We start from the raw sequence: 72089 nt of genomic DNA on the forward strand, positions 1-72089 counted from the left end.
GCAGGACATGTACTACTTAATAAAACAACTCGCCTGATCAGGCGGGACCAAAAAACCTCGAAATTTTCTCTTGATCTACTAAAAAAAGAAAAGTTTTTTTGCAAACAGTAATAGTTATATACCAGTTCAACTCATTGACCACATTTACATATTTGTTGTTTGGTCTGTATGGATAGTTGTCTCATTGGCAATCATAATACATCTCCTTATTGTTATACTACTGACAAGTATTGAATCATCATTCATCATAAAATAAAATTAATTTGAATCTCCCCTTAATTGAATATACCGATCAAATGAAAATGATAAAGTCATAAATTAACAGTAAATGAGTTTATCTAAGTGTTTGCTAAGAGCTGATGGAAAGTAAAATGACTTAACATGGTCAGCCGAAAATTTGGCGTAGGGGCAAAAAGGCCCTTGTTTGGCCCAAATATTAGTGCAAATTAAAAAGTTACCATACATATTCTAAAATTTGTCCTAACTACACTAAGGTACAAGGTGTTGAGAAAATAAAAACAAATTTCACATTTAACGAGTTGCCATGGCAACAAACCATAACAAAATTTGTATTTTTGTAAAAGTTCTTGATTTTCTTTGTTCTGCATCATCTTTTAAGTGTATATCAGATTGAAAAAGTATGTGCACACCCAAGAAACAACTTTATATTTGGTGAGATAGTGTCAATAGTTATGATAAAGCCTCTCTTACATTATTTGTGGTTTCTTGGCTGCACACGAAGTTTCCACAATAGAAATAACGATTTTTCTTTTCTTTAAAGTATTATAAACAGGCATTTGCCACAAAAAGTGAAAGAACATTACTGCTTAAAAGTACAAAATAACAAATTTGGCGTTGATATTGTAAAACTGTAGAAACAAAAATAGATAAATCTCAAACTTATGGATACAATCTTTTTTCAAAAGATTGTATTTCACAAGTACATAAAATATTGATGGCTTGTATCGTTAGTGGTACACACACAGTCTAAAGAGGATTTGTAAAGTTCAAAGCTAACGTCACAAGTAACCTGAAATAAATATAACAAAACATAGAAAATAACCAAAATGACATTTAAAAATACGACACATTTAAGTTACCATTTAGTAATGAGACACCTTTTTATCAACTGATATCAACTTGAATAAAAATAAACTACATAAGTATTCGTTTTACATATCTTCACTATCAATTTAATATAAATAAACGATCCCTGATATGTCAGTTAGATTATTTTGCCATTAGAGCAATATTTTATTTTGTAAAAGTGATGTTCGTCGGACAAAGCGACACATTTCAGACCTAACATGTTAAGTTTTTACTGCTATGGTTTTTGTTATACTTGTTACTGGGAACCATTTGAAAAATTGAAAAAAACCTTAAGAATCTGGTGATCTAGTGAAAACAGATACCCCCACCCGCAGCATAACTCTTGAACGGTAAATGTACACTGTCAAAATCAAACTTGACTTAATATTATGGTCCATGCCATTGTGTTTAATTTGAAAAAACCATTCTGTCATATCTAACAATTAGTATTATCCGGAAACCAACAAATCCCAAATTTTCAAAAGAAGTCATATTTATTTTCCCTTGTGTCTAGATGCCTTCGTAAAATATGTAAAAATTTGAAGGGACGCAGAGGCCATTGAATGACTTGTCAGGATATATTTCATTTCTATACAGCTATTTAGTATCACTGGTGATGAAAATACTGTCTTTTTCAAGATCTGGTTGCTTGTTTTAATAGTGTATGCGTTATTCCAGTGACAAATATTTCATGCATATTCAGAATATGAAAAAATTAAAAGATAGATGCATAAGTTAAAGTTCTGCTAAGTGGATTGATTGAGATGAAATGCGGGGGGAATATGGAAATAACCATTTATTCATTGTATGTGTCCAAAGCGCTTCTGGATTTACATTCACCAGGACACTCAAATCCAAACTTTTAATAACCATTTGTGCATAAGATCCGAAACGCTTAAAAGCTATATTATCAAAAAGGGATTCAAAAATAACTGCCAAATCCATTTAACTAAAGGGCAACTTTGCCTGAGGTAGTTGGAATCTTAATTTAACCTGGTTTTACAGCTAACAAAATATCTCACTTGTACAATAGTAGACAGGTATATAGTCCCGTTATATTGACAAAGTAAAGTCAACTTTGCTGGAAGTAGTTGGAACCTTAGTTTCTTCATTGTCTCCGAGTGTGGTATCATCAAATGTGACTTAACATGTTTACTTGTCATTACAAACACAACTAATGCCACTAGTGGAGCTGGAATTGCATACCCTCCAGGATCATCTAAGAAGACCCCGCTTTTTTGGTGGGGTTTGTGTTTGTAACAGTTTTTATTTTTTAAGTAAAGTTTTGTGAACTGTTTTTGGTGTTTTCGTCGGTTGCTTTTGGTCATGGTATTGTCTGTTTTTCCTCGGTGTTTAATTGCTCCCAGGTATCTTATACAGCCTTCCGTATCACCGGATTTAATTGTAGTTGGTGTAGGTTCTTGTTTTATATTTTTAGTTGTTTTTTGTTATGTTTATTTTTTAAAAAAATTCTCTGTTTTTTCCTTCCAGATCCACTAACGTTTACAATTGCCATGTTTTAAAGTTAGGTAATTTTCATTGCCTGATAGCTTATTATTATTGATGTGCAATGATCAGAAACACGATATTGGGCAGATACGGGTTTTGTTCTTCTCATATATTTTATAATGGTATGATACTAAACCCCTAACGGGAGGGATTGTACTTGATTTTCATATGATGAAGACATAATCTTTCAATCAGTTAAATTGAGGTCTGGAGCTGGCATGTCAGTAACTGTTAGTAGTCCTTTGTTCATTTATGTATCTTTGTTATTTTGCATATATTCTTTTGTTACCTATTCTGACACTGAGTTTTACTGTGCGTATTGCTATGTGTTTCTTTATTCTACATTGGCTAGAGGTATAGGGGGAGGGTTGAGATCTCACAAAACATGTTTATACCCGCCGCATTTTTGCGCTTGTCCCAAGTCAGGAGCCTCTGGCCTTTGTTAATCTTGTATGGTTTTTAATTTTAGTTCATCTATATGTTTTGGAGTTTAGTTTGACGTCCATTTTCACTGCACTAGTACACAATTTTATTTAGGGGCCAGCTGAGGACCACCTCCGGGTGCAGGATTTTCTCGCTGCGATGAAAACCCATTGGTGGCCTTCGGCTGTTATCTGCTCTTTGGTCGGGTTGTTGTCTCTTTGACATATTCCCAATTTCCATTCTCAATTTTAGTATTTGGCCACAACTTTATTTTAAAATTATAAACACATATAACTAGTTAAAGAGTTAAGATATATATATATATATATATATATATATATATATATATATATATGTATAGTAAATAGATAATTGAATGGTCATATTGGCAAACTACGACACGATAACTAGATAACTAACAAGATCAACAATCATGATATATATATATAGTAAATGGATAATTAAATGAACGTAGTCACCTTTCATATTGGCAAACTACAAAAAGACAACTAGATAACTAACTATTTACAATAATTGAAGCTTCCAACTAAATGAATCCTGGGAAACAGAAATTCGCAAATATGCAATGAACTTTAATTTAAAATTTATTCCAGTTGAAAACCAAAGGTCAATGAATCGACATGGTATTCAGAATAATGTTTTTATGATATGATAAGTGTTTCATAGTCACATCTGTGATCTAAGTTTGAACAATAATAAGGATGACTAACTGTAAAATGAACTGAGATATAAAATTATGACTTGTTCCGGAAACATTATTTTTGGATTACACACATATTTTCACTTTTTTTTTTATTTCGTATGATTCATGTTAATGGGTTTTGCAACCATTGAATTCTCAAATATTGCTGTCTGTCTAATATGGTGCGCTAGGCTTTCAAAAAAGGCTCTCTCCATATTTATATGTGGTATGTTTCCAGAATAACCAAATAGCAATTAAAAATGCATGTATCAGTGATAAAGAGGCTCAACAATATTTCCTTCATATTATAGTTGCATATGAAAACTACATTTGACACGAAATTGTTATGATTTCTCAATGTATATAAAATTATACTAAAAGCTGTATCACCATTAATCTGCGCCTAACAAATACTAGTTGTGCATTTATTATCAACTTCGTATCAATTATACCATCGCCGCGATAAAGTTGTTTTTGTTCTGATACGGCTTAAAACAATCACCAATCAATCAATTATACCGAATGCAATGCGAAGCAGTCAGAGATGGTTATGATCCAAAAATGTAATATACAACTTTTTATGTATTGTTCTAAAGACAAAGATAGTTTTCGGACTTCTACCTTTTAAATACAATACGCTATGCAACAATCCGAGTCAGCGTGTTTCGACCAATATTCGTGTGTTTAGTGAGTTTTCCGAAAGAAGATATTGAACCATAAATATTTAATCAGAAACTTATTTACTCGTTTCTGTCGGAGAAGCAGAAAATTCTATTTAAACAGTCTCTTATTTGATCCTGTCAGTGGATAAAATCTACAACTTTTAAGATATTTAACTCATTTAATCAAGACATTTTCTGGTACTTGTGGTTAATATTGTTTAAAATCTATTTATCTTATCTACTCATTTATTTATTTTTGTATGTAATAAAAAAGAAATTATAAGTTTTTTTATTTTGTTTTGTCTTATTCCATACATATGCACAGTTTCGGCAGATTTTCAAGCATATTAGTAAATTAACATTGCGATGAAGAAATAGTCCGCCTTGAAGATATACTTTTAATTAATTTTTATTGATGAACGAAGTAATTACATACACAGATCTCGTTTGAACGTGCAGGACATGTATTATTATAAAAACAACTCTGCTGATCAGGCGGGACCAAAAAGCCTCGAAAGTTTCTGTTTATCAACTAAAAAAAGTAAAGTTGTTTTTTCAAACAGTAATAGTTATATATCAGTTAAACTCATTAACCACATTCACATATCTGTCGTTCGGTCTTTAAGGATATTTGTCTCATTGGCAATCATATTACATCTCCTTATTGTTATACTACTGACAAATATTGAATCATCATCCATCATGAAATAAAATTAATTTGAATCTTCTCTTAAGGTGGTACCAAACACCTTGATTAAAATTAATTTGGCTCGTTTAATTTTCATAAAATTTTGACAAAATATTTACTTTTACAAAAATATAAAAATTTCAAAAAACTTGAACCACACACTTTATCGGAAAAAATTCATTGGATATATAGCAGTTTGACGAAAACTAATTTTGATCGTAGTCAAGCTTAATATTTCCTTAACAATAGAACGTGATTAAAACGTTCAGCTGATTTTTACAGAGTTATCTGCCTGTAGTGTAATGTATCACCTATATTGAACAAACCGATCAAATGAAAATGATAAAGTATGAAGTTAAGGATGTTCGCTGGTCATGTTTTTGGCATAGTTGGCGCACCGTAAATGGGGTTAAGGTCGTAATTAAAAAAGTACATAGATATTACTATTGATTTTTTTCATGGTTATTCATCGATAAAAAATATTTGAATTAAAAAAAAATCACAAAAAAAAAAAAAAAAAATTACTCTAGACAGCAGCTTCTATCCAAATTTAATGAAATTTCACAAATGTTTGACAAAGTAATTGATGTTATTACAGAAAACATTAACCATGCAGACTGTCATGACTATATCTAAATGTTAACTGCCAAAAAAGTCCATTTATCAGTCAAATATATATTGAAATAAGATATTTTGTTTACTTCAGATACAATTGTACTATATCTTGATCATAAAGAAGCTTCTGTCCAAGTTTAGTAAAATATTGTGAATGTTTGACAAAATTATTAATACCGGTATTTGAGAAAACTTTCAGCACAGACTGAATCCAGCTTCGATATATCTTTCCTTTGCGACTTTCATCACAGGTGAGAAAAAGCTAATGCCATTAGATAAATCATTTGAATGACTTCACTTAAAAAGGTAACAATAAAAAGTTCCTTCTCAATATTAGGATTTGCTTATTCCTGTAAAAATCAGGCTTTAAAATTGACTTATTTCTGTAAAAATCTGGACTGATAATTTGATGTAGAATTCTTAATATACATGTATCATGTTCGTAATGTTCTATACATTTACATTTGAAAGACAGTAATACCAGTAACCTGATTTCCTATGATATCATATCATTACCTTTAGCAGTATAGAAAGAAGGACAATTTTGATTATTATTGAATAGGAGTATAAATTATACACCTTATCTTTATGTCCCTGCTTTAATCATGTTAATTGTCTTCGCGGGTTAAACATGTATAATGTATAGTCTTTTGTTGATTCTAATGTAAAATGCATATTGTAATGTTACGATAGCATTCTTATTTATTAGAAAAATAGGCATGGGAAACAGACGCATTTAGTTAATAATTAGGTCTTTCCACTTTTCTATTGTATTTGTTCTGATTATTATTATTTTTTTTCTTCTTCCGCCAAACCCTTTTCTTGCGGTATAAAGTTGTTTCGCAAGATGTCGCTTAGATATTTTGGATATTATATCGAACAGATATTGCGCTTCTAAAACTCATCTTGTTAAGCCGAAGACTTTTCTTATTGTAAGAGTTATCTCCCTAAACACTGTTTTTCTTGTGAGTGTATCTCCTCCGTAACAAAAAAAAAATAAAAATAAAAAAATAAAACAACAAAATTCTTTTTCATATTTGTTCGTTACATCCTCAGAAATTTATGGCTTATTTTGATAGAAGCGATTCGGTGAAATCTTATAGGAGTTATCTACTTTTACCAAATAAATTTGTCGTTATGATTTTGTAACTCATAAACCGTAAGCCTAATAAACCCAGAGTCTTTTTATTTGAGGTCCTTAGGTCCTAACTCAGAATGAGGTCAAGGTTAAAGGTCAAGGTCATGTTCTCAATTTTGACATTTGCTTGTTTTTGCATTTTCTCTGACACTTTTTAAGATATATATGAAAAAACTAGTGCAAAATGTTTGCTTTATTGTGATGAAGATATGATTAATTAAGTTTGAAACAATCCAATGACATCTTATAGGATTTATTGCCCCTGAAATGTTTTATTCTAGGGTAAATTGATTATTACTTCAAATTGGTACATGATAAAGCCATAAGATCTTTTGCAAAATGTTGGGTGACACATGACTTTGAAAAATGTCAAACTAGAAGTGACCTTGAGTGAACCGGAAGTGACCTTGAATGAACCGGAAGTAGTCAATTTGCACTTATTTTATGGAAAAGTACATAGAAACCATATATATCTTTTGAATGGGCATACATTAACCTATCATTCGAGACCGGTAGTGACATTTTATAAACCGAAAGTAGCCAATCATCTCCCTTTTTACAGGCAAAAGTATATATAAACCATATATTTTTGGAATTAGTGTAAACAAAGGTATCATATGAGACCTGAAGTGACATTTTCTAAACCGGAAGTTGGCAATTATCTCCCTTATTTCAGGCAAAAGTATATAGAAACCATATATTTATTGAATCAGTATGAAGAAACCTATGATTGGACGCCAATAGTAACTTTGAGTAAACCAGAAGTAGCTTCTTATCAATTATTTAGAAAATTGATGTGGAAAGACCTTCAATTCTTCTTTGAACATTGGTTTTTAATTCTTATATGATTTGCATATCTAAAAATACTTGAAAGTGATCGGTCAGTTAGATTTTTTCCCTTGGTTTACACTTTGATAGAAAATGTTGCCAAAACTACTTTTTGTAACCTATAAAAACATTATGGCTATTTCGCTGTGACATATTTATGCATGCTACACATGAATGCAATCCTCAAACCTGGATTTCGAAGAAAGTTGAAGTTATAGGAAAGAATGACAATGTTTGAGTTGAGGATTTTTAGGATTAAACATATTTAAAAAAAAATAAAAATAATGAAAATTACACTATAATTTGTGTGTGTCCGACACGCTTTTCTGGAATACCTTTATATGGAACGCCCAAAGGCAAATATTTGAAACCTAAGGATGTATAAGAACAAACTTCATAGTGAAGAGCTATATGACCAAAAGGGACCTACAAATAATAGCCAAATACATCAAAGATCAACTTATGTCTGTGTTACGGACAGAAATCACCTTTAAATTGTAGACACAAATCAATAATAAAATTTAACAAAATTTTTTATAGACAAGTTTACAAGAAATGCTATACAAATTGAAATGTCAACTTAACTGTTAAAATATATGTCCGATCCTTTTGTCTTTTCTTTACCCGGAATTCTTCTGTTCACTGTTGCGGGAATCCAAACAGAATATTATGTCCAATAAGTCACAATCTAGAATGATGTAGTTAACGTAAATAAAAGTGTCAATCTAACTGAGGGAACTTCTGAGAATACCAGTTTATTAATGTCTAATCCGAAAGTCTAACTTTAGTGTCTGCATATATATAGTTGTCACGGAAATCTCTAGAACACTGTAGAAGGGAAACTCCTAGAAAAATGTAGAACGGAAACTTCTAGAATATGGTAGAAGTTTAAATTACACATCGTAGATTATGATCATTCCAGAATTATTATGTAAGTCTAATAGACAGTTCTAATCATTCCATCAGTATCTATCATTGTTCCAGTGATTTCTAAACTGCAAAGTTATAACATTATCTTGTAAACAACTATAAGTATCATGTAAACATATTATACATGTTATAAGGCCACACAAAACAAATTCGGCCAAGACAAATAAACATAATAATTACAATATCATAACACCTGGGCAACTGGCTCACACATTTTACATAAAAGTTTTATTCAGTTTGTGAGTTAATCAGCCATGATTAAAAATCAATAACCTATTGAAACAAGTGGCTTCTTAGAGAATGAATTGTTCATCTGGATTTTTTTGTGTACCTCTTGCATCAATTATTATTTTGTTGTTTAATGTATATTAATGCGTGAACATGTGGTAAAAATCATCTACTAGTTTTAAGGGCTATTTATTAAAAGGGGTTCATTGACAATTTTGGTTATTAGAGTTATTTGTAGGTCTTACTTTGCTGAACATATTTGCCTCTTAAAGATTCTGTCTATTTATCATAGTTTCTGTAAAACTAAAATAAACTGTTGATAAAGAGATATGTCTCGCGTTTTGTAGTTTGATGGTACAGTATAATGCAAAGGTTGAAATTAAAATGGCAATACCTAAACATGTAAACTATGCGAATCATTCAAAGTCAATGAACCTTGACTGAAGGTGAATTGCCAAGTAACCGTGATGAAAATGTGAAATACCAATGCTTATAAAACTACATACCAAATACCATTGACTTATCATAAGTGGTTCCCTTTTAACTAAATGTAACCTAACCACAAAATTTATATCATTTACTTACTGGTAACATCTTAAACTGATCTAATCACAACATGTAAACATGTAACATGTAAATAATGCAAAACATTCAAAGTCTACCCACCATGACTGATTAAGGTGGATGGGGAGGGGGGGGGGGGGGGGGGGGGGGGGGGGGCAATCAATGCTAATACATCTGCATACCAAATATCATTGACATACTATGAATAGTTCCTCTTAAAATGACCTAATCACAAACTAATACATGTAAATTAAGCAAAAGTTTCAAAGTCAATAGACCATGACTGAGAGGCGGGGCAACATAATCAACATAGAAATGAGATGTGCCAATTCCTATACAACTGCATACCAAATACCATTGACCTACCACTAATAGTGTTCCACATAAACTGACCTAATCACAAACTTATACATGTAAACTAAGCAAAAGTTTCAAAGTCAATAGACCATGACTGAGGTGGCGGGCAAATTAATCTCCATGGAAATGAGATTTGTCAATGCTAATACAACTGAATACCAAATATCACTGACCTTCCAATAGTGGTTCCCAATAAACTGGACCATATCACAAACTATTATAATGTTGACGCTTTTGCCACCGTCGGAAACAGCACGCGTAAGTCTCACTTTTTCGACTTCGTCGCCACGAGATAAAAGTTGGTAAAAATCATCTATCAAGGCAAATAACTGACTCCTATAAGGGATCAATTGATGATTTCCATCATGTTGATTATTTGTAGGTCTTACTTACTTAATGAAAAATTTTACCAAGTAAAGTTTCTCTCTATCTATCATAGTTTCTAATTTTAATTATAAATGTACAAGTCCCCGATTTATTTAACAGGTGGGAACAACAACCCTATATGGTGATAATACCTGTATAGAGTGATTACCCTTCTATAGAGATATAATTACAGAGGGATATATTTGTTTAGACTGGATTTGAAGCAGGAAGATGGCAAAAGTGTTTTTTGTAGTTATATTGGCTTTTATTTATAGCATTATATGTATCAATTATTGCACTTCACTAAAAATTGAGATACCAAGATTTCTGTTAAAGTGACAGAACTTGCAATCTATTGTGTTCCTATCTGACCACCTGATCAATAATATTAGGGACAGTTGACCTTTAAATTTTATGCTAAATCTAACAATATGAATCTGTTCACTGAGGCATAACTGAGTGTAATTTACCAGATCATCACAGCTTTCAATTATATGATGAACAATAGATTATATATTCAGTCAGTTTAGCTTTGAACAAACGTTGGGCCAACGTAGTAATAAAAACTTAAAACAATCGTTTGAACTCCGTTGGTTCAATTTGTGAAGCATATGAAGGATGCTAAAATTCCTTCCATGCAACATCTGAAATAATTCCTGGTTTTTAAATCAGTTCAAATTGCGAAAGTATTATTCTTTTTTTAGAATGTTGCATTTATTGCGTTTTACTGAACCGCTGTTGTTACCATGTTGTTTCTTACATACTACCTTGAAAATTTGGTATTTTGTCTTTTCTCTCCATCATCCTGAACATGCATGAAATATTTGCCACTGGACGTTTAAGCAACCAACAATCAATCAATCTTTCTCTCCAGGAATTGTACTTTTGAATTTTACCCATATTTGAATGAATTCAATCAATATATCCATGTTACCTATTTTTCTTAAATAATTCAAATACAAAGGTATGAATATATATAATGTATTATTATCTAGACAACCAGCAAAATATTAAAAGTTTAATTTTTTGTATCTATACATTGACAAATCAGATCTAGAATGAGTCTATTCATGATAATTTATTTATCACATTTGTATAAAATCATTACGGTTTATGTTGCAATGTCAAAGCTCTGTATGAAGGAATTGCTTATTCATTTCATAGAGCTATTTTCCTAGTCCTGTATTCTTACATGGTTTTATTCACGAGAGTGTTCCTTTTGTTTTCCGCTACACTTTGTTATGTCACTATTTCTGACTCCGTCTTATGTTTAATCCTTTGTCCAATATAGCATATCTTCATAAAAATTATTTCACTGCCCCTGTAATAAAGTAATGAATAAATGAGTACTCAATGTATACTTCTTAAGAATATATTAAATCCTCCTAAAAAATAAACAAAAAGACCGAAAAATATATTGTTTCCGGTCTCCTGTCACAACAAAATAGGGTAAATAGGTAGGGAAAAGACCCTTTTTTAATATTTTACATAGACTATAAAAGGCAAGGCAATAGCCATAATGCATGCTTTACCAAAATAGTTAGACTTCACCGTGCTAGCCAGGTTAAGAGGAAAATTGAGGGTAGGTATGGATACAGGAAACAGAATTATATCAAAATACGTTCTAACTAAATAAATAATTCTAGCTAAAAAATACAAAGTCAAATCTAAATACACTAGCATTACCGGTAATATTAAACATTTTATGTATATCTGTGAAATTCAAATCCGCTGTAACATAAAAGATGGCTATTATGTTACTTACTAATTAATTCATTCTTGGCTATCAAATGGTAGAATGCATTTTAAATTGTTCCATCTCCATTTCCATGCATTTTGTAGCTAGAATATTGTCAATGATTCCTACTATTCCTTTTGCACTCTAATTTATTTTGTCTTCTGTAGTACTCAAATACCTGACCTATAAATTTGTTTTGGAATGTAAAAGTGTATATTAAAAAGAAAATATACTTCAAGTAATTTATATTCGAATCTGTTTGTTACTTTTGATAGACTTCTCCTTAAAATTAATAAGATTATTAAAATATAATTATCACATATACATGCCGTTTCATTTTTTTTTATATATACAACTTTCGATGCAGTTCACTTTTTTCCCTACTGTTTATAACACGGCTTACATATAATTTAGAGTAGCGTCAGCTTTTTGTGATATCTACTCCTACAAACTATTCAAATAACATTGTTTTTGCTAAAGTTTTGTATATATATAAATGACAAATTCTTGCACTGGATTTAAAACATTTAAAAAATAAATACACTTTTTGATATCTCAAACACTGTTACACATGTACATGTGTATATGATCATGTTTCACAAATATATCGTACACGTTTGCGATTTAGATATGGAAAAAAAATAATAAAAACTAACGAAACTCTGGAATTCTTTTATATTTTTATGAAGAAGAAATCATTAAACCACATTTCTGAAACATTACGGAACAAGGTGCATCCTAACACAGACTTTTCCATTAATAATAATAATAAATGCAATGGTCATATTTAACAAAGATTACAGAAATAAAATAATAAAATATTGGTAATATAAAATTTGTTTGATGATACTAACGTTCAGTGACAAATATTTCATGCTTATTTAGGATTAAAACTGATTTAAACAAAATCTAGAAAACATTTCACCCGAAACGTAAACTTCAAGATCTACACTATAAAATGATAGAAATTATATGTTTTATTTGTGAACAACATCCCTCAGGTTAAAAAACATATTGTATTTGTCGTTCATAATTCTATACATATTTCAGAATTTTTAATGTTGCAACTTACATGTTTCTTTCTCTTTGAACTTAGATGATGTGATTCTCTTTTTGTTTTCTTCGTTATCACTGCTTTTTTACAAATACACGACTAGAAATAACCTCAGAGTGACCATCCCATTACATTTAGATTTCCTATAAACTTAATTACCATAGAAACTATCTTTGAACTTTGTCTAGCATATAGTCAACCTTATCAGAATGTGCTTGATTAACAGAATGGCTGTATCAAATATCACTCTGTATATAATTGCTAATTATGTTTCACAAAGTTGAATGAAAAAAATTATAATAAATAATGATAATAATAAATTTAAACTTTTAATCAGGCAATCTATTTTTAAGGAATGAAGGTTTATTCTATTACCGTATTGATATCCCATTTTATAGTTTTACCTGGCTTATCTATAGAGTATAAGATAGGACCAATGTTGGCCCGACATTGGCCCAACATAGAGTTGTAAATTTGATTTCAGTCAATGATCAAATTCGGTATAACATTCACTTTTCATAAAGCATGCAACAACCGAAATTATCCGCCTTCCCAAGAGAAATAAAGAGTAAAATATTTCATAATCAATTTTTATTTACCAACTTTCATATCGACCTTATGTGGGCCCGATTTTGGTATCAACTTGAGTTTGATAGTTTCAACTTCGGGCAAACATATGAGTATGCAAAGCATGAATCCAAATATTGGTCAGTTTTTTTTGTCAAAAGTACAAAATGTCATTCCACTAAACTTTCGTATGGAAAAAAAATGAACTTGAAAATGAATAAAGTGAAGAAAATTCGTCGCAAAGATCAGAAATTATTGATCTGTTGTGTCCAACATCAGCCCAATATAGGGCCAACATTAGTTGAAAATAGTGATGCAAACAACAACAAATGGTGTTTGCTAGTAACATAATGCTAACATTGGCCCGATTACTGTAAATTCAGAAATTATTGCGATGTTATTATTATTGCGAAAAATGCGACAGGGTTATAATCGCAATAATTTAAACTCGCATTTTGAAATTTTTTATATGAATGAAACAGGAGTTTTCTCAATATCGCAAAAATTAAAATCGCATTTTAGTCTAAAACGACAAAATCGCAATAATAAATGCACGCAATAATTTCTGAATTTACAGTACTTATAACCAACATGAGATAAACATTTGAATTTACCACAGCGGGCCAACGTTGGACCAATGTTGTGCAGCCAACACCAACGTACGCCCAACGGACCGATTTTTTGCCAACGTTGGCCCACTGTTAGTCTTTTTACTGGGGAGTAACAAATGAAATGAAAATTTGCTATTAACAATTTTTTACTTACCATATATTAAAAAAAAATGCTTAAAGATACAGTTCAGTTGAATTTTTTCCTTGGGAATCATGATTAATTAATGTCCATAGAAGATATAGTTCATATTTATAAAATCACACAAATGTTCACAACTCTAATTGTTCCAACTGTTAATTAAGAACTGGCAACAGTAAAAGTTTTAAAATATAAATAACTGGAAACCGTCAAACAATTAACAAATGTATATCAGTATCATTTTTCTTCAGTTTCTTTTTGTTTGCAGGGGAAAGCATGACACGAACAACAAATTTATCTGACCTGCGAAGGACGGAGTCAACACAGCAAAATTTAAGATGAATCCAATAATCACGTTTGGCCCATTGAGTAAATACAATGGAGATGCACTCCTGTAACTCCTTTTGGCTGCCACATGTTGCAAACACTACACAGGGTGTCATCATCATCATCATCATCATCTTCTGTAAATGAATCATCAGAAACGACTCTTTTATGCATCCCTGATGGACTTGGTTGTTGTGAATCTTGCTGATTCTGTTCTAATTTCTTGTTTGTGGTTGTTGAACTCGAGGAAGATGATGTATCATTTGCTTTAAGTATAGTTGTTTTTTTTAACATTCTGGTTTATCTTGGGTTTTGCTGATTTATTGTTGGTCTTAGACTTAGTTTTTGACTTTGACTGTTCAACGTACTCCTTTATTGCTTTACGTGTTTCTGGTTCTGTAATTGCCTTTCCTGCCGCTATCCTGTAAATAGAACGTCTTTCCTTCTTTGGTGGATTTTTCTTGGACAAATTTGTTGATTTTGCAGTGAAGAAAGACTGAGTTATATTTTCATCTGTTTCGTCTGTAATTTTTTCAGCAATGTAAATCTAAAATTGAGAATGGAAATGGGGAATGTGTCAAAGAGACAACAACCCGACCATAGAGCAGACAACAGCCAAAGGCCACCAGTGGGTCTTCAATGTTTTCATTTTCTTGGTTTGATAATGTTACGGTCAGAAATCACCTTTAAATTGTAGCCAACAAAAGACACACATCAATAATAAAATTTAACCAGATTTATATACACAAGTTTACAAGAAATATTATACAAATTGGAATGTCAACTTAACTGTTAAAAAATATGTCCGATCCTTTGTCTTTTCTTTATCCGGAATACATCTCCTCTTCACTGTACGGAATATGTCCAATCTAGTATGATGTAGTTATCGTAAATAAAAGTGTCAATGTAACAACTCCAGAGAACTTCGCAGAATCCAAATATATTAATGTCTAATCTGTCCAATTTCTGTTTCGGTGTATATAGCTGTCACGGAAACCTCTAGAAAACTGTAGAAAGGAAACTCCTAGAAAAACTGTAGAACGGAAACTTCTAGAAGTTAAAATTACACATCGTAGATTATGATCATTCTGGAATCATTATGTAAGTCAAGTAGAAAGTTCTAATCATTCCATCAGTATCTATGATTGTTCCATTGATTTCTAAACTGCACAGTTATAACATTACTTTGTAAACAACTATAAGGCCACACAAAACAAATTAGGCCAAGATAAATAAATATAATGATAACAATAGCATTACACCTCCCCCCTTAAAAAAATTTGAGTGTAACAGGAACTTTTCATGAACAACATATACAAAAATACATAGTATGTATAGTGTTTTAGTAAGATCTAGATAAAGCATCTGCTATTACATTATCTTTACCTTAGATATGTTTTACAATTGCATCATATTCCTGTAACAATAAACTCAACCTAGTCAATCTCTGGTTTTTGTTTCTCATTTTATGTATGAAGGTGAGATAATTATGATCAGTATAAACAAGAATAGGATGCATAGTGGGATTTAAATATACATCAAAATGTTGAAGTGCAGACAACAGTGCAAAACACTCTTTTTCAATAGTTGAATAATTTTTCTGATGTTTATCTAATTTCTTAAAAAAATATTAAATAGGTTTCTCAACATAATCATCTGTCTCTTGATATAAAACGGCTCCAAATCCTACATCACTTGCATCAACGGCAAGTTTGAATTGTTTTTTTAAAGTCTGGAGTGATCAGAACTGGACTTTTACTTAAAAGTGATTTGCTACTAGTATTTTCGAAAGCGTTTTGACAATTATCCTTTCAGATAAATTTAGAATCTTTCCGTAAAAGATGAGTCAATGGTTGAACAACAGTAGCAAAATTTGAACAACATTTTCTGTAAAAACCAATCATGCCTAAATAACAAGTTGGTTTTTATTTGTAGGAGGAGGAAATTTGGTAATTGCTTTAGCCATATTAGGTTTCACTTGACCTTGGCCAACTGTATGCCCTAAATAATCAACAATGGCCTGGCAAAATTTCACTTTTACCAAGATTAACAGTCAAATTTGATTGTGACAATCTATCAAAAGTATCATATAAATGTGTTAAATGATCTTCCCAGTTATCACTACATACAATAAGATCATCAATATAAGCATAACAACAGTCTAAATCTTTTATAACATTATTGATCATTCTTTGAAATGTAGCTGGAACACTTTTCATACCAAACGGCATGACAGTATACTAAAATAAACCGTCTGGTGTAACAAAAGCTGATATTTCACGAGCTCTCCGTGTCAAGGATACCTGCCAGTAACCTTTCAATAAATCGAATTTGCTCACAAATTTTGCTTGCCCAATATTATCGATGCAGTCGTCTATCCTTGAAATCGGATAGGAATCAGATTTTGAAACTGAATTTACTTTTCTGAAATCAGTCACGAAACGAAAGGTTTTATCTGGTTTGGGCACAAGGAGACAAGATCTCCATTCACTGTTACTCGGCTCAATTAAATCATTGTCAAGCATATATATAATTTCTTGTCTCATAAAATCAAGATTTAGTTGATTTAGCCGATAAGGATGTTGTTTAATTGAAGAAGCATCGCCTACATCAACATCATAACAAACAGCAGTGGTTTTGTTTGGCACATTTTTAAAAGAAAATACCAAAGTTTTCAATTTTTCTCTACGATCAAAAGTCAGATGTGCAAGTTTTGAGTTTAAATTTGACAAAATTTCTGAATTTTGCAATCTAACTGTTTGTTCCATAGTCTTTGAATCAAAAGACGGTCCAATTAGATCTAGTTTGTCATGATCGTTCTCCAATTTAACCATGGCTAAAGTGGCAACTGGTTTACTCTCACCTTCATTAGCACGTTCAAAATATGGTTTTAACATATTAATGTGACACACTCTATTTTGTTTACGCCGACCTGGAGTTTTTACAATATAAGTCAAATCATTGATTTTACTCTCTATTGTATTAGGACCACAGTATTTAGCCTGTAAAGGATGTCCAGGGACTGGCAAAAATACAAGTCCTTTTCACCAGGATCAAAAACTCCCAAGCATCTTTATCGTACCATAGTTTCATCTTATTCTGAACACTTTTTAAGTTTTTCTGAGCAATTTGACAAGCAGTATACAATTTTTCTTTAAATCTAGAAACACAGTCTAAAAGATTCAAGTCAGTGTGTTCAGTAAGCCATTTTTCCGTAACCAATTTCAAAGGTCCCCTTACAGTATAACCAAACACCAACTCAAAGGGACTAAAACCAAGGGATTCTTAAACAGCCTCTCGGACCGCAAAAAGAAGAAAGTGAACACCGTCATCCCAGTCTCTGTCAAATTGACGACAAAAATTCTAATCATGTTCTTCAATGTTTGATGAAAACGTTCTAAGGCACTTTCAGATTCTGAATGATAAGCACTTGACCCATACTGAGCAATCCCTAACTGGTAAACTACCTGCTGAAATAAACCTGACATGAAATTTGAACCCTGGTCGGACTGTATAGACTTCGGAAGTCCTACTAGCGTGAAAAATTTGATAAGAGCTTTGACAATAGTTGGTGTCTTGATATTCCTTAAAGAAATAGCCTCAGGGAAGCGAGTGGATGTACACATGATTGTTAATAAATACGCATTTCCAGTCTTGGTCTTTGGTAAAGGTGCAACGCAATCAATAAGTACTCGGCTAAAAGATTCTTCAAAGGCTGGAATTGGCAGAAGTGGTGCTGGTGTTATTTTCTGGTTACGCTTGCCAACAACCTGGCATATATGGCATGATTTGCAGTATTCTGTGACATCATTTCTAAGTCTGGACCAGTAGAAATGCTGCAAGATCTTAAGGCAAGTCTTTCTTATACACAAGTGTCCAGCCAAGGGGGTGTCATGGTCAAGACCAATAATTTCTTGCCTATAGACTTTAGGCACCACCTTTTGGTATACCACTCTGGGATAGTATCAGGTGGCCTCCATTTCCTCATTAAAATGCCGTCTTGATGGTATTAGCATTCGGCCACTTTGCTTCCTCCTGTGGTTGAGTCCTCTTGCGGAGCTGAAGAACCTCAGGGTCTTTATTTTGCTCTTCCATAAACTTTCTTTTGTCTAATGAATGGCTGTTCGCGTCTAGCCATAGCATTATAACATGCTTGATAATACTAGGTGGTATTACTATGGCCTTTTCTGAGATATCGGGACCTTCAATTTCGGCAAGGAAAGTATCAGAAAGGTCCATACAATCATCCTGTTCTTCTTTTAAATCCTCATTTTGTTGTTTTCTTGCCATCGCCCTGGTAACAACACACGCTGGATACAGTTCAGCATCATCTTCGGGTGATTTAACATCCACCACCGGTTCACTGGTAACAATTGGTTCAGCGACCACTTTGTTCCTAGCTAGATCATTTCCTAGCAATAATGAAACACCCTCAACAGGGAGATTAGGACGAACACCCATAACAACTGGCCCAGTAATTAAATCTGACTTCAGATAAATACGATGGAACATCTGTACAACCTAACTGCACACCCTATAACAAAACTGATGCACTAACAGAAGTCTCCTCGGACAAAGGCAGCACACCTTCTAATAACAAAGTCTGAGAAGCTCCAGTGTTCTGTAAAACCTTAATGGGCTGAGGAGTAGTATTATCAACAAAAGAAACAAACCCATCAGACATAAAGGGTTTATAATCCGCCATGTTATCACAAAAACTGGACTTACAAGCCTGTCTCGCAGGACATTCCAACTTATTGGTAACAAGGAGTGTCGTACAAGCACTGGACTTTGGTTTATTATCTATTTCATTCTTCTTCTGGAGTCTAAAACAATCAGCCATCAGGTGACCATTTTTCTAACAATAAGCACAAGTCAGTGACTTCTTCTCAAAATTATCAAATTTTGGACTAGACACATTATTAATGGATTGACTCTTATCCTGTGCAACAGGCTTACTCAGTACGCTCAATTTTTTGATTTTTGTAATTTCCGCTCGAAGTATTAAAATTTGTGACTTTGAAACTTCTTTTATGTGAAAGGGTATAATTATCAGAAATAACAGCTCCATCTTGTAATGTCTCAACAGTTTTTGTCATCTAAATGTGTTTTTAAGTCTAAATGAACACACTGCTTGAACTCTTCTAATAATATCAATTGTCTTATATTAACAAAATTGTTATCTATTTTCTTTGACGTAAGCCATTTATCAAATAGATCTTCTTTTTCCCTAGCAAATTCAACATAAGTTTGTGAATCAAACTTTTTATAAGACCTAAATTTCTGTCTATATGCTTCTGGTACTAGCTCATAAGCTTTCTAAACTTCCTGTTTTACAGTGTCATAATCAGAACTTTTTTCTGAAGAAAGTGCTGAGTAAATTTCAGCGACTTTGCCCTCAAAAACACTTTGTAGCATTGTAGTCCAATACGGCTTTGGCCATTTCAAATTTTGAGCAATTTTCTCAAACTGTGGTAAATATTTATCGACCGCTTTTTCAGAAAATCTGGGAACCAAACGTATATTTTTTGCTGCATCAAAATATTCTGATTTTGACTCTACATTAGTGTTGCTTTCTACTTTGACCATTTCAATTTTTATTTTCTCCATCTCTAACCTTTCCCTCATTTCAAGCTCTGCCTGTTTTAATTTAAATTCATCTTCTTTTTCTTTTATCTTCTCCATTTCTAACCTTTCCTTCATTTCAAGTTCTGCCTGTCTTTCTTTTTTTTCTTTTTCCAATTGTTTTAATTTAAATCCATCTTCCCTTTCTAATTGTTTTAATTTAAGTTCATGTTCTAATTCATGCTGTTTTAATTTGATAGCATCAACATTTTCGACCTTGAGTTAAAGAGCCTCTTCACCAAAAATTTCTGAGTCAACAAAAATTTTTTATAATTTGTTTTCTCATAGATACTCTAAAATCTATTTGTAGATGTTTAGCAAGCAACATTAATTCTTCTGTCTTTAGTTTATCAAACCCTATCAGGTCTGGCGTTTTCAAAAATTTACCGGCATCAAATGCCATTTTGTAGAATTTTGTTGGCTAATTCTAATTCTATAAATACAGAAAATTTTAATCTGATATAACGTTTTCCCGGACGAGCCTCCAATTTCTGTTACGGCCAGAAATCACCTTTAAATTGTAGCCAACAAAAGACACAAATCAATAATAAAATTTAACAAGAATTATTATACACAAGTTTACAAGAAATATTATACAAATTGAAATGTCAACTTAACTGTTAACATATATGTCCGATCCTTTGTCTTTTCTTTTTTCCGGAATACTTCTCCTCTTCACTGTACGGAATATATCCAATCTAGTATGATGTAGTTATCGTAAATAAAAGTGTCAATGTAACAACTCCAGAGAACTTAGCAGAATCCAAATATATTAATGTCTAATCTGTCCAATTTCTGTTTCGGTATATATAGCTGTCACGGAAACCTCTAGAACACTGTAGAAGGGAAACTCCTAGAAAACTTTAGAACTGAAACTTCTAGAATACAGTAGAAGTTAAAATTACACATCGTAGATTATGATCATTCTGGAATCATTATGTAAGTCAATTAGAAAGTTCTAATCATTCCTTCAGTATCTATGATTGTTCCAGCGTTTTTTAAACTGCACAGTTATAACATTATTTTGTAAACAACTATAAGGCCACACAAAACAAATTAGGCCATGATAAATAAATATGATAATAACAATATCATTACAATAATTTTGGTTGGTTGTCATTGGTCATTTCTTCTGTATTGGACATTAAATCTGCTGGTTCAGTTACATTTTCAATAACAGGGATATCATCGTTTTCCTCTTTTTCCTCTGATTGGGTCTGTTTATGTATAGCATCAGAAATAGAAAACAAGAACTGATCTATAGCATCTCTATCAAACGGGTAAATACCAGATTTACGGAAAGCAGACTGCAAATTTGAAGGAGAAAGAGCAAAATTGTAGGATTTACAGGCAATAGGGCACAAGTTGTGTTTGTTGATTACTGTTGAATGGGTACGTTAAAATTATGGCATTCTGAAGTGTAGATTCAGGCGAATGGCCCAAAACAACCAACATCCATGGGATGAAGAACATGGCTGGTGTGAGGAGGCAAAACATACAAGATTATTTTTTTTCTCTACTACCCAATCAATGGTATCTGGTGTTATATGTGTCCTGTGACCATCATACAGAAGAAGTATGTGTTTGTCTTGCATGCCAGTGACATATTTGATGAAATGATTTTCAAGATATGACTGAAAAATCTCTGAATTGGACCATCCAGTTTCACCGACAGACCCATCAGCACCTAGTGTGGCCCCTTCTAACAACTCCTGTCTCATACGTTTACCAGCAAAAATAAAATATGGTGGAATTTGATGTCCTAAGGCATTTCCACATCCCATCAGTAGTTGTTTGACCTTTTCCTGAAGATAAGGTAGAGGGTTCATACTCGGCAGAGGCCACACCATTTGGTGGTTCATCAACATTATAGATGCTCTGTGGCTTATCTTTCAGTTCATATTTTTCCATTATACGATCAACTTCATCAAAGTACCTGTAAATGGATGCCATTGAAGTTGCCTTCGCTCTGAGTTCTGAGATTGTTTTTTGTCTCCAGGCCATCTACCCATGAAGCTGTAAAACCATCTCAATGAAAGCTGCTTGTCATCTTTTGTCTTCATGCCCAAGTGAACAGCATACTCAGTTCCAAGACCCACCACTTCAGTTCTGGTGTATGCATAACCTACTGCACCCATTTCTTTTATGTGCTGAACCAATCTTGCCTCCTGATCACATTCAAATACTGGTGGTGGTCCAGACTTCACGTTGTCTATGGAGATGTGGCCATATACACGGTCTTTCAATGTCTATTCAGGAAGAAAATACTTCCTTGCAGCCTTGGCAACACTAAGCTTGTTGTCAGTTACATCCAGATAAGCATTTGTCAGTTTTGTTGGTGAATATGACTTATTTTTTTGCCTTCTAAGTTGAACCTGTAAGATATTAATGAATAACACATATAATGTTGTGATACACAAAACTTTTAACAAAACAAATAAATACATTATAAATTATGTTTTAATTTTTTAATAATAATATCAAGGATTTGTATAGTATACTTACTTTACAAATCCTTGATAATATCCAGAAATCAACTTATGTTAACCTTAATTAACAAGAACTGTGCTCAATAACTCATTTGAAGTTGATTTGATAAACCGAAATTCATCATTTATCACTAAAATACATTGAAAACATATAAGATTATGACACTGATTGCGTTCCAGAGATTTTTTTGGCTGACAGGGAATCTCCTTGTTAGTCACGTGACGTTGTTCATTAGAAAGTAGAGTAACCAGACGACACTTGGATTTTGGAATATAGCTTTGGAATAAAGGTAACGAGGCCGATGGAAATTGGTTAAATTAGGAAATAAGTAAAATAAGCCATTTTGCTAATTATATAAATAAAAAAAAAAGTCTTACCTTGCTTAAAACGACGAGATTCATTTTCTATGTTGACGTTGTAGGAATATCCTATAGCAATCAAAACATGCGAGTGATGACGTAACAACAATAACACGCATGCGAAATATTTACGATTTCGAGAAGTCCACGAACTTATGTATCCACGAAATTATGTGACTAGGTTGTATATAGGGGGTTTCTTCCCAACCTGTTTAACTGTTTAAGCTTGTAGACTAACTGAATCTGTTCAACCGGAGTGCAGATTGTGTCAGTAAAAGCTTTACAGAGTTTTTTTTATTACTGGTATCAATATTCGCCGACTTTAAATTAAATTTCTATGTCTATGTCTTAATTTTACCAATTGTTTTAGACTACAAAAAAACTATAACGTCCTAAATATTGACTTCTTTCTTCATGATAAAAAAGGAGATGACAATCCTTTAAGTATGATTAACCTGAAACTCCAACTGTAAATATTCCCTTTTCTTGTATTGATGAAGCTGCTTTGTCAATAACAAACAGACACAAATCATTTGAAACTTCTTTATCGGTGCTCCCCACTCGAATTATGGGCGCCGCCGTGATATTTACTTGATTTGAACACTGAAAGTACGCTGGTATGGAGTATTGCATGATTACGAAACCCAAAAATCTTCAATAGTTAATCACGTCATGAGATTAAACCTCGTTTAAATGTGAAAATAAAATGTAAGAAAAAGGCCGACAAAAGAGGCAGACAAACTTCAAGTTAAACGTATCTGTTTCTATAATATTTCAAGACCAAAGTCTTTTAAAAAAGAAATAAAATAGGAAAGTAATAAAAATATCCGTTTATATTAAAATTAAAGTCACGTACTATAAGAATGTTTTTAAATAAGAGATTAATATATATTTTCAAGTTTTGTATTAATTTTTTTTAAATGTACAAGTAATACATGTCAATACCTATAGACTAAGATAAAAAAAAATATGGGAAGACTATTACTATAATAGCATTTCCCAGATAAAGATAATGTGCATTAAAAATAGATATTGAAATAGAAAAAAAAAAAATAACAAGAGAAAGTATTCAGAGTTGCAAAAGGGTGATTGCTAAACAGTATGCGATGAAAAGAATACTTGGCAAAAATTTAAAAAAAAAAATTGAAAAAGCTATATAATGTTATTGAAACGCGATCAGAGATACTTTCGTAATGCATTTTTGCTACAGGAAACATCAAACTTTACAAAGAAATTGGTCGAAAAAATAATTCCATCCTAAATCCTACAACCCCCCCCCCCCCCTCCTCAAACCCCCCCCCCCAAAAAAATAAGAAAAAAAAAGCTGGTGACGTAAAAGTACCAAGTGTTCTGTTTTATTTCTCGCGAAAAGGTCAAATTTTGATAGCAGGCAGGTAACAAATAGATTACCGATGTTCATAACTAACATGAACTCCAAAAGGAGCGAGATCAGATGTGTCAAGAAGGCAAGCGTCTCATACTTCACTATAAGGAGATGTGGTATATAATTGGCCATCATCTCGAAAACGCATGCATCACTATGAAAAACCTGATCGTTATTTGCAATCTTCTAGTATTTTATATGTTTGTACATAATATAGTAACGGTTTATGTATTTTATGTACATGATTAAAAAAATAAAATAAATGAAGATATACATCAAGCTATTAGCGTATATGTGACCCGCCACGACATTTCCAGGCTTATGGAGGTAGAACGTCATTGTGAGAAAAAACGCTGTTAACTATATGTGACTAGCCACTTTCAGGCTTATGAGGGTACCTTGTCTAAAATTTTCTTTTTGTATATTTATCTAGAACATACTGAAACAAAAAAACTCTGTCATGTTATTATGACCTATTTGTTCCCAGTTAACACAAAAACATAAATAAATTTACTATAATAAGTTTCATAAATAAGCTTCTGTAAAAAAATGTAAACAAATTAGGCCGGCTGTTTAGTGATTAAACGAGTGGAGATTCAGCTTATTTCATCGAATTACATAAGAAATTTTTTTTCTTCAATTTAATCCAGTGGTTTCACAAAAATATATCGAAAGTGTCATCTAATCAGTGTTACTGGATTCAGAAGCAACAATTGTAGCTATTTTATAGATCTGTGGAGTTTGGGGGTTTATTATTATTACACGAGTCTATAACGGTAGAGTTCACCAGTTTATAAAATAAGACTACATGTATACAGTACAATTTTCCCAAGCTGTGTAGGGCCTGTACTTCGGCTTACTTTTTTTTGGCTTTCAAGCTTTTTTCATCTGAGCGTCACTGGATGGTCTTGTGTGGACGAGACGCACGTCTGGCTTATTGAATTTTAAGCCTAGTACCTTTTGTTAGCTATTATTCGTGTGTTTCTTTGTCCTATATGTTCTCCCATTTATTTGTATTGTGGTCCTGTCATGTGATGTTGTCGTTTTGGTGTTGTGTTTGACATTGACATTAAAGCGGGAGGTTCAACAAAACCAGGTTCAATCCACCATTTTGTTCTTAAAATGTCCTGTACCAAGTCAGGAAAATGGCCATTGTTATATTATAGTTCGTTTCTGTGTGTGTTTCATTTTTAATGTTGTGTTTTTGTTGTGTCGTTGTTCTCCTCTTATATTTGATGCGTTTCCCTCAGTTTTAGTTTGTAACCCGGATTTGTTTTTATCTCTATCGATTTATGAGTTTCGAACAGCGGTATACTACTGTTGCCTTTATCTGTAACCTTTTCTTGGTCTTACAAAAAAAAAAATCAAGTTTCTTAATGGTTATTGTATATTTTAGCGCAAATACATGTAATTTAATTTTGGGATTTTAAAGAATAAATACCTTCACTAAATCTATCCTTAATTTTGGCACTTCTAATTGATTCTACAAAAGTTAAAATAAACAAAATAAATAAAATACAGGTAAGAAAAACTCACATTGTATTAGTCAGCTACAAAGGCAAAAACATTCAAAAATGAAAGACAATGCAAACAAGAAAACTAATGGCATAATTTATAACGTTTGACGAAAAACAAATATGTCAAAAATGAACCAACGACAACTACTGAATCAAAGACTCCTGACTTGGGACCGGCACATAAATAATTATCTGGCCTGGAATGTAGCCGTGTAGGGCTAAATACAAATGTACAAGTAACATAATCAATATATTATAGTCTAGAGGCAACAACACTCAAGTTATCGCATAGCAAAAGCTTTGATAACCATTGCGTGATAGGATTATCTTGACTAGTAGATACGTAGCCAGCGGTTGGGCTAGGGATATACTGCTTAAATAGCTCAGTCTTTTAAAGCATAGATGTATCTATGGTTAAAGCCAATAAAGGACTAACTTGTAACACAGAAGTCTTGGAGGAGACATGCTCACTGGTTACAAGTGATTTCATTTATGAAGTTTAAAATCATATAAATTAAACCCCTTTTGTATAAATCTTAATGTTTATTGGACATAAACCTCATAACATATAGACACTGACTAAATCATCACCCCACTTTTTGCATTGTGTTTGCTTACACTCGTATTAATTCTTGGAATATATTAATCAAATTAACTAAAATATTTCCAGAAGCATTACAATGTTTTAAAAATGTGAACTAGTGTCATATCTTACCCATTTTAACGCATGATAAGGTTATTCTTTAGTTTGTACGTTTCCTTTGTCTTTGTTTACTGCATGGCGGTAAATAAAACTTCCGGTTACTTGTTCCAAAATTGCTTCGGATCATGTTCGTTGGTCATCTGGAACAGTTAAATTTTAAATTTGTAAACGTTTGTTGTCGGCACTGGAACAGAAAATCCGGAAAATAGCAATACGTGCACTATATAAAGCTATATATGGGAAGTACCGCTTCAATCACCTTTAAGTTTCTGTCATTTGATAAAATAAAGTTTTATTCCATAACCTAAATGAATGTTTGCAAAATATTGTTTAAACATTTTCTATTAAATGTTTTTGCGTAAATGTTTTCATAATATTATTTTAAAATGTTGTTAAAATATTAGCAACACAATGATTTATAAATACATTTTCTAAATATAAAATGCGTAACGTTTTTAACATGTTTTCATCAAATATTATAAAGAAATATTGTTAAAATATCAAAAAGGCATGTTATTAAAACATTTCATGAAATGTTTTTAGAAAATGTTTAAAAAACATAGGAACAACATTGTTTAAGAATGTTTTACGCATATGCTTTTAAAATGTTTGTCAGAGGTAGAACCTATATATCTTCTGAACATTTATAAAACATTCAAACAAAATATCTTATTAAAAGTTATTGAAAACATTTTCATGAATATTCTTACATCATTGTAAAAACATTTTCAAAAAATGTTTTAAATAAATGTTTTCAAAATACCGGAAAAAATATCTACATAACATCACAAAAATATTTTTTCGACAACGTTTTGAGAAGACATTTATACAACCTTATAAAAATGTTTTGAAAATGTTTTGTGCTACCTGGGTTGTAATAACAATGAAACGAGTCATTTCGAATACCGGCATGATAATGAGACTATTCGATGACGACTTTTTATTATCGAAGGCACTAATTTATAAAATACAAAATTATTATATTTTATTGGCGCTTAATAATCTCCAACATCGTATTTGAATAAAATTTCAAAAGAATTAAGTTTATTACAATACAAACAGTTCTTAGCTCTATTTTAGAAAATGTAATTTAAACTTGTTGAAATGTGCAAAGTTAGTATAAAATTTGTCAAAGAAAGCTTTTAGAATTCCTTTTTTTTAATTTGTTTTTTTAACCTAGACGTATGCATGCCTCTATACATAGTATGCGACGTGTGACAGTTTATAAGTAGTTGTTCTCATATATGCATTTTATACGGTGCATTTATTATGGGTATATTCTAGACTCCATTTATAAAAATCTATAGAGCAGAGAATTTCAAACGATAACGTAAAACTTCTTCAGAAGTTACATATGATAAATAGTTCAGTGCCAGCAAAAAAGAAGCCAAGGTAAGGTGTTTATCTCTTCTTCACAAATTAATACTTATTCAATTGAATCTCGATATTTATCATGTTTATAGTAGTTAACGGCGTTTTTCTAACAATGAAGTTCTACCTTCATTAGCCTGCAAATGTCATGGCGGGTCACATATATGTATGCTTCTTTATAAATAATATCATTGTCTATACCAGAATTATATCAAAACCAATGAATAAACATCCGAATTCGATTAGTGAAGATGAGGCTAAATGTTTGTTTTATTTTTTCTTTAATGAAATTCTGTACATAATAATTTCTAGGAATTGCAAAATATCACAATATGTCTGCATGTACTGTTGATGGCGTTGCTGCATGCAATCGTCAATGAAGTAAAGCCACCAATGTAACATAGTAAGACGACAGGTTTAGTAATTTTAACTTAGCGTTCAATAATTGCGAGCATTTTTTGAAACTATCTATTTGTTTGTTTTGTTTTTACTTGCATATTTTTTTTTCCATCTCAACTGTTACCATTGAGTGTTTTTGCTGTAAACAGATTTTTATTGCATGCTCTTTTGTGTATCTTTTGTTTTTTCCCTTGATTAAAATTAATCATGTGAAAATTGAAATCTGCAAAAACTAATTTAACCCTGCCACATATCCATATTTGTGTTATAAGGATGTCTTTTGATAAAACTTGTTTTTGCGGTGTTGGGAATTTGGCATTTCTTTGATGGTATGTAGGATAAGGGCTAAGCTGGGACTATTATAATATATTATGTCCCAGGGCTAAGGGATGAGTTTTGAGTATTGAGTCTTTGATGGGTATATTTGGGCTAGCGAAATGCAGTAATCGAATTCGGATGTTTATTCATTGGTTTCGATTTAATTCTGGTATAGACAATGATAATATTTATAAAGAAGCATACATATATACGCTAATATCTTTATGTATATCTTCATTTATTTTATTTGTTTAATCATGTACATATTTGTCTGTCATATTTGTTTTTCGTAAATTGTTTTGTAAAAAAATAAACCTTTATTTTTCTCAATTGAATTGTTTCATATTTTTCATGTCGGGGCTGACCATAAGGTATGTGTTTTTCTCATTGCTGAAGGCCGTACGGTCGCCTATAATTGCTTACATCCACTTGATTTGAACTTTGGTGGTTAATTGTCTCATTGGCAATCCTACCACATGATCTCCTTATTTTTATATAATAGTTTCATTGGCATTCATATCACCTCTCCATATTTTCATATTGCACTTGTATATGTATGAAATATGTCAGAGGAGGACCATCGGTTTTATTCCAATTTTTGCGACTACTTAGATTTAATTTTAACACTGAGTTCTCATACAGATGTCAATATCTTCTTATGTGTAGATTTTATGTATATATTATGTATCCATGAAATAATTAAATTGTTCCTTATAGATACTGGTATTTTATAATATAAAGATCTTTAATATATATTATGTATCTTGTTTCTATAAAATGCTCAAATTTTGTCTATTATAGTACGCAGGTGACTGGAATTTACAAAATAATAACCAATCAAGTTTCGCCCTGTAAAAAAACAGGACTGGTGATCGTTTGAATTGAAATATGGCATACGTTGACACCCACTTTCGTAAGTTAATTGCACATGTATATACGGTCACAAATCATTCGTCTACCTGAACAATATAGGAAGTGTTTTAAAATATCACGGATTTGTATAATGTGCACTTCTTTATTCAAGACCGACTGGATAGCACAAACCTGTACATCATACATTTCATGAGTAGACAGGCAAATATTTCAAATGCTGTCGGTCAGTTACTTAAACTTATTATATATATTCCAAATGAAAAACAATTTATATAAACATTTATTTAAGAATTGAATGCTTCTTTTTGTAAATTTATTGGGTTGTCAAAGCGTTGACCGAAGTACATTTTGTATGAAGGGCGGAAGCGCTTCATTCTAAAAATGTGCGCACGGTCAACGCTTTTACAACCCTATAAAATTACTAAAAGAAGCATTCAATACTTCTAATTACTTTTTTTTGCTAGGATCATGAAAACACGATTTCTATCAAGTTTTTCTTTTCTTTCCCTGTGCACTTTATTGTGGAAGCTTGTGTCATCATGAATGTTACATTTCATTTTGAAATGAAGGTTAATTTCAGAATGACGCGAGATTGCTGTTAGCCAATCAAAATAACGTATTATAATGAAATATACATGTGATGTAATTATTAAAAATCAAACTACACGGGGGTTTAATCAGGGTACTCTCATTCAAGGTATCATGTCCACAAGTACACATGAAGCAGCACACACATAAGCAACAACATGTACCGGAAGGAACAGGTAATACACACTACTATGTATTGTGTTATTCAATTTTGAAAAAAATCGGCACTAACGAAGGCCATTTGTTTTTCTAAAATACCTTTCAATACAATATTATATGATGAGTTAATATCCCAAATAAGCTCATAGGAAACATAACAGAAATGGCATTGTCCTTATAAATAGTATATTTAACTTCTAACTGCTACCAAGGTATAGACAAAATTTAACAAAAACATTGATGAGGATAGACTCCCCAATATATTAGTATTGCATGTTGTAAAATATATCTCGAATGAATGTCATGATGGTTAAACGATCGTATGCACTTGTCATGGTTGTGTTTTTTTTCTGTTATACCACCAACCGTAACTCTTCAGGTATAAATGTAAATTTATCAATAAAGCTAAAAATAGAGCTTCTATCGACTGACACTTCACGATTTTATGCATTGAAATACAAATCAGCAGTTTGAGTATTTAGAGCCTGCACTTGCTTTCAATAACGCAGACGAGCATTACTTTCTTTAAAACAACATTGTTTACTACTGTTTTGTTTGTACTTTTGTTATCTATTATACCATTATTTTTAAGTTAAGTGGCTTTCCTTTACTGATTTACATGATATGCTCCTTAAGTGGAAAATCAAGCGGTCAAAAATAAAATCTCTCCTGCAATCACTGAGAAATAGGACTCGACAATGTTTGAGGCGTTTTATGCGGGGACATTTCTGATTATAAGGTCATAATAAAACGTTCTGGTAACAATAACAAAGAAAAAAAAATGACAATAACAGAAATACCATGGAATGTCATCATTTCAATTCAACCACCTCAAGGGTGATTGGGGAATAGAAATATGGTAACGTTGGTCTTGTTTATTTGTTCTCGTCCTGAACATGCATGCAATATTTGCCACTGGACGTTAAGCATCAATCAAAATCAATCAATCAATCATATGCGAATTAAAGTCCGAAGAAATTGAATGATGTACATGATGTATTAACCTTGAAAAAATACTGGAAATCATTCACAAGCGAAAACAATATGTGTAAACTAAACAATATAAAAATAAGAAGATGTGGTATGATTGCCAATGAGACAACTCTCCACAAGATACAGAAATGACCTAGTAGTTAACCGATTTGCTTGCTCAATAACTATAACGTAGAATAATTGATAACAATAAAAACATTTGTCGAGTGTTAATGTTAACACGTTTTGTATGTCGGCAACATGAATTACAACCATCTTGTTGCATAAACCAGTTAAATCCGTTGATTAAAAACAAAATGCTAAAAAAAAAAAAAAAAAAAAAAAAATAAAAAAAGAATGGGAAGAGTTAATAATTTCTAATTATGTAGTAATTCAAGTATATTATTTCATAGATATTTGGGAGTTGGATAGATTTGAATATGCATGGCCGACAAAAGATGACAAAACTCTTTTCAAGAATTTTTACATAGAGGACCTAGAAGAAGAGGTAAAAGCTACCCCCGTAAAACATGCTGTATTTATACAATGTTTAAATAATCCAGAGGAAGCCAGTAAGTATTATTGAGTACACAAAACAAAGGGCGATAACTATTTAGTCCGAGTTATTCAGCAGTGAAAAACACAAAGGGAGATAACTATCGTTCCATATGCATCGATGTAGAAACGAATTCTGATTTATAATGAATGGTTTAATTAAGGTTCATCATAACCTTTTGGCTAATATGGCCGTATTTACACCACAAATTTTAATCTGAGTACAGACAAACCTGTGCACCTGGAAAAGTTTTAAAGCATGGCAGGAACTATATAATTAAATTTGAAATGCATTTTATGTTTCAGAAAATTATGAGTGTTACTGTGCGTATTGCTATGTGTTTCTTTATTCTACATTGGCTAGAGGTATAGGGGGAAGGTTGAGATCTCACAAAACATGTTTAACACCGCCGCATTTTTGCGCCTGTCCCAATTCAGGAGCCTCTGGCCTTTGTTAGTCTTGTATGTTTTTAAATTTTAGTTCATGTATATGTTTTGGAGTTTAGTATGACGTCCATTTTCACTGAACTAGTACACAATTTTATTTAGGGGCCAGCTGAGGACCACCTCCGGGTGCGGGAGTTTCTCGCTGCGTTGAAGACCCATTTGTGGGCTTCGGCTGTTGTCTGCTCTTTGGTCGGGTTGTTGTCTCTTTAACATATTCCCCGTTTCCATTCTCAATTTTATAAACTTTTCTGGATTTTGCTATTAATTTTTTATCATTCCTGCAGAAGGTGCCAAAATAAACTAAGTTGGGAAAGAGGTTTGAGAAGCTCCCCTCATATAATAAATGTTGTGAGTAGTATTGATTTAAATGGACAATAGATGGACAATAGACATCTGCAAACAATAGGTGATTTAAACTGTAACTGAGGGGACCGTATCAAATGAAACTCATGTGTTTGTTTATTTTGCTATCTTCTGCAGACTGGAAAAAAAATGTACATCAAAATCCAGTTAAGTTTTTAATTTTCTAAAACATAGACTACATATAACTGTTATAGAATTAGGTCCTGCCATGCCTTAAAACTTTTCTAGATGCATCAGTTTGTCTGTACTCAGAGTAGATTTTGTGGTGTAAACACGGCCATATTTTTCAATTCCTTTTGATGAACCTTAACACCAATAAATTGTTCAATTTGATATCTCCTAACTTTAAGGATGAAATTTGGGGTTTGTCCTATAACTGTACTGACGATTTTCCAATAATAATAGAGGGTCAAAATTATAAACTACTATTATTGTCGTATGGAAAAGAACAAGAACACATTAGATAAGTGAAAATAAGTTTAAATATCACAGAATATTTACTAAAAAAATGAAAACACAAAAAAAAAACTTTTTTAGAAAAGGGGGGGGGGGGGGGGGGGGTGTCATCCCCCAAGCGCCTGTGAAAGAACGGAGAAAAAAATAAGTAGCGCAAGGTATTTTGGATTGGAACTGGGTAGGATCGGAAGAATAAATGTAAATCAATGATTATTTTAACAAGTGGCTAAATGGAAAACAACTGTTACACTTAATTGTTTATCTGTAATTAGATATTTACGTTTTAACTAGAACACATCAGCGACATCGCGGGTCCGTGACTGAATAAAAGTACCTATGCCTTATTTTTAGCCTGGATTTTTAGTATTCATACTGTTATCTGATAGAGTCATGCTGATTGTAAGGTGCACAGTTTTCTCTGCTTTCAAAATATTTCTGTTTGAATCCGTTCTGGTTTTTTACTACAATAAACTTATTATAAAATATTTTTTTTAACTAATTAACCGAAATTAAAAGTGGGTATTGAGGTGGAAAAAACATACTTGTTAAATAGTGTACTATAGTGTAACATAAATATAAAACAATAATTGAAAGAATTCCAGGTTCTCCTGATAGAGGAGGGATTTACAGAAGGTACAGGTAACTTCAACAGGAAACTACATTAGTCTCGTTGCACCAGAGTTATCGTTCTTACTGCGAACAATAACGTCTGGTAGCAATTGTTGAGATATATGTTATATTCATGAGCCTCGACTACGATCTGTAGGTTTTTTTCCTAATACGCGATTGGATAGCATTTACATGTTGAATAATAAACTCCTCCCATACTTCAATAACAACAACATGGTCGAAGAGCACATGTATCGTGCTGTTTAATTTTAACGACGAGAGTTTTATCTTTTATTTAGATGCATTTAGTAATGATTTGTTTTAAAAGGGAGATGAACAAAATATTTTCAATGAATGTGTAAAACTCCTGTTTTTAGATATAAAAGAATCTTAAACAAGGATTTAAAAAATATTTCTATATAAATCTTGGTTAAAAAATAATATATTTTGTTTTTTGGTATAAAAAAAAGCATTATAAATCTCGAATCCATTCTCCACCTTATCAAAAATTAAGATGAATGATCGAACTATTTATTAATAGCAAGTTTTGATTTCAGCTTATTGACACCCCTCTCGGATTTTTTTTGTGGGAAAAAATGGGCTGATTATACTAGGGAATCGATAGAGCAGACTGCAGCGGGCACCTCTTAGGCAGTCAGTGAAAATTTCTAGATACGCTATTGCCACTTCATGTAAAATTACGTACACGCTTTGTTTATTCTATCAACAAAATTGGGTTTTCGTGGGGTGGGGTGGTACACGAATCTTTTATCAGGATCAATACAATAGCGAATATTGTGTTTTAATAGCTTGACAACAACTGAACTGAGTGCTTTTACTTCCCCCTTTTCTATTTTTCTTTTTTTTTAGTTTGGGAAGTTGATTGATTTGTTGCTCGAAAAATAGTTTATTCATATTCTAGAAGACTGCAAGCTGTATACCAAGCAACTATATATATTAACAGATTGATCACTATTGGTATCAAACATATATTAAATGTTTTACATTTGATTTATTTATTTTGTTTCTTTCAAATTTCTAGATTTGTATAATTTGAACGCTGAACCAAGGATTTGTATAGTTACTATACAAATCCTTGGTTAAACCTCATAGATTTAATCATACCTTTATTTAATTTTCAGTTCTGCTCTTATCCTGACACGGTAGAAATTGGACATAACTGCTCAAATTAAACATGATGCTTTTTTGTATATAATCAAGTGAAAATAATCCGACCGGGGAGGTGGGTTGCATTTGAAAATGCATATTTTTCACATTAACATATATATTATAAAGATTTAATATAACTCCTCAATATTGTAAATCTTTAATACTAACATTGTCTCGCTGTTTTACACGGCTAATAGTTTCATGCGATGGTAAAGACCCCTGTCTATTTCTTTGGAAAGAACGAGGGGGCTTTCCCATCGCAAGAAACATGCCTTTGTTGCTTCTTGTTGACGGTGTCACTGGTTTTGAAACGAAAAAAGCGCTGTCCATTTGTTTTTATATGTGTGTAGTTATTTTGCAAAAAAAAAAAAAAAAAAACATAGAGAAAAAGTAACTGAAATTTGTCAATGATGACCACGGAGACAGAGTAGGGAAGTCATAAACAAGACACATTGGTGGTCTTTGGCTGTTTTATGCTCTTTGGTCGGGTTGTTGTCTCTTTGACACATTCCCCATTTCTATTCTCAATTTTATCAAAATAAATCAGTATGACTGCTGTGGATAGTAAACTTGAAATTGATAGTAAATAGCAAATACAAGTTATTTGTAGTATATTCATGACACAGAAAAACGGGAAAATTTTGATATTTTTAGGGAAAAAATTTACGGGTATTGGAAAAAGGGCGGGGGCTAAAAAATTGTCCTGTCCCCAATTACCTATGAAATGACGTGGGTTAAAGCAATTGTAGTCCACCATACGGCCTTCACTGAACTATCGGAGCAAAACCATTTCCGTATAGTCATCTAAACCATGCAGGACATAACCAAATGTATAACTTGAAATTCAAAAGGAAAGCCCAACGGCATAATGAATGACAAAATAATAAACGAGAAAAAAATTACAGGCAGCAACCTTCAACTACTGAATTATATGTTCCTAGCTTTCATTAGCTAGTGGCGTACATAATCGTGCTGTGGATTGCAAGACACACATATATAAGAGCTTATCTAAAAGTGCTGAAGCATCACAAAGTAAGAATAAAATGTAGAAATCAGTTGGAAATTGCTGAACTCGTTAAGATCGACACGATACATAAAAATTCTGCAAGTCATATCATCATTGATAAGTCTAAAGATTAAATTAGTGAAAATTGTTACTGTAACAATTAAGAAAACCACACCAGTGTCATTTATCAGCCATTTTTATAGATGAAGATCAATGAATGGAAGTATGGGGCACTGAGACTGGTCAGAATGTTAATATGTATATGGTGACACTCTTAATACAGTTGCAGATCCAGACCTCTTTTTTTGGACCGATCAATGCATTTTAATGGGTACATATGGAACCCACCTATTTAAAATGGCTGGATCCGCCCCTCTAATGTGTACCTATAGATGGTTGTTATATTTGATGCTGCACAGCCATACATTAGACTGTTAATGACGTCTTTACACTTAATCCATTGGATGTTGGATGTGTGCTTATTGATCCTCGTCTTAGATACAGATTTTTTTACAAGTTGTTATTGGCTTTGAACTAGCTGTCAGTAACTGCCAGTACTATTATATCTGTACTTGGTTTCTTTTTTGTTGTAGGGATGTATAAATACAATATGAGTTCAGCCCTAATCAACTGATTTTCATTGTTTGTTCATATATTGTACTGTTAAACCACTGTCTCAGGTTAGAAGGAGGGTTGGACGCTGACCAACATGTTTAAGCCCGCCACATTCTGAATGTGCCTGTCCCAAGTCAAGAGCCTGTAATTCAGTGGCTGTATATCATATTTGTATTTCGTTAATTGTTTTTTTTTTACATAAATCAGGCTGTTAGTTTTCTCTCTGGAATTGTTTTACATTTCTCATTTTGTGGCCTTTAATAACTCATTATGCAATATAGGTTTTGCTCATTGTTAAAGGCCATATGGTCACATATAGTTGTTAACTTCCATGTCATTTGCTCTCTAGTGGAAAGTTGTCTCATTGGCAATTATAAGCACATCTTCTTATCTTTATATTAACTAACTTATTGATGTCTAAAGAATGTAAGTCTAGACTGTATTGTATGTAAATGTTCACTGCAAAAATGAAAAGACTGAACAATGGAAAGATATATTTGTAAAAGAGGGACGAAAGATACCAGAGGGACAGTCAAACTCATAGATTGAAAACAAACTGACAACGTCATGGCCAAAAATAAAAAGACAAACAGACAAATAATAGTACAGATGACACAACATAGAAAACTAAAGACTAAGCAACACGAACCCCACCAAAAACTGGGGGTGATCTCAGGTGCTCCGGAAGGGTAAGCAGATGTAAAGTTTGCTTCAAACAATATCTTCCATACATCAATTTTAAGCAAATCTGCCCAAGTTTCTTTACATTCTAGGACTGTTTGACTTGTTTTTTTATGCATAAACCCAAGAATGTAATCTTTATCATGTTTATATAAAAATTGCCAAAAAATCAGTCCCTATCAGAAAAATACAGCAACATTAAATAAAATATTTTGCACTGAATACTTTCTTTTGATTGTAGAAAAATTCTGTTAAAGATTTGAAAAAAAAATTAAGAAAGTTTCACCAAGTTATTGATGTCTAAAACAAGCTGAAATGTGTTGCCTGCTTGAATGATTTACATTATTAGCTTTAAAGATAAAAGTTTATTACAAGTTAAATATTACTAATGATCCATGACAATGAGGTCAAGGTCAGATAAACCAAGCTAGACAGACTAGTACACCTTACAATCATACCATAAACCAAATAGACATTTATAGACATTTTGTTTATAGTATCTTCGAAGAGGATCCAACATTTGAAACATTACACTGACTTATGATCCATGAACATGAGTTCAAGGGCAGATAAAACATGCCAGTCAGACATGTAAACTTTACAATCAATTCAAATGATAGCATCTTTGGTGTTCATTATATTTCATTAGGTAAATGTTGTCACTTTTTAAACAAATTGAAAACTCAACACAGTTTTAATCATTTTATAGTTCATTATAACTTGTTTGTTTTGCACCATTGAAAATATTTACAGCTTTTTCTTGTTCAATGAAGTAACTGTCATCGCTATATGAATTTCATCAATGCATCCAAATTTGATTTAGTCATCATCCACAGCAAATTGCAAAGATCATTCATAGTGCTGAATCTCCTCTCTTCTCCTGCTATTGATGGTAGAATTAGCAAGCAATAGTAGTGTAATGTAATCTAAAGGGCTGGAGTTATAGCTCTGCAGAACATTGTAAATATCAGTATCATATATATACTTCATGAATGGTTCTCTGCATCTTATTTTCCCTAAAAAGATATGACACAAGATCAGATTTATTAATTGGAGACACACATTATGTATTTGAAGAATTACTGCATGCTTTTACTCTTTTAATTGCTTGGAATTTGACTATATGGAGCATTAGGTTTAGACTGTTAAAACTGTATATTGATATGTTCCTTTGGTTATTTTTGCAGTTGAGTTGCTGTCTCATAGGACCCCACATCTCTTCAAACAGTGTTAGCTCCATTTAATGATCTTCAAAAAGATTCATATGAAAGCTAAAATCAAAAAGGTTATTGTGTATAAATTAAGTGCTTTACTTCTTCCAATTAAAGAGAGGTGTATCAAAATGCATTGAACAAAGTTAAAACATTATATTCTTCATAAAATATGTCTAAATAAAAAAGTTAAAGACTTAAATTATATTAAATGTTTTTATGGAAACTTAAGACAGGACCATATGTATATACATTAATTTCTTAAAGCCTTACAATTTCAGCTTTTAAAATCTTAGGGCATGGAAAGTCTCCTGTCCTTTGACAAATGAAATTATTCTCCTTCAGTTGTTCTTTGACAAATGAAATTATTCTCCTTTAGTTGTCCTTTGACAAATGAAACTATTCTCCTTTAGTTGTCCATCATGTCCATAGAACTGTGGTAACTTTTTGCAACTCCATCATGTTAAAAAGAAGTGCTAGAAAAATACAAGTAATGGAATAATCAAGTTATAAAATGTAGAATTTTGAGTCACAATTTATCATTATAAATGGTTAATTTTAATAAGTATACAATAAATAAGGTCTCTGTTCTAATTTGCATGGTGGCAAAATAATGAATAATAGCCCACAGCCATAATATTGATGGTAATTATAAACAAATGAAATTATATTCACTCATTGTCAAACATGGTTGTGGTTGGAACAAAAAAAAAAAAAAAAATTACATAATTACTACGGTAATATTTCTTTAATCGATAAGTTCATCATAAATATTTTGCAACTCTCTATGATCTAGAATACCAAAATATCACTAACCAGTGAGTTGTGGAATGCATGCTTGTAGAGTTCTCGAAATCTTTTTTTCCCTGGTGGTCCTACAAGAAAACCTGCTGGTCCTCACTATAATTTCTGTTGCAAAATAATAACCAAAGTTGTGACAGTCCTTTAAAAAGTTTGGTGGTCAAATCTTTGGACCACCAGTTTTTCGAGAATTCTGTGCTTGGTTACATTACATTTGATTATAAATGATTAAATCAAATGTAAATGAAATGAACTACATGTTGTTATTGAAATTCTATTGGTTATTTCAAAGTCATTTAATCAAGTATAGATTCACCATATCATTAAATTTATCAAAAAAAAGCAACATGCAGTAATTATACCGCTGTTCAAAAAATCTTCATATTCAGCACTCATCAAGTATAATGTCCACTTTGCTACATTCCATTGTTTGTTTTAATTTCTCTTCAAGATGTGCAAAATTGATCTGGAATAAATATTAAATCTTTAAATGACAAAATTGTAACTTTAAAGTAAAGGGAGTGTCAACAACAAACAGACATATCTACAAAAAAGTAATGCATGTACTTGAGTTATATAAGGACGTATAACTAACAATATACGTCCTTGAGTTATATAATGCAGTTTTTTTTATTTCTTTAAAGGTAGTTTTAATAAATGAAGTATTTGAAAGTATATTTACAAATGCTCATTACTTCAGATACATGTATATTGACCTAGATTTAAAAATTTAACACATGCATAATTATATAATTTTAAACATGTTTGTACATAAATAATAACACAGTCGCTTGAATTTTAGTGATAAAAATATGATTTTTTTAAAAATATTTATACCACTATTTTTTAAAATTGTCTTCATATTTTTATCACTAAAATTCAAGCAACTGTAATAATAATAATAATCATATTAATATATACATTTAAAAATAATAATAGTGTTTTTTTGGGTTATAGAAGCTACCAGTTTGTCCTGCAGCATGTGTTTTTAGTTGTAATTTCTGTCCTGCCTTTTTAATTTTCACTCTATTAGGTCCTGATTTTTTTATGGTATTCTGACTATTTTAACATAAATAATTTGTCATCCTGCCTTATTTTGCAAATTGTCTCATCCTTCTATTTTTTTACTCAGTCATATTAAGGTTCATGTGGACCCTTCGTCTAAAATGGCTGCATTTTCACCTCAAAATTTACTCTGAGTACAGACAAACCTGTGCATCTGGAAAAGTTTTAAGGCATAGCATGCCCTAGATAAATAAAATTCAAATATATTTTATGTTTTAGAAAATTAAAAACTTAACCGGATTTTGCAGTGCACTTTTTTTCATTCCTCCAGAAGGTGCCAAAATAAACTAAGTTGGGAAAGAGGTTTGAGAACTTCCCCACAGGTAATAATTGAAGTGAACTGTTTTGATTGACATGGACAATAGATGGACAATAGATACCTGACAATAATTGGTGATTTAAACTGTGTATCTGAGTGGACCATATCAAGTGAAACTCAACTGTTTGTTAATTTTATCATCTTCTGCAGGGACGAAAAAAAGTGTACTGCTAAATCCAGTTAAGTTTTTAATTTTCTAAAACATACCATGCATTAGAAGTTTATTTATCTAGGGCATGCTATGCCTTAAAACTTTTCCAGATGCGCAGGTTTGTCTGTACTCAGAGTAAATTTTGAGGTGAAAATGCAGCCATTTTAGCCAAAGGGTCCACATGAACCTTAAACTCCTGTCCTGCCTTTTTTTAACAATTTCATCCTAGCCCCCCCCCCCCGCTAGTTGCAAAACTTTGTGCACAAGTAACGCATATAACGTTATTTTCCGTGCAGAAATCGGAGTGTGTGTTGTATAGATATAAGATATATATAACAGTCTGTAGCTCTTGATGTTACTTCCAACCGGCACCAGGCATGATGCTTTCTACTTCCTCCGTTTGTTTTTGTCTAGTGTTACCGCAAGGGAACCTCAAGTCATGAAAGTTTCCGAAAAAATCCAGCTCGCGTGTTTGCATATTTGGACACGCCTTCGCATCACAATCATTCGAACCGATTGGATCCAGACTCTACATATATGCATATGGGCGTCTGGATAATCGAGACTAGAAACTACATGTGACATATACTAATGGTATCGGTATCAGATTCGACCCGGAATTTGTTAATTATTGGTAATATTAATAATGTGGAAAACAAACGGGCCTGGAATGGTTTAATTTTTAAACACACCATTGTCATAAATTAGTTATAAATAAAGTTGAATTCTTTGATTCGTCGCTTTTACGTCATGCCGGCTAACAAATTGGACTTCGCTATTTTAGTACTAAGGATGGTTTCTTTTTTAACGTAGTTTTTGTTACCGACATTTCTGTTGGAATGTTCTACTATTTTGAAAATTTTTTTGCGACCTTTTTAAAAATAAGTTGCATGAATTTTGTATGTTTACCAGTATTGCAACATTTTGAAATATTTTATATTTCTTGTCTTGATTGCGGATTCATTTATTTTCGTGGGTAACAATTTTCGGTAAAGGTGTATTTTCGTAGACATTTGATTTCGTTGTTTTGAAACTTGTTTACTTCGTTGATCATTTAAATTCGTGATTCACTTGTACTCACGAAATGCCTGGAAAAAAGGTATCTCAAGAATAATAACGAATCCACATTAGTAAATGTATGAATATCGATATAGCATGAACATTACATTTGTAAATTCGTGTTTTTTGTGATTTTTTTAAACGAGAAGACCGTCTCTGTGGTTCGTGGTAACGTGCTCGCCTCTGTGGTTCGTGGAAGCATGCTCGCCTCTGTGGTTCGTGGAAGCGTGCTAGCCTCTGTGGTTCTTGATAGCTTGCTCGCCTGTGTGGTTCGTTGAAGCGTGCTAGCCACTGTGGTTCGTTATAGCGTGCTCGCCTCTGTGGTTCGTGGTAGCGTGCTCGCCTCTGTGGTTCGTGATAGCGTGCTCGCCTCTGTGGTTCGTGATAGCGTGCTAGCCTCTGTAGTTCTTGATAGCATGCTCGCCTCTATGGTTCGTGGATGCGTGCTCGCCTCTGTGGTTTGTGATAGCGTGCTAGCCTCTGTGGTTCGTGGTAGCGTGCTCGCCGCTGTAGTTTGTGGAAGCGTGGTCGCCTCTGTGGTTCGTGGAAGCGTGCTCGCCTCTGTGGTTCGTTGAAGCGTGCTAGCCTTAGTGGTTCGTGGAAGCGTGCTAGCCTCTGTGGTTCGTGGAAGCGTGCTAGCCTCTGAGGTTCGTGGTAGCGTGCTCGCCTCTGTGGTTCGTGAAAGCGTGCTCGCCTCTGTGGTTCGTGGAAGCGTGCTCGCCTCTGTGGTTCGTGGAAGCGTGCTCACCTCTGTGGTTCGTGGAAGCGTGCTAGCCTCTGTGGTTCGTGGAAGCGTGCTCGCCTCTGTGGGTCGTGGAAGCGTGCTAGCCTCTGTGGTTCGTGGAAGCGTGCTAGCCTCTGTGGTTCGTGGAAGCGTGCTCGCCTAGAATGCTAGGAGTCGTTTATGTGATACCATGCCGAGTCAAACAAATTGTAAGTTGCAGCTTTTTCGCTCAGCACGCGCTATTATTGCGAACCAAATGATACTTTTCCACAAATTCAATTGAAAAGTAACCTGTTGATTTAAACTGTTGTCTGTTCTATTGTCCCATTGAATAAATACAATAACTATTGTTCTCTGTGTAGTTTATTTACTGGGACCTTTAAATTTCTTCTAGGAGAAATCTTTCACTCATTGATTGATTTACCTGACCAAAAAATTATCTTCTTTGTTGATTGAAATACATGTATAAAACTCACAAAACTGCATGTGATGTTGTATTTATTCAATATCAATGATATATTTTCAAGCTGTTCAATATAAACACTGATTCAATTATAAAAAAGTTTATTTCTGACACAATTTTTAGTATTGTTCCAATGAATTTGCATGTTTTTTGTGATTGTTCAGTTATAGAACACATTTATGAAGGCCTTAATTTAAACATCATCATTTTCTAGTTTTTATTTGTCAAACACACAAAAAAAAGAAAATTTTAATAGGTAAAATATTGAAAATTTTATCAGAAATCAACTTTTAATTTTTAAATCAGTGTTTATATTGTACAAATTGAAAATGTATTATTGCTATTGAATAAATACATTTTCACATGCAGTTTTGTGAGTCCTTATTTAGTGTTAGTACATGTATTTTCATCATTGATAGTTAAATTTTTTGTTCAGGTAAATTAATCAGTGAGTGATAGATTTCTATTGGAAGAAATTTAAAGGTCTCATTGAATAAACTACACAGAGAACAATAGCTATTGTATTTATTAGATGGGACAAAAGAACTTACAAAAGTTTAAATCGACAGATAAGTAATAGTTATCCCATGAGGACGCGGTGTGTCAGTGTAAGATCACCCCGATGGCCGGAGGCCAGAGGGTGATCATACACTGACACACCAAGTCCGAATGGGATAACTATTTTTCATCCCAGCTGTTTTAGATTAGACGAAAAACTATTTACAATCCATAAAATCTAGTTTAGAACACCAAACAACTATTATAATATACTTTATATATTACCATATATACCCTTTATGTCCCCCGAACACGATGTTTAAATATGAAACCATGTCAACTCGCCCCACTGGCAAATCGGCCCACACTTAATCGCCAGTTTCTAAAAAATCGCCCCACTCTTGTTTAACAACTCACCCCACTTATGAATAACGGTAAAATCCCATTGAACAATCAGTCTGACAACTCGCCTTATTTATGAAAAGGATTAAAATCCCACTGAATAAAGGTCTGCCAACTAGCCCCACTTATGAAAATATCTTGCTTCTTTTAAATATGTTAAATTACTGAGAGTTGGTATGCAGTCGTCCTGGTCTAGGGGTATGTGTCGTGGGTTGATATGCTAAAGGTCTTGAGTTCGAATCCCAGCATAGACAATGGATTTTTTCTACATAAAGTTTGAAAGTGTGTCTTTTCTCAATAAATAATTCCAAGTTTTATTGTGAATTAGGCATTCCCGCCAAAATGTTACAAAACAAAGGAAAGCATGCAAAACAAAGAAACTCAAGCTAGGGTGATCTGGTAGGGATGATCCGGCTCAGATCAACCCTGGTAGAACAAAGGAGCTGGGATGTAACTTTCAAGTGAATCTGTTGAAAAGTATCATTTGGTTCGCAATAAGAAGTCTTGGCAGATAGCTGGGCATTGTCTCGTTGCTGACTAATACCGTAAATGCATGTGCGTCCAATACATGTATCAAGCGCAGTGTGTTGGACTTCTATGACGCAGACTTCATATTTTGATTATACATTAAAACGTATTAAAATATTGTGGTCCTCAATGTAGTTGAAAGATGTCCCTTCAAGCATGCATTTGCGCGTCTGGCAATCACAATTATAAGCTTGGTATCGTTGATGTTTTGTATATCCACCAAACGGGAAGGAATGAAAAGTTTATAGATCGACATTGAAAACTTAATTTTATTTTCGTTTTATTTAAAGAATGGGTAATGGAACTTGCAAAGAACCACAATATCATCAAGGGTGTTGTAGCAGGCCTTGATCTCACCAGTACAGATGTACGTACTCATGCAATTATGTTTATATTTACTTATTTACGTCAACTCAGCTTATAATACTGTTACTAGTCCATTGTCGTCGTGTTATTGAGTTTATTGAAAAATCAAAAGCAGTTGAAGATAAATTTTGATTGGGGCAGTGGTATGATAAAAATGATTAGGGACAAGATTTGTTTTTTTTGTGTTCTTGAATTTTTTTTGGAAAAACATTATTATTTCTTTATATTCGACAAAACTGTTTGCAAACTTTCATAAAATTCAAAAATGTTGTTGAAATGTTCTCACCAAACGATAACTGGATTTTAGAATGTTCAATGCCTTACATGAGTTTGCAATTCGAAAACTCATCCAGGACAAATTTCACTACATGATACTACTGCTGATATCGAACATTTGCAAACGCGCAAACGGATGGCCGGAAATATAGAAATTTTCAACTATTCGGCTAGGCGGAAAATAGACACTCCGTTTAATAAAACACGTTAGACTTGTATTGTAGATAGTAACACTCAATGAACAAATAACCGATACCAAGACTAATTATAGACAGCAACCAACGACAACCAGTGGGCCTGTAATTCACACTGAGCCTGTAATTCAGAGGAGCCTGTAATTCACAGTGAGCCTGTAATTCACAGGTTGTCGTTGATTGCTGTCTGTCATATTTTTCCTTCTCTTTTTTTTTGTGTGATAAATCAGGCCGTTGGTTTTCTCGTAAACTTTGTATTTTTTCATGTTTTGCCATTTCGAGGCATTTATAGGATATGGGTTTTTCTTATTATGATAGGCTGTACGATGACTTATAGTTGCTTACATCCACTTCATTTCGATAGTTGTCTCATTGGTGAACGAACATTCCGCATCTTTTTATTTTTATATTATTAGAGCTATTAAACATATGTTGCTTTTTTTACTTTTATGATTTAGCTGTCAAAGGTTTTAGATGATATGCAGCAAAACCAGCTGTTCAAGGGATGTCGTCACATTCTAGAGTTAGAGGATGATAAGTGGATAACTCGCGAAGACGTTTTTCAAGGATTAAAAGTTCTCGAAGATAGAGGATTGACATTTGACCTCTTAATAAGGTTTGTGAAACCAGGTACACAACAAAGGGTCAAATATTAATTTATGAGTATGAGCGTTCCAGTTGAAGTTAGATACAAAAAAAAAATGCTTAGGATTAGCTTAATTGATAGTGTTGGTGATAAACATTTCATTCATTTCCCGGAGTAGAGACATGTACATAATATATGTATTATATGTCTCAGCCCTGATGAACAAAAATTATTTTATATATTAAACCCCACTTCCTTTAGAATGTTAGAAATATTGTCTTCTTTGTTAAAAGGTCATTAGAACTGAGGGCAGAGGTCTCATTGTAACATGGCTATTAAATATTGTAATATTGTAAATATATCACTTATGTTTTTTTGTATTCTGTTTTGTTTTTTATTGTTTGTTTAAATTTGTATTGCCACAAACATACTGTAAATGTTTAATGAATATAAAAAATGATTTAATTAAAGTTTTTTTTATTAAGAAGTTGTAACTGACATATAAATAGTTCTAGAATTGATTTAATTGCTAAAATTGAGAGAAACTATGCATATATCTTTTACATCTGTCTGTTCATGTGTTCTACAGATTTGATGTCCAGCATTAATATTGAAGAACTTTGACTAAAAAATACATATAATGCATATTGCGATATTGTTATTATTAAATTAGTTAACATCAACAATAACATTTAATCTAATACATATTTTATATATTATCTAGGCCACATTTGCTGAAGTATATTCCGGACCTTGTACGACGTTTACCCAAGTAAGATATTTTTTTGTCTTTTATACTAGTTCTTGAAATGACTAGTAATGTCACTAATGGTTTAAACTAGATCGAATTATTGTGAAGTGTTACATGTATTAGTGATTGATTAATTGTTGATTAACGTCCAGTGGCAAATACTTCATGCATGTTCAGGACGAGAACAAATTAACAATAAACACAATAGGTAGGCCCTGTGATGAAGGTAGGGGAAATTTTGACTGCCACTGGAAAATGATGGTATATTGGATCGGGACAGAAATTTTGCCTTGCAACAGGCCACCTACGGACCCCTCAAAGAGTTGTTGCAAGGGGTTTTAACGTGCAGAGAGCGTGGCACTTTCTCTACACGAGGCATCGGATTTAACGTCCCCAATCTGACCGGACGTGGCTGTGTACTTGTACACCCCGCACAGCCAAACGAACGCCCCACTTCGGCAAGGGCTTTACTGCCGGTCGAAGAAGACCAGAATGGCCATGTTCAAACTATATCAAGTTATTGTCTCTCCTTGACGCAATCAAAAAGCGAGACTTAGGTATGCTGTTTCTGTTTTGTTAAAGTTTGTGATTCACTAATAGTAAATCAATGATATCTGGTATGCAGTTGAATAAGCATTCTCACATCTCATTTCCATGGATATTATTTGAATCCGTCATGGTTAATTGAATTGAAAGTTTGTACATAGTAATTTGGTCAGTTTAGGGGGAATCAAGTGAATGATATTTGGTATGCAGTTTTTTTCCATGGCGATTATTTGGCCCTGCCTCTTCAATCATTGTCTATTGACTTTGAAATTTTAGCATAGTTTATTTGTTAAAGTTTGTGATAAGTTTAGTTTAAGGTGAACCACTTATGATAAATCAATGATATTCGGTATATATCTTATTTCCACAGAAATTATTTGGCACTGTCATGTTATATTGACTGAATGTTTTGCATTATTTACATTTCAAAGTTTTTGTCATTTTAATTTCAACATTTGCATTTTACTATCAAAATTACATACAAGCGAGACACATCTCTGTGTCAACAATTTATTTTTTTAAGTGTAATAGTAATAAAAAGATAGAACTATAATTTCAATGAAATGCATGTGTTATTGATTATCGGGTTGATCGTTTGACTAGTCTTTTTACAAGATCTTTTTTAAGTTTGCAGAGTTTCCCGTGAACACAGGAAGATTAGAGAAAACTCTTTTACAATCGAAGGACCTTGCAATTGTTTTTGTCCTTGGCCAATCAAAAGAATATGTACCGTCAGATCAGATTGTACTAGCTTTGAATAGACGACGAAAAGAGGATTTATCAAAAACTTAATGATTGCATATTAGTCTTAGGTCGAACTCACATCAAATATTACAAAAACCTTTTAGAATGTTTGATTATTGGTGTTTAACGACACTTTCAGCACGTTGACATGCTAGATCAGGCTAGTGATACAGTAGTTGAACTACTTAGACCACTCGGCCACCGAGAGGCCACAAACCCATTCGAGCTTTAATTCCATTTTGCAGACTTCCAATACCAAAACACATTTCGATATTCTGGTACAAGTATATTTAGACACCAATATTGGATCTTATAGTCATCTTATCATTTAGGTACAAGAATTTGGACCATACGCTTATTTTTCCCAGTTAAATGATATATTTACGTGTACATGGTGTATACCTGCATTTTACATCAATTAATTTAAATAGATTAAAGTTAGTTGTTGATCACATTGCTGAACCATACGTCAAAGAGGGAAAGATGTCGCATTGGAAAGAGGAAATAGCAGCTATTGCAGAGTTTCCTAATGTATGGTGTAAAATGTAAGTTTCCCAATGTATGGTGTACAATGTAAGTTTCCTAATGTATGGTGTAAAATGTAAGTTTCCTAATGTATGGTGTAAAATGTAAGTTTAGTTCAGTTCTGAAAAACTGTAGTAATGTATGTTATAATATTACCTTTATTAAATACCGGTATATATCCCTACTCTTAGACTGGGAGCTATATTGCTATCACCTTGTTCATCCATCAGTTCTTCTAAAACATATTTCCGTCACTTTTCTCACTCGGAAACTCTTTACTACATGTATATCAATTTGTACATTTTTATTGTTGTCATGAGTAAATGTGGAATCGCAATTTTATACTTGCTATGAGAACAGTCTTCATTAATCATTCAGAGACAAGTTGAAACACTACGATGCCGAATTTCTTGATATAGTATAATATTGTATATTATACTTCTTGATTGTACTTGGAATTTGTTATCTCTTTTACGCAATTTAAGAGTTAAGTACTTTTTGGGTACTAATTTTTATTGTATTTTTTTTAGTACTCTTTTGCTTATCCACTGATTACAATTAAAAGGGAAGGATTGAGATTTCGAAAAAAAAACTCCTACTTTTACCCTACAACATATTCACATGCCGGTCGAAAATCAGTAACCGCGAACGTTGTTTTATGTCATACATGTATACTACTTAGTCTTTTTGTTATTTGATGTGTACCAACTATATCACCCCACCAGGTCCCTAGTGCGAAATCCTGTTTACAGTACTCAATTAAGGTGGTCCTTTGCGGTATTTTTACGGACCCCTTTATTTCAAAATTTCAATTTCTTCCGTATTATATTCTGTACAGGCAGTGCAAGGGGGGGGGGGGGGTCTTCATTTCTATAATCTTAACTCTTTATGTCATTTTTTGTCGAGCCTGCGACTTTTGTCGCAAAAAGCTCTACATAGGGATTGTGATCCGGCGGCGGCGGCGGCGGCCACGGCGGTGTTAATTAACTATTTCAAAGCTTAATATTTGAGAAGGTAGAAGACCTGGATGCTTCATACTTTGTATATATATACACCTTATGTTATGAAGTTTCCGTCTGTCATATGTCCTTTGTCCTTGACCTCATTTTCAAGGTTCAGTGACTACTTGAAAAAAAGTTAAAATTTTTTATAATCTTAATTTCTCTCTTATTATGAGTAATAGATTAACTATATTTGGTATGTGCATACCTTGCACAGCCCTCATGCCTGTCAGACAGTTTTCATTTGACCTTGACCTCATTTCATGGATCAGTGAACAAGGTTAAGTTTTCATGGTCAAGTCCATATCTCAGATACTATAAGCAATAGGTCTACTATATTTGGTGTATGGAATGACATGTCCAACTGTCAGGTGTCATCTCACCTTGACCTAATTTTCATGGTTCAGTGATTAAAGTTAAGTTTTTGTGTTTTGGTCTATTTCTCTAATACTGTATGCAATAGGTCAGCTATATTTGGTGAATGGAAATATTTTATGATGTACATGTCAGTCTAGCAGGTTTTATTTGACCTTAACATCATTTTCACGATTCATTGCTCAATGTTAAGTTTTTGTGTTTTGATGTGTTTTTCTTAAACTTTAAGCAATAGGTCAACTATGTTTGGTTATGGAATGATTGTAATGTTTATATGTCTGTCTGGAAGGTATCATCTGACCTTTACCTCATTTCCATGGTTCATTGGTCAATGATGAGTTTTTTCGGCTAAGTTTGTTTCTTAGATACTATATTTGATACGTCAACTTTATTTGATCCATGGAATGATTGTAAAGTGTATATGTCTGTCTGGCAGGGTTCATCTGACCTTGACCTCATATTCAGGGTTCATTGGTCAATATAAAGTTTTTATTGTTTGGTCTGTTTCTTGTACACTATAAGCAATAGGTCAACTATATTCAATGTATGGAATGATTGTAAGGTGTACATGTATTTCTGGCTGGATTTATCTGACCTTGACCTCATTTTCGTGGATCATGATAAGTTAATGTGATGCTTGTTGTAAAACTTTATATTTAGGGCTACCAACTTAAAATCAATGGTAGTAAAGCAGGCGAGACATTTCAGCGTGTGCACTCTAGTCTGTATTTTTTATTTGTTTTGCTAATTATTTTATTCTTTATATTTTGGCACCCCATTATTCACTACTCTTTCTTGTTGTGTGTCCATTTTGCTCTGTTCTATATACTTTTGTTCGTTATTCTCTATTCTATAAACCCCTTTATGGCAGACTCTAATATTTTTCGCCATTTCTTAAAAACTTTATCTCAGTATGAATTAATAGAGATTTATAGTACTGGTATACAGATACACTTCTAGCAAATCTAAATCTTTGAAAATCCTTGTTATTTCTAACACATATTTTATATAGTTCAACATGATTCCTTTCCCCTTTTTCAAATGGAAATCGTCTTTTCCCGCCAAAAATTTCAACGCTTGATTCTCAAAATTAATACAGGGAACGATCGTTATTTTCCTTAATTTAGAATGTTAGATGTGTAACCAGTCCAGTAGTCAACACTTTTTGTCGTAACATGAAATACAATTGATACAGTCATTCTCTGTAAAACTGTCAAAATGTTGATTTCAACGAATAACTAAGGGTTTTAATTTTTCTACCCCCAGGCATAGATGGCTTGAGCAAGATTTGGCACAACCTTTTGGAAATTTTGGTTTTCATTCTCTTCAATTTCTTATTATGTGATTTTCAAACTGTTTTGATTTGAGAAGCAGTGAAGAGAATTTTGTAGACAAAACGTGCGTCTAGCGTACCAAATTTATCAGTCTGGTATCTTTGATTAGTTTATACATTACCCTTGAAACTACATATGATTTTTTTTTTAGAATTGTGTGATTCATTTAAGACTTCGTCGTGCAGTAGTTAACAGTTAGATTATCACACGATCAAATACTAGGTTTTTTTAACGACATTGACTACCCATGAGGGTCTCGCACGGTCGGAAAGATCAAATAAAATATATAAAACAGACATTATTACCATGAATTCCAAGGATGCTGTATAAACCGTTTGAAAACTTAGCTCTGAGGAAATATAAAGGTGGATTATTTTTGTGCGAGGCAATGATAAAAAACTTGTTAATGTATCAAAATTTGAGAAAAAGACGGATGTCGTTATCAATTAACAAAAACAAAATAATGAAAACATTTTGTTTTATAGATCTGGACTAGTATCTGAAGGAGATCTAAATAATTGGAAAAAAGAAGATTTCCAACCATATGTTGACGTAAGTTACAATTTTCCTAAGTGCATCTCAAATTAACCACTAGTGACGCAAATAGCTAAAATTTATTTGCTAGTATTTTTTTTTCTGGGCACTTGTAATTATAACTTTAACGGTACCAATTTAACTTCACCAGATGCGCATTTCGACAAATTTTGTTTCTTCAGTGATGCTCGAGCCCATAATATTTAAAATCCCCAAACCCAATACAAACGTTGAAAGCTGATAAAACCAAAAAGGACAAACAGACATATGTTATAATATTAAAATCTAATGTTAAAATTAAGAAAATAGCTTTTATCAACATAGACACACCATTTTTTGCAAATATTTAAAGTTATTGTATATAATGGTTCATTGCTGATGTAAAAAAAGTTGTGAAATATCATTTTGTTATTTGTGTTGCGTTACTGTATCATTGATGTTCAACCCGCATCAGTTTTTATTATTCATATCAAAGATATTTTTTTATTATATATACATTGGTTTTATTTTCATATAAACGGTACAGATAGCTGTGACATCACATGTTTGAAATCAATTAATGCCAAGGTTTAAACTGAATAAATTTTACAAATACCATAAACGATGCGTGCGCAGTAATTTTTTTATGCCCCCGCCGTGAGCATCGGGGGCATTAAATGTTACCCTTGACCGTCCTTCCGTCCGTCCGTTCGTCCGTCCTTCCTTTCGTCCGTTCGTCCGTCTTTCCGTCCCATTTTTGTTTCCGCACTCTAACTTAAGTTTTCTTCATTCAAATTTAATAAAAAATCATACACAATGCTAAGAACAAACACTTGCAGACAGAGTTTGAATTTTGGTAGTGAGTTACTTACCGTTCTAGAGTTATCATTTTGCCCCTTCCTAACTTGGAAAATTGCAATTCCTTTTGTTTCCGCACTCTTACTTAAGTTTGCGTCATCCAAATTTTATAAAACTAATATAGAATGCTGGGATCTTCAACACGCAGCCAGTGTTTAAATTTTGGCAGTATGTCATTAACAGTTCTTAAGTTATGCCCCTTCATATCTAGGAAAATTTTTCAGTTTTCGCACTCAAACTTAAGTTTGACACATCCAAATTTTATGAAACTCATACATAATTCTTTTAACTACAACATACAGACAATGTTCGAATTTGGGCAGTTAGTCATTTAACGTTCTAGAGATAACTTCAAAAATTGAAAACCTTGAGCGGGGGCATTCGTGTCCTCAGACACGTTCTTCTTTTATTTTAATTTATTGCAGACATATATGACTTATATAACAATGCATATTGCCCTTATCAAACGATTGCTAATTGCCGAGTTCGATAAAAAAAATCTACAAATAATGAATCCATACAATTGTTTTAGAATTTTTAAAGTCCTGAAATTACGAAAATAACCTAAAATTTTCATGCAAATATAATTTAAGTTTAAAAAGTTACATCTCGAAAGAACAGCATAAATTAACAGCTCGTTTGGACTATAGGAGACTTTGACACATCACAGTAGACTAAAACACATTGAAACAGAATAGTCAAAAATTATAAAACAGGTAAACATTTAAATTTTTATATACTTTACAGTCTCTGTCTTATGCTCTTAATGTTTTCGCTATCAATTGGCTGCAGCAGATTTAAAACAACTCTGCCTATGTGCATGCGTTCCGTTATTCCTTTTTTAAACTGACTTGGTGGATTCTTGGTAGAGTGCATACTGACCTCGAATGCGGAAGGTCTTATGATCAATCTCCCGGATGAAATATAAGACTTTAAAATGTTGGTATTTGTTGCTGTTCTACTGAGCAAGCAACTTTTATCATGTTTAAAAGTAAATGCTGGACGGATCAGAGTTCAAATAATGTGACCATGTAAGGTGACATTTCTGTTTGCAGATTGTTATCATGTAATTTAACACTTTACAAATCCACCATCGATCATCAACATTCATTTGTCCTCAATATTCATGCATTATTTGCCCTTTGGTACGTGTTACTGAGGGGGATTCATTTATTTTCGTGGGTACCTTTCTTTGTGGAATGAGAAAAAAATGTATTTTCATCGAAATTTGAACTTCGTTGAACATTTAAATTCATGGTTAATTGTTAACCACGATATCCACGAAAATTGTTATCCGATGAATAATAACGAATCAACAGTAAACACTATCAATCCATTCCATCATTCATTTCTGATTTGATGCATAGATGAAGTCTTGTATAAAATCTGGGCATTGGAACTAATTTTAGCTCTTTTATTTACAGCACATAATCAAATGTTTTGGGATAGACCGTTGTATGTATGGTTCTGATTGGCCAGTGTGTTCAGAAGCTGGCTGTAAATACGAAGATGTATACACACTATTAAATAATTTATTGCCATCCCTTTCCGATGAAGATAAAGAAAAATTGTTCAGAGAAAATGGCCGGAAGTTTTATTCATTACAGATATAAACCACAATTATTTTCAGATTTCAAAGACGAGTATAAACTATAAATAAAATACTGATTGGATGACAGAAAAAACGAACATGAATAAATAAATGTGCCACATTCATGACATTTGTTTTGTCCTTAAGCTTCTTTGTAAATTCTTTTTACGTCCGCTTGGTATAGTTGGAAATAAATTCAAGCTGACTAGGGCAGTTATAATTCAATTACAACACATTTCCATTGGCCTGACTGTCTGAATGTGTTACGATTGAATAATTTTAATGACAGTTTTATTTATACAACAAAAGAAATACATGGTCATGTGTAACCCATTATATATATTATATATGGGTTGTAATTTAAAGAAATATGAATGCAAAGATATCAGGATTATACATCATTGAGGCCGCAACCTTATGACACAGTAAAACAAAAAGAGGACCAAAGTTATAAAATAAGTGTGCTTTCTCGTTAAGCCCATAATATTGGTATAATGAAATCATGCGGTTTAGTAAAATTAAAATTAAAATGCACATAACTTAGAACTATCAACCTACACACGAATAATACATAATTTCTGTGAATATCAGTGTACAATTTACAAAATGAAATAAATGAGAAAACGGAAATTCCGTGACACCAAAAAAAAAAAGAAAGAAAGAAAAACCAACAAAAAAAGAAAAAAAAAAGAAAAGAAAAGAAAATTAATAAAAAAACCTCTGATACAATTAAGGATGTAGGTTAACTACAATTCTGTAGGGTCATATTTTGAATGGGAATTCTAATGTGGATAATTTTGCATGTTATAAACTAGTGCAACCTATACTAATGTATATTCGAGAAACAGCTTTTGTCATGGCGCCTACTAGGCAAGATTTGCCAATCCGTCAAACCTTAAATTGATTATCATGTGCAATTGCTGTCCAAATTCTCACAACGATTCAATGTTTTCTGCTTCTGTTGTTATTTGAAAGAGCACTTGACTACGTTAAAATGAAGATCCAATTTAACGTAGTCAACCTCATTATTCAACCATTACATCACAAACACGGGGTTATCACAGAATAATTTAAAAATATTTAATATAATCAAATTATTATGAACCAATATACAAATTGTTTCTTATATGGCTGAATGCTGAACTTTTACATTTTTGTGAACCTGATTTTAAGAGTCGTATTTTTTTCATCCATCTTCAAAGTAAGTTTCGTGCTTGGGCATGATCATGTCTCTATCAGAAAAGTCACCAGAGTTGCCTCTCTTCTTGCACATGCTACCTGTAAAACATTTGTTTTAAATTTCTTTTAAGTATTAATCAGTGTGTATGTGCTTTGAATGGGGAACACATGGTCTAGCTAATTATACTGTTTGTTTGTTATGCTTTGTTGCTAAAAAGACCACCCTTAACTCTGTAGTTAGAAGATACACTATAATTTGTTATATGAACTTTAATGAAAAAAAATTGTTAATAGTCACAACGTCTCCTACGGGAATGGAAATTTACAATTTCTAATAGCTCAAAACATTCGTTTTATCCTTCTGTTGCTGGTTTACTTTTTATGAAGGAGGGACATTAAGTGTTACCCTTATCCGTCTGTACGTCCGTCCGTACGTTCAAAATTTAGTCTCTAACTTTAGTTTGCCTCAACCAAATGGTATGAAACTTATGCACAATGCTTATTACCACAAACTCAGATCAAGTTTGAATTTGGGTGGCACCACTTTTACCTTTCTTGTCCCTTTATAATGTAATATGCAAGCGGGGGCATTATATGTGTCCAGTATACACATTCTCCATTTTGTTCATTTGTTATTTAACACATAATTATTCTTTTTGAGAAATTCGGTGTTGATTGTAGCTGTCTGATATTCTATGTTAATTGATTCTATAATGTATTAATTAGGTGCATTTTAGTGTGTGTCATATGAGGTGTACACCTGTCTTTTGTTTAAACCTGATGTGTGTCTCACCCCTTAACCCGTATCCGTACCCGTACCATCTTTCCCCGTATCCAAATCACATTTTATCCGTATTCTTGAATATTATGGGGAACTAAAAGCTGAAAGATAGTCCAGATCGGCAGATGTTTGAAATGACATTTTTGTTAATATCATACTAATGTGTAAAATAAAATTAACAAATCAATGCTTAAAATTGACAACTTTTTCTTTTCCTATCCAAATTTTACGAATTTATCTCGCGGTTGACATATACAACCTCGGCGGGGGGAGGGGGCACTTCAATACTTAATTGATAGCAGTGCCGCTGGGGCTCTGATACCAGACCCTTTTCATATAATTTAGATTGCGTATATAAAAATGTTACCCTTTTCCATATTGGTTGGGTTTCGTGTGGTGTGTTGGAATAGTGGAATACAAAAGTGTCGAAGAGGGAAAATGTTTGGACAACAACATAGCCTTGAACACCCAGACTTTCGGCTGTGAAAAATATACCGGGCTTTTTATTTAACAAGTAATAGGAATCTTTTTGACCTTATATATTTCTGATATTTTTCCCTAACTATTCACATATATTTAAGCTGGAAAATGTGACCTATTCAAGCGGCACGTCCTATAACCTTGTATATAAAAAGTCCCCCCCCCCCATCTACATCAGACATGTACGATACAATGGGTTGCTTATAAAGTGCAAAACGAAATAGAAACGAAATGAAAAGAAACCGAAATTAACGAAATGAAATGTAATAAAACGAAACGAAATAAAAATTAATCATATATATTATAACAACGAAACGAAATATATATATTATCGGCATAATCATGGTTTAGTCCCACGTGGGAATTTTTTTTTACAGCAACGAAAAAAATACTGTTTTTCTTTTCTGTTTAATAAAATGATAAAAATATCAATAAAATATAAAAATACCATGTTTTATAATAAATAAACCATGATAAAATAGAAAATGATTTAAAAAAAGGAAAAAATATATAGATTCATTTTATTAAAACTGTATATATATAATCATGGTTTAATCCCACCCATACGAAAAATTACTTCATTTAACATAGAAGGTGGGACTAAACCATGCTTATATATAGGATTCATTCTTTAAAAACTGTATATATATAAAATCATGGTTTAATCCCACCCATACGGAAAAATACTCCATTTAACATAGAATGTGGGACTAAACCATGCTTATATATAGGGTTCATTCTTTAAAAACTGTATATATATAATCATGGTTTAATCCCACCCATACGGAAAAATACTCCATTTAACATAGAAGGTGGGACTAAACCATGATTATATATAGGATTCATTCTTTAAAAACTGTACCTATATAATCAAGGTTTAATCCCACCCATACGGAAAAATACTTCATTCAACATAGAAGGTGGGACTAAACCATGATTATATATAGGATTCATTCTTTAAAAACTGTTTATATATAATCATGGTTTAGTCCCACCTTCTCTGCAAATTGAATTATTTTTCACATAGGAGTGGGACTAAACCATGATCATATTAATGCACATTTATTTTCTCTTTACGTTGTATATGTGTTTAATAAACCATGATCTATAGCATCTTACTATAGTCCCACCGAATGTTATATGTAGGAATAAACCATGACTAATAGAATCCTACTATAGTCCCACAGAATGTTATATGTGGAAATAAACCATGATCTATCGTTTCTTACTATAGTCCCACCTAATGTTATATATGTGGGAATAAACCATGATCTATAGTATCCTACTATAGTCCCACCTAATGTTATATATGTGGGAATAAACCATGATCTATAGTATCCTACTATACTAGTCCCACAGAATGTTATATGTGGAAATAAACCATGATCTATCGTTTCTTACTATAGTCCCACCTAATGTTATATATGTGGGAATAAACCATGATCTATAGTATACTACTATAGTCCCACCTAATGTTATATATGTGGGAATAAACCATGATCTATAGTATCCTACTATAGTCCCACCGAATGTTATATATGTGGGAATAAACCATGATCTATAGTATCCTACTATACTAGTCCCACCGAATGTTATATAATTATGTGGAAATAAACCATGATCTATAAGATCCTACTAAACCATGATCTATAACATCCTACTATAGTCCAACTGAATGTTATGTATACCGGATGCGAGGACGAAATAAAGCGCATGACTAGAATACAATTTTCCTTTACTCGGATCAATTCTTTTTTTTCTCTCTCTGTAGTCTTAACTGTGTTATGTATTTAGGAATAAACCATGATCTATAGCATCCTACTATAGTCCAATCGAATGATATATTTGTGGGAATAAACCATGATCTATAATATCCTACTATCGTCCCACCGAATGTTATGTGTGTGGGAATAAACCATGATCTATAGTATCTTACTATAGTCCCACCGAATGTTATGTGTGTGGGAATAAACCATGATCTATAGTATCTTACTATAGTCCCACCGAATCTTATGTATGTGGGAATAAACCATGATCTATAGCATCCTACTATAGTCCAATCGAATGTTATATGTGGAAATAAACCATGATCTATCGTTTCTTACTATAGTCCCACCTAATGTTATATATGTGGGAATAAACCATGATCTATAATATCCTACTATCGTCCCACCGAATGTTATGTGTGTGGGAATAAACCATGATCTATAATATCCTACTATAGTCCCACCGAATGTTATGTGTGTGGGAATAAACCATGATCTATAGTATCTTACTATAGTACCACCGAATGTTATGTATGTGGGAATAAACCATGATCTATAGCATCCTACTATAGTCAAATCGAATGTTATATGTGGAAATAAACCATGATCTATCGTTTCTTACTATAGTCCCACCTAATGTTATATATGTGGGAATAAACCATGATCTATAGTATCCTACTATAGTCCACCGAATGTTATGTATGTGGGAATAAACCATGATCTATAATATCCTACTATCGTCCCACCGAATGTTATGTGTGCGGGAATAAACCATGATCTATAGTATCTTACTATAGTCCCACCGAATGTTATGTATGTGGGAATAAACCATGATCTATAGCATCCTACTATAGTCCAATCGAATGTTATATGTGGAAATAAACCATGATCTATCGTTTTTACTATAGTCCCACCTAATGTTATATATGTGGGAATAAACCATGATCTATAATATCCTACTATCGTCCCACCGAATGTTATGTGTGTGGGAATAAACCATGATCTATAATATCCTACTATAGTCCCACCGAATGTTATGTGTGTGGGAATAAACCATGATCTATAGTATCTTACTATAGTACCACCGAATGTTATGTATGTGGGAATAAACCATGATCTATAGCATCCTACTATAGTCAAATCGAATGTTATATGTTGAAATAAACCATGATCTATCGTTTCTTACTATAGTCCCACCTAATGTTATATATGTGGGAATAAACCATGATCTTTAGTATCCTACTGTAGTCCACCGAATGTTATGTATGTGGGAATAAACCATGATCTATAATATCCTACTATCGTCCCACCGAATGTTATGTGTGTGGGAATAAACCATGATCTATAGTATCTTACTATAGTCCCACCGAATTTTATGTATGTGGGAATAAACCATGATCTATAGTATCATACTATAGTCCCACCGAATGTTATGTATGTGGGAATAAACCATGATCTATAGTGTATCCTACTATAGTCCCACTGACTGTTACATGTATGTGTGTGGGAATAAACTATGATCTATGGTATCCTAATATAGTCCCACCGAATGTTATGTATGTGGGAATAAACCATGATTTATGGTATTCTACTATAGTCCCACTGACTTATGTATACCGGATGCGAGGACGGAATAAAGCGCATGACAAGAATATAATTTTCCTTTACTCTGATAATTTTGTTTCTCTCTCTGTAGTCTTAACTATGTTATGAATAATAGCAAATCTGCACCTTTTTTCAATAAAACCAAAATGCTAGTGAGAGCACAATTTTATATGCATGTGATTTTATCCATCTTTTCTATTGATTCTTTGTTCACATTAAAAAAAAAGAGCATAAAGTGCATATGCTTTATTCCGTCCTCCCATTTGTCCCACTTTATAAACAATACATGAGAATAAACTATGATCAATTTATCCTGCTATCGTCCCATTTTATGTAATATATGTCCCACCGAATGATATATATGTGGGAATATACCATGATCTATAGTATCCTACTATAGTCCCACCGAATGTTATATGTAGGAATAAACCATGACTAATAGAATCCTATTATAGTCCCACAGAATTTTATATGTGAAAATAAACCATGATCTATCGTTTCTTACTATAGTCCCACCTAATGTTATATATGTGGGAATAAACCATGATCTATAGTATCCTACTGTAGTCCACCGAATGTTATGTGTGTGGGAATAAACCATGATCTATAGTATCCTACTATACTAGTCCCACCGAATGTTATATATGTGGAAATAAACTATGATCTATAAGATCCTACTAAACCATGATCTATAACATCCTACTATAGTCCCACTGAATGTTATGTATACCGGATGCGATGACGAAATAAAGCGCATGACTAGAATACACTTTTCCTTTACTCGGATCAATTCCTTTTTTTTCTCTCTCTGTAGTCTTAACTGTGTTATGTATTTAGGAATATACCATGATCTATAGCATCCTACTATAGTCCAATCGAATGATATATTTGTTGGAATAAACCATGATCTATAATATCCTACTATCGTCCCACCGAATGTTATGTGTGTGGGAATAAATCATGATCTATAGTGTATCCTACTATAGTCCCACTGACTGTTACATGTATGTGTGTGGGAATAAACTATGATCTATGGTATCCTAATATAGTCCCACTGACTTATGTATACCGGATGCGAGGACGGAATAAAGCGCATGACAAGAATATAATTTTCCTTTACTCTGATAATTTTGTTTCTCTCTCTGTAGTCTTAACTACGTTATGAATAATAGTAAATCTGCACCTTTTTTCAATAAAACCAAAATGCTAGTGAGAGCACAATTTTATATGCATGTGATTTTATCCATCTTTTCTATTGATTCTTTGTTCACATTAAAAAAAAAAAGCATAAAGTGCATATATGCTTCATTCCGTCCTCCCATTTGTCCCACTTTATAAACAATACTATGATCAATTTATCCTGCTATCGTCCCATTTTATGTAATATATGTCCCACCGAATGATATATATGTGGGAATATATACCATGATCTATAGTATCCTACTATAGTCCCACCGAATGTTATATGTAGGAATAAACCATGACGAATAGAATCCTATTATAGTCCCACAGAATGTTATGTGGAAATAAACCATGATCTATCGTTTCTTACTATAGTCCCACCTAATGTTATGTATGTGGGAATAAACCATGATCTATAATATCCTACTATCGTCCCACCGAATGTTATGTGTGCGGGAATAAACCATGATCTATAGTATCTTACTATAGTCCCACCGAATGTTATGTATGTGGGAATAAACCATGATCTATAGCATCCTACTATAGTCCAATCGAATGTTATATGTGGAAATAAACCATGATCTATCGTTTCTTACTATAGTCCCACCTAATGTTATGTATGTGGGAATAAACCATGATCTATAATATCCTACTATAGTCCCACCGAATGTTATGTGTGTGGGAATAAACCATGATCTATAGTATCTTACTATAGTCCCACCGAATGTTATATATGTGGGAATAAACCATGATCTATAGTATCCTACTATACTAGTCTCACCGAATGTTATATATGTGGAAATAAACTATGATCTATAAGATCCTACTAAACCATGATCTATAACATCCTACTATAGTCCCACTGAATGTTATGTATACCGGATGCGATGACGAAACAAAGCGCATGACTAGAATACAATTTTCCTTTACTCGGATCAATTCCTTTTTTTTCTCTCTCTGTAGTCTTAACTGTGTTATGTGTTTAGGAATAAACCATGATCTATAGCATCCTACTATAGTCCAATCGAACGATATATTTGTGGGAATAAACCATGATCTATAATATCCTACTATCGTTCCACCAAATGGTATGTGTGTGGGAATAAACCATGACCTATAGTATCTTACTATAGTCCCACCGAATGTTATGTATGTGGGAATAAACCATGATCTATAGTATCATACTATAGTCCCACCGAATGTTATGTATGTGGGAATAAACCATGATCTATAGTGTATCCTACTATAGTCCCACTGACTGTTATATGTATGTGTGTGGGAATAAACTATGATCTATGGTATCCTACTATATTCCCACCGAATGTTATGTATGTGGGAATAAACCATGATCTATGGTATCCTACTATAGTCCCACTGACTTATGTATACCGGATGCGAGGACGGAATAAAGCGCATGACAAGAATATAATTTTCCTTTACTCTGATAATTTTGTTTTTCTCTCTGTAGTCTTAACTATGTTATGAATAATAGTAAATCTGCACCTTTTTTCAATAAAACCAAAATGCTAGTGAGAGCACAATTTTATATGCATGTGATTTTATCCATCTTTTCTATTGATTCTTTGTTCACATTAAAAAAAAGAGCATAAAATGGATATGCTTTATTCCGTCCTCCCATTTGTCCCACTTTATAAACAATACATGAGAATAAACTATGATCAATTTATCCTGCTATTGTCCCATTTTATGTAATATATGTCCCACCGAATGATATATATGTGGGAATATACCATGATCTATAGTATCCTACTATAGTCCCACCGAATGTTATATGTAGGAATAAACCATGACTAATAGAATCCTATTATAGTCCCACAAAATGTTATATGTGGAAATAAACCATGATCTATCGTTTCTTACTATAGTCCCACCTAATGTTATATATGTGGGAATAAACCATGATCTATAGTAACCTTCTATAGTCCACCGAATGTTATGTATGTGGGAATAAACCATGATCTATAATATCCCACTATAGTCCCACCGAATGTTATGTGTGTGGGAATAAACCATGATCTATAGTATCTTACTATACTAGTCCCAACGAATGTTATATATGTGGAAATAAACTATGATCTATAGTATCCTACTATACTAGTCCCACCGAATGTTATATATGTGGAAATAAACCATGATCTATAGTATCCTACTGTAGTCCACCGAATATTATGTGTGTGGGAATAAACCATGATCTATAGTATCCTACTGTAGTCCACCGAATATTATGTGTGTGGGAATGAACCATGATCTATAGCATCCTACTATACTAGTCCCACCGAATGTTATATGTAGGAATAAACCATGACTAATAGAATCCTATTATAGTCCCACAGAATTTTATGTGGAAATAAACCATGATCAATCGTTTCTTACTATATTCCCACCTAATGTTATATATGTGGGAATAAACCATGATCTATAGTATCCTACTGTAGTCCACCGAATGTTATGTGTGTGGGAATAAACCATGATCTATAGCATTCTTCTATGGTCCCACCTTATGTTAAACATGTGGGAATAAACCATGATCTATAATATCCTACTATCGTCCCACCGAATGTTATGTGTGTGGGAATAAACCATGATCTATAGTATCTTATTAAAGTCCCACCGAATGTTATATATGTGGAAATAAACCATGATCTATAGTATCCTACTAAACCATGATCTATAACATCCTACTATAGTCCCACTGAATGTTATGTATACCGGATGCGATGACGAAATAAAGCGCATGACTAGAATACAATTTTCATTTACTCGGATCAATTCCTTTTTTTTCTCTCTCTGTAGTCTTAACTGTGTTATGTATTTAGGAATAAACCATGATCTATAGCATCCATCTATAGTCCAATCGAATGATATGTTTGTGGGAATAAACCATGATCTATAATATCCTACTATCGTCCCACCGAATGTAATGTGTGTGGGAATAAACCATGATCTATAGTATCTTACTATAGTCCCACCGAATGTTATGTATGTGGGAATAAACCATGATCTATAGTATCATACTATAGTCCCACCGGATGTTATGTATGTGGGAATAAACCATGATCTATAGTGTATCCTACTATAGTCCCACTGACTGTAACATGTATGTGTGTGGGAATAAACTATGATCTATGGTATCCTACTATAGTCCCACCGAATGTTATGTATGTGGGAATAAACCATGATCTATGGTATCCTACTATAGTCCCACTGACTTATGTATACCGGATGCGAGGACGGAATAAAGCGCATGACAAGAAAAAAATTTTCCTTTACTCTAATAATTTTGTTTCTCTCTGTGTAGTCTTAACTATGTTATGAATAATAGTAAATCTGCACCTTTTTTCAATAAAACCAAAATGCTAGTGAGAGCACAATTTTATATGCATGTGATTTTATCCATCTTTTCTATTGATTCTTTGTTCACATTAAAAAAAAAGAGCATAAAGTGCATATGCTTTATTCCGTCCTCCCATATATCCCACTTTATAAACAATACATGAGAATAAACTATGATCAATTTATCCTGCTATCGTCCCATTTTATGTAATATATATTCCCACCGAATGATATATATGTGGGAATAAACCATGATCTATAGTGTCCTACTATAGTCCCACCGAATGTTTTATATGTGGGAATAAACCATGATCTATAGTATCCTACTATAGTCCCACCGAATGTTATGTGTGTGGGAATAAACCATGATCTATCGTTTTTTTACTATAGTCCCACCGAATGTTATGTATGTGGGAATAAACCATAATCTATAGTATCATACTATAGGTCCACCGAGTTTTATATATGTGGGAATAAACCATGATCTATACTATCTTACTATAGTCCCACCGAATGTTATGTATGTGGGAATAAACCATGATCTATAGTATCATACTATAGTACCACCGAATGTTATGTATGTGGGAATAAACCATGATCTATGGTATCCTACTATAGTCCCACTGACTGTTATGTGTGTGGGAATAAACCATGATCTATCGTTTCTTACTATAGTCCCACCGAATGTTATGTATGTGGGAATAAACCATAATCTATAGTATCATACTATAGGTCCACCGAGTTTTATATATGTGGGAATAAACTATGATCTATACTATCTTACTATAGTCCCACCGAATGTTATGTATGTGGGAATAAACCATGATCTATAGTATCATACTATAGTACCACCGAATGATATATATGTGGGAATAAACCATGATCTATAGTATCCTACTATAGTCCCGCCGAATGTTTTATATGTGGGAATAAACCATGATCGATAGTATCCTACTATAGTCCCATCGAGTGTTTTGTATGTGGGAATAAACCATGATCTATGGTATCCTACTATAGTCCCACTAACTGCTATGTGTGTGGGAATAAACCACGATCTATGGTATCCTACTATACTAGTCCCACCGAATGTTATGTATGTGGGAATAAACCATGATCTGTGGTATCCTACTATAGTCTCACCGAATCTTATTTATGTGGGAATAAACCATGATCTATGTTATCCTACTATAGTCCCACCGAATCTTATGTATGTGGGAAGAAACCATGATCTATGGTATCCTACTATAGTCCCACTGACCGTTATGTATACCGGATGCGGGGTCGGAATAAAGCGCATGACAAGAATATAATTTTCCTTTACTATGATCATTTGGTTCTCTCTCTGTAGTCTTAACTATGTTATGAATAATAGTAAATCTGCACCTTTTTTCAATAGAACCAAAATGCTAGTGAGAGCACAATTTTATATGCAAGTGATTTTATCCATCTTTTCTATTAATTCTTTGTTCACATAAAAAAAATTTAGCATAAAGTGCATATGCTTTATTATGTCCTCGCATTTGTCCCACTTTATAAACAATACATGAGAATAAACTATGATCAATTTATCCTGCTATCGTCCCATTTTATGTAATATATATTCCCACCGAATGATATATATGTGGGAATAAACCATGATCTATAGTGTCCTACTATAGTCCCATCGAATGTTTTATATGTGGGAATAAACCATGATCTATAGTATCCTACTATAGTCCCACCGAATGTTATGTGTGTGGGAATAAACCATGATCTATCGTTTCTTACTATAGTCCCACCGAATGTTATGTATGTGGGAATAAACCATAATCTATAGTATCATACTATAGGTCCACCGAGTTTTATATATGTGGGAATAAACCATGATCTATACTATCTTACTATAGTCCCACCGAATGTTATGTATGTGGGAATAAACCATGATCTATAGTATCATACTATAGTACCACCGAATGTTATGTATGTGGGAATAAACCATGATCTATGGTATCCTACTATAGTCCCACTGACTGTTATGTGTGTGGGAATAAACCATGATCTGTGGTATCCTACTATATAGTCCAACTGGCTGATATTTATACCGGATGCGAGGACGGAATAAAGCGCATGACAGGAATATAATTTTCCTTTACTCTGATCATTTTTTTCTCTCTCTGTAGTCTAAACTATGTTATGAATAATATAAAATCTGCACCCTTTTTCAATAAAACCAAAATGCTAGTGAGAGCACAATTTTATATGTATGTGTTTTTACCCATCTTTTCTATTTATTCTTTGTTCACATTAAAACAATAAGCATAAAGTTCATATGCTTTATTCCGTCCTCGCATTTGTCCCACTTTATAAACAATACATGAGAATAAACTATGATCAATGTTATCCTGCTATCGTCCCATTTTATGTAATATATGTCCCACCGAATGATTTATATGTGGGAATAAACCATGATCTATAGTATCCTACTATAGTCCCACCTAATGTTAAGTATGCGGGAATAAACCATGATCTATAGTATTCTACTATAGTCCCACCGAATGTTAAGTAAGTGAGAATAAACCATGATCTATAGTATCATACTATAGTCCCACCGAATGTTAAGTATGCGGGAATAAACCATGATCTATAGTATCATACTATAGTCCCACCGAATGTTAAGTATGTGGGAATAAACCATGATCTATAGTATCCTACTATAGTCTCACCGAAAGTAAAGTATGTGGGAATAAACAATCCAGAATGAAAAATTGTATATCAAGTTCCCCCAAAATTTCTATTTAGGTAACATCAGAATTGACCGTGACCTATATTGAGTTTGAAAGTCAAGGTCATGTAACTAATAATGTAATATTTTATATTAAATACCCCTAAAATTTCTATATAGGTCACACTTCTGACCTGACATTGACCTTGTTTAAGGAAAAAGGTCAAGATCATCCAGTTCAGAGTGTCACATTCATGATTTTATTCACAAACACTGAAGCATGACCTATATAGAGGTTAAAGGTCAAGGTCATACAATAATAAAATGCTATTTTCATAATTTTCCCCCCAAAAATTCTTAGGTCACACGTCTGACCTGACATTGACCTTGTTTTAGGTAAAAGGTCAAGGTCATGCAGTTCAGAGTGTGACATTCATGATTTTATTCACAAAAACTGAAGCATGACATATATAGAGGTTAAAGGTCAAGGTCATACAATAAAAAATGCAATTTTTATAATTTTTCCCCGAAAAAATTCCTTTGCACCTTTTTTTATAATAATATCCCCCCCAAAAAAACCTTTTTAAACAATTATATCTTTACTTATCATAAAAAAATGTGTGTATATACTATATTAATAATCATGGTTTAGTCCCACCTTCTATATTAAATGAAGTATTTTTCCGTATGGGTGGGATTAAACCATGATTATATATATACAGTTTTTAAAGAATGAATTCCATATATAATCATGGTTTAGTCCCACCTTCTTTGTTAAATGAAGTATTTTTCTTTCAATTTGCTTTGGTTTTTTTTTTAGTCAAATTTTAGCTTCCCGACCTGAAAGTTCATGTGATCTTAAGTCATCACTTGGCGTCCGTCATCAGTCCGTCCGTCCGTCTGTCAACAATTTACTTAAAGATATTCTCCTCTGAAACCACTAGACCAATTCAAACCTTGGCAGCAATGGTCCTTAGGCGGTCATAGCATCCTTCTTGTTTGGTATTGTGCCCCCGTCTGTTTCTGAAATCTGAAATAGGGGTCCACTTTTTGGGGAGGGGGCTTGTAAAAATTGATGTCTCCATTTCTTTTCCAAGCCTCTTCAAATTTAAACTGAGGTTCACTCTCATGGGAACCTACGTTGAGCTCGATTTTCAGAAAAATCTGAAACGAGGGACCTCTTTTTTAGGAAGGGGGTCTTGTAAAATTGGTCATAAAAATTTATATCGCCTGGATGTCGTCTCGATTTCTTGTCAGAACCCCTTCAAATCAAAACTGAGGTTTATTCTCATAGAAAACTTGGACGAGTTCGATTTTTCAGAAAAATCTGAAATTGGGGACATTGTTTTTGGGAGGGAAGGGGAAATGTAAAAATAGCACATATTAACTTTGTTAATACAAAGATATGTCTCGCCTTTTCTTATTTTGATAGTAAAATGCTTATGTTGAAATCAAAATAGCAATACTTTTAACATGTTATTATGCGAAATATTCAAAGTCAATGAACCATGACTGAAGGTATATGGTCAAATAATCTCCATGGAAATAATATGTACCAAAGCTAATACAGCTGCATACCAAATATCACTGGCCTACCACTAGTGGTTTCCAAGAAACTTATCTAATCACAAACTATTACATTGTTGACGACACCGCCGCCTACGCCGGAAATAGCATACCTATGTCTCGCTTTTTGACTCTGTCAAAGAAAGACAAACATTGATGTATCTGGATAGCGTCTCCATTTCTTGTCTGAGCCTCTTCAAATTCAAACTGAGGCTACTCCCATTGACAATGCAGAGGCATTGGGTAATTCAGAAAAATCAGAAGTTGTGGTATGATTGCCAATGAGACAACCTTCCACAAGAGACCAAATGACACAGAAATTAACAATTATAGCTCACCATGCGGCCTTCAACAATGAGCAAAGCCCATACCGCATAGTCAGCTCTAAAAGTCCCCGGAATGATAAATGTAAAACAATTCAAACAAGAAAACTAACAGCATAATTTATGTACAAAATAATGAACGAAAAATAAATATGTTACACAGCAACACACGACAATCACTGAATTACAGGTTCTTGACTTGGGACAGAAACATTCAGAATGTGGCGGGGTAAAACTAGTTTGTTGGCGCCAAACCCTCTCCCTAAATGGGACAGTGGTGTAACAGTACAAAATAAGAACAAACTATTAAAATCAGTTGAAAAAGACTTACTAATGAGATGGATACAAATAGAAATACATCTAAAAAAACACAGAGTGGACGTGGACGGGTACTTATACATCCATGCAACAGAAAGACACTAAGTACAGAGCTGAGAGAACTCGCAGTTGCTGACAGCTAGTCCAAAGCCAATAACAAGTAATGAAAAATATCATGCATCTAAGACTAAAATATGTCTTTATGCCAAATAATTTGTTAATTTAAGGATTTGTGAAAGGTCAGAAAAAATGTCAAACTAGCTATAAAATTGGCTGGATCACAACATCCATGATGCTTTGATAAATAGCCATCTCGCTTCAACCGCCCAACTTTGTTTAGAGTAAATATTATTTGTATGCCCCTGTCGCTAGGCGAAGGGGATATTAAGTGTTTCCCCTGTCCATCCGTCCGTCCGTACGCACGTACACATGTCTTGAAATTGGTTTCTATACTCGAACTTTAATTTGGCTTGGCCAAATAATTTGAAAGTTCGAATGTCCCATAAACACTTTCTTCAATTTTCTAATTTGTATTTTGGAGAAATAATGTGAATTTCCTTGAGATTGTTAAATATTAAAAAGTAAAAAGTAAATTTCCCATCCGCCTCACTTGCTTAAAACAGGTGGTTGATCATCCACAAATTAACTTGATGTGGCCATACTGGAACTTACTAAAAACACAAAAAAAAAAAAAAAAAAAATTTTGAAAAATATGAAATATTATATTTTCGCCGGTACTTATAGAATTGTGTTCTGATAGTACGATGAAGTGGTCTTGTAGTGTAATCAAATAGTCTAGTGGTATATAAATGACACCTCCTGGTATAAGAAATTGGTAATTTGATATTGAAATATGTTTTCATAAGATAGTATTCTTACATAATAGTTTGAAAAAGTTGCTCCATATTATATGGAGATGATTGTATAGTATACAAATGTATCGTTATAAGATAGTAACATGACATATTAGTATAGTGAGGTGACAAAATAATATGAAAAAGTTGCCCCATGTTATATAAAGATGTCTTTATAGTATAAAATGTATCTTTATGATAAAGTTATATCGCATAATAGTATAGTAAACTGGTAAAATGGTATGAAAAGGTAGCTCCATGTTATATCAAGATGTATTCATAGTATAAAAGAATGTCTTCATGACAAAGTAAAATCACAGAATAGTATGAAAAGGTAGCTCCATGTTATATCAAAACGTCTTTATAGTATATAAATTAATCTTAGCGATATAGAAAATTGACAGAGTAGTATAGTCAAATGTCGTAATAGTATAAAAAATTTGCTTCATGCTATATCTCAACCCTTAATGATATGATTATCGTCATCATAAGGCAGCTGTGGCGTTCCATAAGTGCAACATGTTTACTTTATTGTGATGAAGATATGACACATTTGGTGTGAAACAATCCAATGCCATCTTATAAGAGTTATTGCCCTTGAAATGTTTTATTTTAAGGTAAATAGATCATTATTTCAGATTGGTACATGATAAAGCCATAAGGTCTTTTGCAAAATGTTGGGTGACATATGACCATGAAAAATGTCAACCGGAAGTGACCTTGAGTGAACAGAAAGTAGTATTTTTTGCACTTATTCTAAGAAAAAATACATAAAAACCCTATATTTTTAATGGGTATACATTAACCTATCATTTGAGACCGGAAATGACATTCTATAAACCGGAAGTCGCAAATTATTTCTTTATAACAGGCATAGGTATATACAAACTATATATTTTCGGAACAGGTGTGAATAAAGCTTTCATTTGAGACCGGAAGTTAATTTTCTTACCCGGAAGTAGCAAATTATTTCCCTTTTTACAGGCAAAACTACATATAAACCATATATTTTTGGAATCAGTGTAAATACAGCTATCATATTAGACCGGAAGTGATATTTTCTAAACCGGAAGTTGGCAATCATCTCCCTTAGTTCAAGCAAAAGTATATAGAAACCATACATTTTTTGAATCAGTATGAATAAACCTATGATTGGATGCCAAAAGTAACTTTGAGTAGACCGAAAGTAGCTTCTTTATATAGAAAATTGATATGGAAAGACCTTCAATTGTTCTCTGAACAATTGGTTTTTAATCTTATTAAGAAGTTAAAATACTTATTTATTTATGAGATAATGTGGTTTGACACAGTTTAATAGAATATCACCAGAAAAACTGTTCATTTAAATAAGATTTGATAAATGAACACGGAATGAAAACTGTCCACTTAAACCATAAAGACGTTTTTACAAAATAGAGAATCTTTGTATTACTGATAATCCCTGAAAACATTCTAGAATATTTGTAAAATTATTCTTAAAATTTGTATTGTTTATGTAAAATCACTGGGCATTTTCAGGGATTATATATAATCACTAATTATTTTAGGATCAGGATGGTGCAAGCATTTTATGATCACTTCAGTTGTGAAGTTGAACATGAGGGTAAACATTCGGAATGGTTCCACATTAAATCTGGAGTCAGGCAAGGATGTGTAATGTCTGGGTTCCTTTTCTTACTATTTATAGACTAGACAATGAAGCAAACAACACGGAAAAGGCGTGGTATCAACTGGGGAAGATTAGGGGTATTAGAAGATTTTGAATTTGCAGATGATATTGCTCACCTGTCAGCAACAAGAACACAATTGCAAGCCAAAACAGACGATATACAAAAGATAGCTGAAACAACTGGATTGGAAATAAACAAGAACAAAAGTAAAATAATGTGTATTAAGGCAAACA

At 32.8% G+C, this 72089-nt stretch overlaps 1 protein-coding gene and 1 long non-coding RNA gene across 5 annotated transcripts; one reads left to right on the plus strand and one right to left on the minus strand.

Moving 5' to 3' along the window:
- Nucleotides 1–29572: 29572 nt before the first annotated feature.
- On the plus strand, nt 29573–54172 carry LOC127729984 (uncharacterized protein y4mH-like). The gene is made up of 8 exons (XM_052237990.1): nt 29573–29615; nt 31708–31866; nt 44708–44784; nt 45712–45869; nt 46564–46611; nt 48312–48425; nt 51601–51667; nt 53911–54172. The coding sequence occupies exons 1-8, from the start codon at nt 29591–29593 to the stop codon at nt 54097–54099; spliced, it is 837 nt and encodes a 278-aa protein (XP_052093950.1). The 5' UTR covers nt 29573–29590; the 3' UTR covers nt 54100–54172.
- On the minus strand, nt 37886–41285 carry LOC127729987 (uncharacterized). 4 transcript variants are annotated; one of them, XR_007994919.1, is made up of 4 exons: nt 41103–41285; nt 39571–39674; nt 38681–38883; nt 37886–38212 (listed from the first exon to the last, which is right to left on the minus strand). It is a non-coding gene; the product is annotated as an uncharacterized LOC127729987 (long non-coding RNA). The 4 variants fall into 4 exon arrangements; XR_007994918.1 differs by having other exon boundaries at nt 41081–41285; XR_007994916.1 differs by lacking the exon at nt 41103–41285 and having other exon boundaries at nt 39571–39962.
- Nucleotides 54173–72089: the final 17917 nt, after the last annotated feature.

This window comes from Mytilus californianus, unplaced genomic scaffold (genome assembly GCF_021869535.1).
Source record: "Mytilus californianus isolate M0D057914Y unplaced genomic scaffold, xbMytCali1.0.p SCAF_2, whole genome shotgun sequence".
Lineage (NCBI taxonomy): Eukaryota > Metazoa > Mollusca > Bivalvia > Mytilida > Mytilidae > Mytilus > Mytilus californianus.

What these genes read in the sequence shown, in the direction of transcription:
- LOC127729984 (XM_052237990.1), top strand. Translation starts at nt 29,591, where the DNA reads ATGGCATACGTTGACACCCACTTTC. An exon ending in AAATAATCCAGAGGAAGCCA is followed by an intron (nt 31,867 to 44,707) that starts GTAAGTATTATT and finishes TTTTATTTAAAG; the next exon opens with AATGGGTAATGGAACTTGCA. An exon ending in ATTTCCAACCATATGTTGAC is followed by an intron (nt 51,668 to 53,910) that starts GTAAGTTACAAT and finishes TTTTATTTACAG; the next exon opens with CACATAATCAAATGTTTTGG.